Source organism: Salvia miltiorrhiza, chromosome 7 (genome assembly GCF_028751815.1).
Source record: "Salvia miltiorrhiza cultivar Shanhuang (shh) chromosome 7, IMPLAD_Smil_shh, whole genome shotgun sequence".
Lineage (NCBI taxonomy): Eukaryota > Viridiplantae > Streptophyta > Magnoliopsida > Lamiales > Lamiaceae > Salvia > Salvia miltiorrhiza.
In genome coordinates this window covers 21306431-21376464 of record NC_080393.1, presented here as the reverse complement: position 1 = coordinate 21376464, position 70034 = coordinate 21306431, and the positions used below count along the sequence as shown (strand labels likewise).

General features: G+C 37.7%; 9 protein-coding genes and 1 long non-coding RNA gene across 16 annotated transcripts; 4 read left to right on the top strand and 6 right to left on the bottom strand.

Annotated features, from left to right (window-relative positions):
• The first annotated feature begins 4412 nt into the window (after positions 1 to 4412).
• Positions 4413 to 7081, top strand: LOC130993387 (uncharacterized). The gene is made up of 3 exons (XR_009091649.1): positions 4413 to 4654; positions 6154 to 6234; positions 6832 to 7081. It is a non-coding gene; the product is annotated as an uncharacterized LOC130993387 (long non-coding RNA).
• Positions 7082 to 31130: 24049 nt separating this feature from the next.
• Positions 31131 to 31714, bottom strand: LOC130993953 (uncharacterized). The gene is made up of 2 exons (XM_057918993.1): positions 31187 to 31714; positions 31131 to 31145 (listed from the first exon to the last, which is right to left on the bottom strand). The coding sequence occupies exons 1-2, from the start codon at positions 31712 to 31714 to the stop codon at positions 31131 to 31133; spliced, it is 543 nt and encodes a 180-aa protein (XP_057774976.1).
• A 6554-nt stretch (positions 31715 to 38268) lies between these two features.
• On the top strand, positions 38269 to 43053 carry LOC130993386 (cyclic nucleotide-gated ion channel 1-like). Of its 2 annotated transcripts, none has more exons than XM_057918259.1 (8): positions 38269 to 38805; positions 39160 to 39285; positions 39603 to 40170; positions 40394 to 40606; positions 41127 to 41410; positions 41593 to 41704; positions 41854 to 42090; positions 42176 to 43053. In XM_057918259.1, the coding sequence occupies exons 2-8, from the start codon at positions 39257 to 39259 to the stop codon at positions 42860 to 42862; spliced, it is 2130 nt and encodes a 709-aa protein (XP_057774242.1). In that variant the 5' UTR covers positions 38269 to 38805; positions 39160 to 39256; the 3' UTR covers positions 42863 to 43053. The 2 variants fall into 2 exon arrangements, with proteins under 2 accessions (XP_057774242.1, XP_057774241.1); XM_057918258.1 differs by lacking the exon at positions 38269 to 38805 and adding an exon at positions 38808 to 39031.
• Positions 43054 to 43548: 495 nt separating this feature from the next.
• Positions 43549 to 44768, bottom strand: LOC130993385 (protein phosphatase 2C 51-like). Its single transcript, XM_057918257.1, has one exon. The coding sequence runs from the start codon at positions 44600 to 44602 to the stop codon at positions 43718 to 43720; it is 885 nt and encodes a 294-aa protein (XP_057774240.1). The 5' UTR covers positions 44603 to 44768; the 3' UTR covers positions 43549 to 43717.
• A 308-nt stretch (positions 44769 to 45076) lies between these two features.
• On the bottom strand, positions 45077 to 47219 carry LOC130993383 (LEAF RUST 10 DISEASE-RESISTANCE LOCUS RECEPTOR-LIKE PROTEIN KINASE-like 2.7). The gene is made up of 4 exons (XM_057918255.1): positions 46463 to 47219; positions 46322 to 46342; positions 46194 to 46223; positions 45077 to 46111 (listed from the first exon to the last, which is right to left on the bottom strand). Exons 1-4 carry the CDS (start codon positions 47217 to 47219, stop codon positions 45117 to 45119), a joined length of 1803 nt encoding a protein of 600 aa, XP_057774238.1. The 3' UTR covers positions 45077 to 45116.
• A 477-nt stretch (positions 47220 to 47696) lies between these two features.
• Positions 47697 to 49805, top strand: LOC130993384 (rust resistance kinase Lr10-like). Its single transcript, XM_057918256.1, has 3 exons — positions 47697 to 48542; positions 48624 to 48656; positions 48731 to 49805. The coding sequence occupies exons 1-3, from the start codon at positions 47816 to 47818 to the stop codon at positions 49687 to 49689; spliced, it is 1719 nt and encodes a 572-aa protein (XP_057774239.1). The 5' UTR covers positions 47697 to 47815; the 3' UTR covers positions 49690 to 49805.
• Positions 49806 to 49884: 79 nt separating this feature from the next.
• LOC130993381 (rust resistance kinase Lr10-like) lies at positions 49885 to 54436 on the bottom strand. Of its 3 annotated transcripts, none has more exons than XM_057918251.1 (7): positions 53496 to 54436; positions 52785 to 52805; positions 52660 to 52692; positions 50461 to 52547; positions 50355 to 50375; positions 50226 to 50258; positions 49885 to 50140 (listed from the first exon to the last, which is right to left on the bottom strand). In XM_057918251.1, exons 1-4 carry the CDS (start codon positions 54265 to 54267, stop codon positions 51475 to 51477), a joined length of 1899 nt encoding a protein of 632 aa, XP_057774234.1. In that variant the 5' UTR covers positions 54268 to 54436; the 3' UTR covers positions 49885 to 50140; positions 50226 to 50258; positions 50355 to 50375; positions 50461 to 51474. The 3 variants fall into 3 exon arrangements, with proteins under 3 accessions (XP_057774234.1, XP_057774235.1, XP_057774233.1); XM_057918252.1 differs by having other exon boundaries at positions 50226 to 50375; positions 53496 to 53773; positions 53881 to 54436; XM_057918250.1 differs by having other exon boundaries at positions 50226 to 50375.
• Positions 50046 to 51205, bottom strand: LOC130993952 (RING-H2 finger protein ATL22-like). Its single transcript, XM_057918992.1, has 4 exons — positions 50461 to 51205; positions 50355 to 50375; positions 50226 to 50258; positions 50046 to 50140 (listed from the first exon to the last, which is right to left on the bottom strand). The coding sequence occupies exons 1-4, from the start codon at positions 51203 to 51205 to the stop codon at positions 50046 to 50048; spliced, it is 894 nt and encodes a 297-aa protein (XP_057774975.1).
• Positions 54437 to 54852: 416 nt separating the features above from the next.
• On the top strand, positions 54853 to 56815 carry LOC130993382 (rust resistance kinase Lr10-like). Its single transcript, XM_057918254.1, has one exon. The coding sequence runs from the start codon at positions 54853 to 54855 to the stop codon at positions 56746 to 56748; it is 1896 nt and encodes a 631-aa protein (XP_057774237.1). The 3' UTR covers positions 56749 to 56815.
• A 2247-nt stretch (positions 56816 to 59062) lies between these two features.
• On the bottom strand, positions 59063 to 62648 carry LOC130993379 (uncharacterized). Of its 4 annotated transcripts, none has more exons than XM_057918247.1 (4): positions 62118 to 62648; positions 59980 to 60498; positions 59511 to 59660; positions 59063 to 59377 (listed from the first exon to the last, which is right to left on the bottom strand). In XM_057918247.1, the coding sequence occupies exons 1-4, from the start codon at positions 62220 to 62222 to the stop codon at positions 59285 to 59287; spliced, it is 867 nt and encodes a 288-aa protein (XP_057774230.1). In that variant the 5' UTR covers positions 62223 to 62648; the 3' UTR covers positions 59063 to 59284. The 4 variants fall into 4 exon arrangements, with proteins under 4 accessions (XP_057774230.1, XP_057774232.1, XP_057774229.1 ...); XM_057918249.1 differs by having other exon boundaries at positions 59980 to 61103; positions 61308 to 62475; XM_057918246.1 differs by having other exon boundaries at positions 59063 to 59660; positions 62118 to 62486.
• Between the last annotated feature and the right edge of the window lie 7386 nt (positions 62649 to 70034).

Below are 70034 nucleotides of genomic sequence, written 5' to 3'. Positions count from 1 at the left end.
ATAGTGTCTTAACACTATTGAGAATACTGAGATGTCAGAGAGATTGACTGTCCTATTAAGAAAATAGGAATAATGAGTTGGAAATAGAGTCGAGAAAGAAAGAGTGAAAAACCTTGATAAAAAAAAAAACTTGATAAAAAAAAATCGGTCGGAGAGACGTCTAGTTTGTCTGTGTTTACCGACTGCTTTGACGTGATATTATGTGAAATTACGTGACTGATTGATTATGTGAGTTTTGTTACGTATGTCATTGTGAGCAAGTTATTATGATTTTTATTTGATAACCTTAGCACTTGGAATTTTAATTAAGTTTTCAAAGCAAGTGCAATTTATTTTTACCGAGAAATCAAAGAATGCCGGTTTATGAAAATTTTTCCAAACAAAATATTTTCAAATCATTTTTCCTATGATGAGGAATATTATAATTGAGTGAGTGTACTAATATTAGTGCCATATTTATTTTAAATATTGGTCACAATAGTTTTGTGTTATAGCATTGCATTAATTAGTAATTAGTCTTTTATGATTTTGTTAATGTAGCTTAATACATGATTTATTCTAGACTACACAACCTTACACACACATGATTATTTTAATCTAATAAGCATGTGATTAATTTCCTTAGCCTTACTTGAAGTGGACGTGTGGTATGAAGATGAAGGGAATGGATTAGTGTATAGGGGGGACAAGTATTAAATGGTGAATAGAGTTTGGTCTCCAATCATCCTTCCTAAGCAAGACAAATTCACTTCATTTCCCTCATTTTCTTCACCATTCGGCCACTCTCAATTTCTCTCCCTCTCTTCCGATTTTGCTCCAAAAGATCACCATAGATGAATCACCAAAGCTTCCAAGTTCACATCAAGATCAAATCCTCCACCAAATCAACATAAACACCTTTCAATTCTTGAAGATTTCAAGAGGACCGTGGGGTTTGGTTTGAAGAGTGAGAAAGGAAAACTTTGATCTTTGTTTAATCTTGGGTAAGTGATTCTTATTTTTATAGATCTAGATTGTATGATGTTATATGTGAGTATATGATCATGATTGAGCAAGAAAAACACCCAACTTATTTCTATGAAATTTTCGAAAATTAGGGGCTTGAAACCTTACGAAATTTTGTTGTTTGTTTTCTTGAATTGGCTTGAGGTATATGATGATTGATGATTATTGAGTTAATATATATGAATATCTTGATGATTAGCCATGAGATATAGATTTTTCCTATTAGGTTAGTTTACCTAAAATTGGGATGTTGAGATCCTATGGATCAATTGATGTATTGATGATGGATTTGAGTTTATGAGATGATTTAGATGATTAATGATGGATGAGATTGAAGCTTGAGGTTGAGAGGTGAAAAATGAAAAGTGTTAGTTTGAGGAAGAAGATGACATACATGTGTATCTATATGTGATCTTGTTTTATGATGTTGATTTGTGCTAATTGGTAACCTAGGATGTTAGATCTATGATTTGATCAATAGGTTATACATGATTAGTGATATTTTCAAAAGAGTTTAGTTTAATAAAAATTAGGACTTTTTGCCTATGTGTTATTAAAGTGATTTTGGCTTAAGATATATGTATTTGAGCATGATATTAGTGTATAATTATGTTTGAGTAAGTCTTTTGTTGGCTAAGAAAATTTTTGACTTAGTTTAGTTTGTATGAGTTTTTGAGTTTTCATATTTTGAGAAGTCGATGATTGATAAAATGAGGTCTAATTGCTTTATGACCATTATGTGAAAGTTTGTTATGTTTTATTAAGAGTTTTATGATGATACATGAAGTTTCATTAGAGTTTAGTACATGACAAAAGGGAATCTATATGTGTATAATGATCTATATGATGAATGAGATCGTGTTTGAGTATTTGAGTAATTTTGATCATGAAAATGAGAAGAGAATTTTAATGATGCGTTCATTGAAACGTTTTACTAGAGATTTGAGGTTATGATGTAAGAAGAGAGTCAAGATTTGAGTATGATGAGCATTATTTTGTGCTTGAATGTTTGTGAGTGTTATATGTGTTTAAAATGAGCTTTAATGAGTTTCCTTGAAGGAATGTTGAGTTGAGTATTTTAAGAGTTTGAGATGAGATTTTGGTGAATTTCGTAGGCCTACTGACCTACTGTGATCGACGGTTTTTTTTCAATGTCAAAAAGCTTTGAAATTTTAATACCAAGTCTCTACATGAGTCTTGAGAACATCGGTAAAATTTCAAGTCAATTGGACTTCGTCTATTATTTTTATAAAATACAAAACCGAAACTGCACATTACTACCGAGAGTTTCAGAGAGCAGGGGAAAGAGTCATTCATTTCAGTAGCTTCCTGTGTGATCTATCTTTCCAAAATTTTATGGTATTAACCTTATTGTGTTAGCTAGATATCCACAAAATTTGAGACCAGTTTGACAATATTTACTATTTTTCAAAAATCCAAGTTTTCGATTGCTCAAAACTGCCGAATATGGTAAACTGTAGTAAGACAGTCATATCTCCTACAATACTTGGAGTTTTTGACTCTATATTTTTTTTATATGAAAATAGACTCGAAGATCTTTCTTTTGGTATGAGTCTCGAGTCCAGGAGGTGTCAGAGTAAGAACAGGTTAGATTTTGAAGTTGAGTCAGTGTAAAAACAGAGTATGTTTTGATAATGTTTGATTGTGTTTTCTTATGTGCCTTATGTGATTGTGTTATCTATGTGTTGAATGAGATTAGACGAGCCTTATATGAGAGATAAATCGAGACTTAGTACCATGATTTTCTTGAAACCTATCCTTGAACTTAAGGATTTGAGATGAGTGGAGAGTTCATATAGAGTTGAGTAAAGAGATATAATATGAGATAGAGCATGAGTTAAGGCTTTATGAGTATGGATTTTAAAAGGATTAAAATGTTTTAAATCAATTCCTTTTTAATGGAGTTTAAAATGCTTATTTAAGTCATTTATAAATGAATAATGAGAAATGCGTAAAGAAGTTCGTAAATGAATCGCGGCATGAGATTTTCAATTTCCCTAGTAAACTAAGGAGATATTATGAAGGAACAAGCAATGAACGAGACTCTCACCACCGAGTCACTACAACAAATTGGAGAAGGAAAAAGTTCACGCACAAACAAGATATGTACACCACCTCAAGATGGAGGTAAAGAAAAAGGAAATGGAAGGAAAGCACTAGAACTAAACTTAAGGTATAACCCAACCCCAAGGCTAGTAGGCTCAAGCTAAGAGAGTGAATGCTTTGACTAAAGTGCCAGAAGCTACAGCAAGAATAAAGTTGGAACGCCACCACAATGGAAACTTAGAAACCCCCATTAAATAATCATTTGGAAATGAGAAAATGAGTTTACATGGCAGAAGGAGTGCCATTAATCTTTAAGTGAAAGTTACCAAGATGATGAGAAAAGTTTGATATTAGAATTCCCTAGTCAAATCTGAGAAGGTGACTTAGGACGAAGGAAACAATTAAGGTAGTTCACCACCTTACTAAGATGAAGTGGGTGAAAGAATGTTGTTAGGTCCTGAACTGGTCCAACAGATGGTTGAGCAGGTCGACCACATCAAGCAAAGAATCAAAGAAACTCAAGATAGACAAAAGTCTTACGCCGATAAACGCCGATCGGAATTAGAATTTAATGTTGGGGATCGAGTTTTCCTCAAAGCCTCTCCCTCAAAGGGAGTTATATGTTTTGGAAAGAGGAGCAAGTTACGACCCCGTTATATAGGACCTTTTGAGATCCTAGATAAGTTAGGCCTTTGTAGCCTATAAGTTGGCTCTGCCACCAAGCATTGTGGATGTATACAATACGTATAGCACCTCGCAATTAAGAAAGCATGTGATTAAGTAAGATAAAGTAGTCCTAGCCAGGACCTAAGTTGTGATGAGAAATCAGTCCAGATACTTGATCGCAAGATTCAAGTTTTACGAGGCAATAATATTGTTCTCGTCATGTAGTGGAACCATCACAGGATGGAAAAGGCCACAAAAGAGATGAATGAAACGAATGACTAGTATCACAAGATAGAATACCAGATATGCAATTCCGAGGACGGAATTTTTATAAGGAGGGAGGAATGTAACGCCCCGCTTTTCCCTAGCTAAATTTAGAGTAGATTTTAAACTTAGATTTAAGATGATTCACGCCGGATTGAGAAAAAGAATTTATTTTAATTCCAACAAAAATGATTTACAAAAGCTTTTGTAAATATTTAGTTATTAAATTTATATGCATTGCATATTTATTTAATTGAGCATCGATCATTTATACGAACTATTTTATTTAGCGAACACTGAATGATTATTACAGTTTTCATAATACAACCCTGAAGACTTTTTAATTATCAAATCACCTACACCCTACAACTCCTATCCGCCACTCTACTGCCATCATCATCATGACTTTTTCAACCCTTACCATCAATACCTATTATTACACCCACCTACTCCCTCCCTTCTCCCACCTACTCTCCACACCTCTCTGCCATATCTCAATTATATCAAATCATGGAGACTTTACTCATACCAAAGAGACTTTACTCATTCTACACAAAAGACATGTTGCATTCTTCTCATCTGCATTCAAGAAGGCAAGAACGCACAAAAGAAGCCACCAAGCACCAAGCACCAACCATCATTAACCCTCAAGGTTTTCATCTATGAACTAACTCCCTTGACTAATTCATTTTTATGCATGATTAAGGCATCATATTTTCAGTCTAGCTAATCAATCACAATTTTAAAAAAAAAAGAATCATGTTACATGGTAGCCAACTCATTCATAAATGTGCATTATATGTTGGTATATATATAAATGAACAAATGATTTCAAGTGCTCAGTACAAAATCTGGGAATCAAACTTTAAGAGAAGGGAATTCTTTGTGTATTTGAGTCTCGTTTCTTGTTGTTGAGCGTCGAACTCAGTCGGTCTCGGTGTGGTTGCGGGCTGAGAGAGTCGAGAGGCAGAGAGAGGCTAGGGCTCGGCGGCGGCTCCGCCGTTGTTGTCCGGCCGAGGATGGAGCATGAGAGATGAGGGCGTGCGTCGTGGTGGTGGAGGTTCGCCACTGCCGGAGACGAGGGAGAAGAGAAGGAAGGGAATGGGGTGCTGACGGTGGCAGCTTGGTGGCTGCTACTCGCTGGGAATTTGAGGGCGGCGATGGTGGTGCCGCTGCTGCCCGGCCACAGCTGGAGAGAGAGAGGTGGTCTGGGCTGGGTATTGCTGAGGGTGTCGGCGACGGTGGCTCCGGCTGCTGCTGTCGCCGAGAGAGAGACCGAGGGAGGCGGCGGCGCTCGTCGTCGCCAAGGGGGATTCAAGGGAGAAGTGACCAGAGATGACGCCCTTCGCCGGAGACGCGGCCGCGGCTTGGCAGCGGCAGGGGGAGACCGGAGGAGATTCGAGGGAGAGAGAGAGACGGCAGCCTTCCAGCCGTGAATTCGCCGGAAGAGAGACTGCGGCGGCCGAGCTTTGAGAGAGATTTTGGCGTGAATGGAGAGAGAAGAGAGAGTGAGATGGGAAGGATGCTGCGCAGCTGCGATGTGTGTGGTGTGTGCGTTTGTTTGAAGGGAGAAAAGAAGGAGAAAAGGGTTTGGGGTGTTGGGTTTAGTTTTGGGCCTTGGTTTTCAAAATTTCAGCTGGGCCGACTTCTTTAAAATAAAAAGAGAAGAAAGTTTGGGCCATGTGTTTTAAATGAGTAGAGTTATTTTTGTTAGTGGGCCTCTAATTATTTTAAATCATGGGCTGCCCAATTATTAATTTAATTGGATTTATGCAGATTTTTATTTAAAGGAGATACACTATTTTAATTAATTAGACTTATTAAGTTTGATTAATTATTTTTAATTTGCATAATAATATTATATTATTATTATGTGCATATTTTAAGTAAATTACTTAATAAATGCTAAGCATGACATGAAATTGCATTTATTTTGCAATAAAAGTATTTAATTGGTTTTAATTATAATTCCAATTATTTAAGAAAAATCGAGTAAGGATATTGTTGGTGTCCTTAACTCAAGAATTTAGTTTTCAATTATTTATTTACTAAATTTTGAAAACCCGGCTAAGTGAATCATAAAATAATAAGCACAACACCATGAATTAAGATTAGCTTCACGAGACCTATTAAGAATAGAATTTCTTGTAGGCTTTGTGACCAGGGGGATTAGCGCTGCTTTCCCAAGACAGGTTTATAAGTGATTATGATCTTCAGGCTTTGCCTAACCAGGTGGGCATTACTTTTACTATACGTATATAGAGATCCCCTGCGTGTCGTAGGCCTCTTATACGAATATATGCATGAGATGATTTTAACTGTTAATTTCAGTTTATTATTATGCCCAAATGATAAATGACTCTTATGAAATAAAAATGAAATGTTTATGAAATGAAATGAAATGTTTATGAAATGATTGACTGCCAAAAATGTTTATGTTTTTATATGTATCCTATCTGTGTTGGTTCGCCAACTTTAAAGGAAATCCAATTGGGATCCTATGCTAGACAAAGGTCGCTAGCTAGGATTAACGTGTACACTTATGGAGACCGCGAGTCGCTTGCGACCGGTCTTGGCGTCCGTGGTAAGGAGGCCTCCTTCCCGGCGCGTGACAGAAAGGAACAGATATGGATCATATGAAGGAAAATGATCGGCCGATCGACTTTATGAAAATGAAAGAAATATTTTAGTAAGCGCAGGTCATTTAAGAAAACCCCTGTGTGTTACTGTTATGGCAGTTCAATTTATATATGTATGCATGAATGTATTTTCGGCTATGCCCACTGAGTATTTTTATACTCAGCCCTGCATGTATTTCTAAATGTGCAGGTTGAGCAGTTGATGGAATGGAATGATGTTGAGCGGGTGTTCCTTTGACATTTCAAGAAATGTAACCTTGAGTATACATCTTCATATGTATATCTCACACGTTTTCCGCTGCAAAACACTTTGATTAGGATAACTTTATGTTATGAAATTGTGACACGTGTTATTGGGTAACCCACCTTAATCAGTTCTCATTTATGTGTATGTTTTATAAGTATCCAAATAATCATATATGATCCTAGCATTTTATCTATGAGTGACATTTCCATATACTTTAATGTTAAGTAATTGTCCATTTCCATTTCTTATTGTTCACCCCAAGTCATAACCCCGGTTAACCCGTCATTGGGAAAGTGGGATGTGACAAGTGGAGACTGATTAAACACGTTTATATCATTGTTGGACCTTGCAACTCCAAAAAAAGCATGTCAGATCCATAAATCTTGAGATGCAACCGCCTCAAGCATAATTGTTGGGACTCCATGATCGTTGCGGGTGAATTGGCCTTTCCATGCTACTACGCAATTTTTTCATGTTTAGTGCATACAATCAAGACTCCCGATCATTCCAGGAAAGTCATGTCTCTGCTCGTGCATTTCCATCAATCGTTGATAGTCATCAACGGTTGGCCGTCTCAAGTAGTGTGCACCGAAAACCTCAATAACACCTCGGCAGAAGTGGTGCAAGCACTCGTACCCTGTTGTTTCAAAAATACGTAAGTACTCGTCGTAGTGATCAGTTGGGCCCCCATATGCCAACTACCTAATCGCATTCGTGCATTTTTGTAGTGGCGTGAAACCTTTCTTCCCTATGGCATCGGGTCTTTGTTGAAACCATGTGTTGTTGACTTGCAAGGCCTCCACTATGCGAGTGAATAACTCTTTCCGCATCCGGAAATGCCGCCTGAATACGTTGGGACCCCATGTTGGATTATCATCAAAATAATCCCTTATGAGCCGTTCGTGTGCCCCTCCCGATCTCGTTGCACATGTCTTCTTGAGTGACGTGTGTTTGACACTATTGCTCGGAGCACACGTTGATGGATGATGTCATTCTCCATGTACTGACGCATGTACTCTTCCATGAAAGCTTCAGCTTCAGCTACAGTTGTAGCCACGGATGCAGCTGTTTCTTCAGCATCACGCTCAGAAGAAGATGAAGACAAATAAAATTATATAATGTTATGAAGACAAATATTGGATAGGGGATAATTGTTCTTTGTAGATGATGAGAATGAAGTATATTGTTAATGTATTTATAATAAATAAGGGTTGACCGTTGGAGAATTCAACGGTTACTTTGTATTTAATATGACAGTTGGAGAATTCAAGGATTACGTTTTTTATTTAATATGACCGTTGCAAAATTCAAGGGTTTTTTATTTAATATGACCGTTGCAGAATTCAAGGATTTTTTTATTTAATATGATCGTTCGAGAATGCAAGGGTTTTTTATTTAATATGATCGTTCGAGAATGCAACAACTACATTTTATTGAAAGATAAATTCAACTGTTACACACAACAGAATTATAGAATTAAAAACAAATTCTAGTGGATACAAGATAATACAACTAATTATCATCTTCCCATTTTTTCAGAATCTTCTCGCATTGCTTTTTGTGTAAGTGGAGCTGCATTGCCGTCATCGCTGATGTGTCCTTCATTATGAGTTCATACTCCTTTAGACGTTGTTCCTCCTCCTTTAGACGTTTTTCCTTATTTTTTAGAAGTTGTTCCTCATTTTTTATACGTGCATGGTCTTCCATTATACATAATTATTTGGCTGCATTGGTTTCATGCTCATTTGCAACTTTATGTAGTGCACTGAGGTCTTTATTTTTTCCCTTCCCCTTCGCATTCCTCTTTGCCGCTTTCTGCCCCAGCTCATGGAAGTTTCTTCAGTTGTAGAAGATGATGTGTAGGCTCCTCATTCTGCATTTTTGCTTCTTTTGGATGCTTGAACATTTCCTTCCACCTCAGCAAACTTGGAAACTTTTGACAAAATTCTCCAAACTCCAACGTACTTAAAATCACTTGTACCATGATGCTACTTGTATGTTGTTCAACATCAATTGCACCGCTCTTCCAGATGCTTGCAATCTTATTGTAACATTCAGAAAATAATTTCACCTATTTCTACAGCTGGTAGAAATAAGCCTTCAATTGTTTGGGTTCTCTTCTTGGAGTGTTGACAGAGCGATTTTCATTATAGGCCTTTTCAATGCGTTTTCACATTTTCTCCATATTTTGTTGGTTTCCAACCACTGAATCGATGCTAATATCGATCCAACATTGCGCAAGAACTTCACACTCCGCATCTGAATAAAACGCCTGACGCTTGTTGGTATTCTGTTCGTCGTCGTCGTCTGATTATGGCTCAGCAGAGAGATTTATATTCTCCAAGCCTTGAACTGCCATTCCTGAAGATGGTGTCCCTCCATCAGTACCACCCCCATCTATGATGGTCCTCTTAGAGGAGTCTGAAAACACAAACCCCTGAGAAGGATATCCTTGTTGGGGGAAATCCTGGCGGGGGATACCATAAATTTTCTTTACACATAAAATGATATAAAATCACCTTGAATTTTCTCTTTCTTATTTACAAAGTCAGCGCGATAAAAGTTAAAGATTTTTAGGATTATAATTATAATTTGGAAAGTTCAGCTGTAAATTTCATCATATTTTAGAGTTTCAATTTATTTTATTTTATTTTTGCAAGGGTAAACATCCTTAGAGTTTAGGTTTCATTATTAAAATGAGGTTTATTATAAAGTGAAAAAGAAAAAACATCCCTTGAAAGCACAAGATGCAGACTAAGGGCACAAAACTATAAAAGCGAAGGAGAACAACTCAAAAAGGAAAGTCAGGATCATTATCCAAATCATCCGACCAACGCCTATGGACGACATTATTCATTGCAATCATACTAGGCCTATTGGTGACGTCAACCACAAACTCCCTCGGCTTGTTACCCATTTCTTCCGCATTCCTGAGACGACTTTTAATACAACCTTCCGGAATTGCATGTATAGGCTCTCGTCCCTTTACCGAGCCCTTTGGACGACCACGTCCGCGCTTCTGGTCCGAGAGCAACTGCATCCCCTGATTAACTTGCTCCTCTAACCTAATAATACGACTCGCCATGTCATCCGGAGAAGAAATGAATTTATTATCAAAATCAACTTCCTTAATCGGCGAATTAACCCGCTGGCTCGCTGAATCTTCTGCCCCAACTACCGGTTGTTGCTCTACCACAGCTCCACTATTCGTTCCAGAATCCAACTCCAAAGTTCCCTCTACATTCGAGCCCTCCTTATCACTAGCCTTGTCCGTGTGAGGCGACCCATCATTTTCTTCCTCATGTAAAGGCTCTGCTTCATAATTGGAGTCCGCAATGATAGTCTCCTCCACTTCCTCTTCCTCATCCTCATCTAGCGCTTGATATCGGTTAGCATCCCCTGCCAGAGGGAGATCATTTTTCTTAAAAGGTACTGTAGCCGCGTCTTGAAGATCAGTACCTGATAGAGGTTTAAGAATATCAACTTTGGGCTGCCATGCAGGAGTCGGACCCTCTCCCTTATCAAGATTCTTCACAACCACAGCAGGAGGCTCAGTGATCTTTTGCTTGCTCGTGGCCCTATCAGGTCTCCGGCATTTATCCGTTGAATGACCTGTAAGTTTACAACGCGAGCAAAAAAGGGGCATAGATTCAAAACCAAACTCAATGTAGAACGATCTATCGCCGTCATCAATGTACATCGAGTTGAGAATAGGCAAAGCCATGTCAAGTTCCACCAAAACCCGCGCAAAGTGTCCCACATAACCAGTTGCGGAGGCATTATCAATTCGCATAGGATGACCAAGCACACGACCTATACCAGCAATAATCACCGGAGTCCATAACTCCACAGGGAGATAATATATCCGAACCCATACCTGAGCCAGAGACGACACTTCCTTATACGGATCGAAATACCTAGTCCATTCACGGAAGCGTACGTGGCCGATTGACAGTTGGAGAAAAGAACTCCCCTTAGCTTTCTTTTTCGCTTCCATCGTCAAAAAATTAACAACGAAGAATCCCTTAGCCATGGGCACCAGTTGACAGTCGGCGCACTGCCATATGGTTCGAAGTTCGTGAGAGAGGTCGGCGAACGTGCGTGGCTTGTCCCCTTTACGTTGGATAAGTCTACCGATTAGTGCAAATTGAAACTCTTCCAACTTTGTTTGATATTCCGATTTGGGCACTGAGAGGGTGACAACCTCTCCTTCTCGTTGTATTTGAAGGCCTCGGAGGCCATACGCTGCAACATCCAGCTTCTTAAGGGATTTGGGTAGGACTTTATCAGCTACTTTGGCAGCGAAAGAAACAGTCGGAGCAGAACCCGGGACCTTCGCTACTGAAGTAACAACAGACGGCAACGGCTGTATCAAACCAGGGATGGCCTGGTTAGGATCACCGATCAAACTCTGCGCCGGTGAAAAACCCGACGGGCGCTGCCCAACAGCCACTATGCCGGTAGAATAACCCGGCTTTACGAGAGGCAGGTGCTGAGACGGAACATTGACAGGGGACTTAGATCGAGACCTGTCAAAATTAGAAGAGACCAGGGGAAGATTGAGGCCCCCCTTGTCACAATGGATTTCCGGCGAACTCGAATCCATCACCAGCAGCAGAGCCTTGAACGCCGGTGGATTTGGAGTCGCGGACGGCCGGAGAAGAGCATTCGCGGTGGGGAGTCTGGATCGGCAACTGGACGCCTGGAGTCGCGGCGTGCTCTCGGCGTCTGGTCGGGTGCACTGCGAACGGGGAGAGGCGCGACGGCGAGCGGCGGGGTGGCGCAGCTGAATGAATCAGAGATCTCAAAGGGATAATGCTCACAGAGCACGTCTCTCTCTCCAGTCAAACCTCGATTATTCTGACAGCAGAGCCTTGAACGCCGGTGGCTGGAGTCGCGGAAAGCGACGTGAGACTGGAGCAGCGACGGGAGGAGCGATCGAAGCTTGCCGTTGCGAACTCGGTCAGCTGGAGCGAGTTGACTGCGCTTGCTGCGGAGGCGCGAGCGGCGGTGGTGGGTGCGGCCAGTGTCCGGCCAGCCAGCAGCGGCGAGCGGAGCCAGGGTTCGGCCAGCCAGCAACGGCGAGCGGCCCGGCAGCGTCGAACGGTCTGGGGCGTGCTCAGTCAAACACGCGTGCTCTCAACTTTTTTGCTGACGAAAGTCCAATCTCCTTAGAGTTTAGGTTTCATAAATAATACTCCTAAATAAAATGAATTTTCAAATTAGATGTCAATGCCATTTACTTTTTGACTTGTCATAAGGATGTTTAAGTTTTTACCCTTAAAATGACTATTAAACTTACACTTTAATTTATGAGCGAAGATAAAATGATAGTATATAAAATTTTGGCTATATATTCTCATATATCACCACTTATATTTAACCCAATTCTTATTGATCTGAAATTAAGTTTGGCCCACCTACTCCATATTTAAATTCCAGTTCTATTTTGTATCCAAGAAAGTGACGCATCATAGAAGTTGAATTTACAATTTGTGTTATTTGATAGAAAATTTATTCCATTCCCTATTCGACGCTGAAAAACCTCCCCAAAACAAAAGTTGGTATTGGGTTGGCGAAACTCACACTTTGCGGTATGTGGTGGGTGATTAAAAGGCAGTGTTCCATTCCAGTTTTCCCCCCACAATAAAAGGCCATGTTCATAAATTCTACCCAATAGGAATAAATAAATTAGACGTATAATAAATAAATATCTAACACTCAACATTCGAGTTGTGATCAAGTGAATTCACGTGTTCGCCATCCAATAGTTGCAAGAAGGATCAAATGAAAAATAAATGAATATTCTATAAAATTAATGCATTTAGGACCACAGTCAACGTGCATGCAGCAATTTTAAATACAAAATCAAGAAACATACAGTCAATTTGTGACACCCAAATCCATTTTAATTTTAAATGAAAACGCACGCGGAAAATCATGACTATAAATAAATATTTAACAAGAAAATAGTGAAATAAATTTTTATTTAAAGTATTTTACTCAAAATAACATCTTTAAAGAAAGATAAATACAAAACATTTGACTCGCCATTCGACCTTCCAGGCGCCTCCGGCCTTTAAAACCTGAAAATGTTAAGTATGGGATGAGCATACATGGTATACTCAGTGTGGGAACATGCAATCATTGTCCACATTAATAAAATGAGAATCACATATGATCAATACATTCGTAACTGAAAGTCGCACGGTGGCATACCAAGGACCTTTCCGTCCTGGACCGATTAAGCCGGCCCCTGGCGACTGGTTGCAACCATAACTTTAACATGAAATCGCATTGTGGCATACCAAGGACTTTAATGTCCTGGACCCATTGAGCGGGCCCCTAGCGATATAATTTAATGCAACTCACATATGGTAAACACATAATATTAAAATGGACAAAGATTAACCACAGCATGTACTGAAATAAATCCCACACCTGAGACTTGAAGGCTCACTTTTGAGAAATTCACTCAAAAGTTATGTCCTAGTCGCGTCGTACCTAATCCCATAAAGCTCAAATATCAGGTGTGAGATTTATTTCAGTACATGTTGTGGTTAATTCTTGTCCATTTTAATAATATGTGTTTACCATATGTGTTATGACGTATATTTTGAGGATATCGCTAGGGGCCCGTAAATAGGGTCCAGGACTTCACCGTCCTTGGGTTGCCACAATGCGATTTGAGGTATATTTTGAGGATGTCGCCAGGGGCCCGTAAATAGGGTCCGGGACTTTAATAATCATTGGATTGCCACAGTGCGAATATTGAGGATATATATGAAGTGACCGTATGTGTTTACTGTATTATTATCTTGGACAATTATTGCATGTTCCCACACTGAGTGTACTCTGTATGCTCATCCCATACTTAACACGAAACATATATATAGGGAGAAAAGCTTATAGGTTAGCTTGTATGAGTCAAAGGTCTACTGCATAGACTTAGCTGATCAAACACTTGATTTTATGGCATGAGAGTCACGTGGAATTTAAAGGTAAGAGTAAGCTATGCTATCTCTAAATTGCACATGTGTATACTTGACAAATAAATAAAATAAAAATAGTAGTATAATTAACTTTCTCTTAGTTCATTAAGTAACTAATACATATACATGTATTTATATATATATCGAACTAGACTTTATCTAATGCATGTACATCTCATGCATTTTTTTTATAAGTTACGTATAAGTATATATATTAATTATAATTATTATTATTATTATTATTATTATTTAATTAGGAGCACGACTAGACTAATAAAAATCAAATAAATAAAATATTTTTCAAGTATTTTATAAATTAATAGTTCAATAATTTTCAAATAAAATTTGTAAAGAAAATAAATGGTTTTGGGCTGCGACACAATTTTATCTGACTCCTTGCATTGTTCTTCCCTATTTGTTTCTCATTTACTTCGTAAATACCTAAATCAAGTCTACTTGCGTCCAGGTAGTCTTACTCTTGATTGGTCTTAAGCTTTAAATAATTAAGAAGTCAATTCATAATAATAACTAAAAAAACACAAGTTACATAATTTTTTTTTTGATAAGGAAATAAGCTTTTATTAAAAGAGGTACAAGAAGTACCGGAGATAAAAAAAAGATCCAAACATCATGAAACAAACAGAACAAGGAAAGTAACAGGGAGTCCCAAACTCCACCGAAACCAGCCTTAACCATGCAGGCTAGCCGCTGCGTTCCATCTGCTAAAAACTGAGGTGGACAATTGCAGATAGGGATGTCAATCCAGCCCGAAACCCGTGGGCCGACCCGAATAACCCGACAAAATTAGAGGGTTAGGGTTGTAAAATCGCAACCCGATTATAAATCGGGCTAATCGGGCTAGCCCGTTCGGGCTGGCGGGTTGAAGCGGGCCAACGCGTTGGGCTACTGATTTTTTTTTTTTTTTAAATAGAATTTTAAAATACATTAGAGTTTAGGCGTTAAAGGTTTAAGATTTTTTTTGAGATACTTTTTTTCTTTAATTTCAAACTATTGTTGAATATTTTTTTTTTAACAAAGTTGAATATTTTATTGTTATTAACTTATTTTATATAGTCTTAAAAAAACTTATTTTATATGTTAATATGTTATGTAATCTTGAATATATTATATTTTTGCATTTCATGCTTTGCTATATAATTTATATCTTTAATATTTATGTATATTTTATACATTATACATTAGATCATTAAGAATAATAAAATACAAATGATAATTTTATTTTTACGCCTTTAACTTGATTAGCCCGATGGGCTAGCCCGAAACCCGAACGTTTAGGGTTAGGGTTGAAGATTTACAACCCGAAAAAATTTCCAGCCCGATTAGCCCGCACCCGATTAACCCGAAACCCGATAGGGCTAGCCCAAAAACCCGGTGGGCTGGCCCGATTGACATCCCTAATTGCAGATTGAAAGCCAAGCTCCAACCCCAAATCCTTGTCTTAATTTCTGTCACCATTCTCTCCTTAATCCATGTGCCTTGATTGAAGATACACTCATTTCTCTTCTTCCAAATACACCAAATTACACAGGTCCATACAACAAGTAAGAACATGACATCTTCTTTGTTTCCAAGGTTTTCAAAAGCATTAAAATGAGTCTTCGCCTTATGATGAAAAACGGATTGCTTACCCATCCAATGAATCATCTCCTTCCAAACTTCTTCAGATTTCGGGCACGAGAAAAAAAGATGCTCGATTGTCTCTTCTTTCTCCTTACAAAACACACAAATATTCGGGAGTTGGATTGCCACCTGCCCGCGGATCAGGTTGTCGGTGGTTGGTAATCTTCCTTTGAGCACCTGTGATCAATATTCGGGAGTTGGATTGCCACAAGTTACATAATACTATATGATACTTTAAATTCCATGTGTTGTATTGTAAATCTTCATTCTTTTAAAATTCATATTGCTCAAGTCCGACAAATACACGCTTAACTCTCATCGAAACCCTAAATTTACAAGAATAAAATACGCCCATGATCAATATTCATTATTCAATTAACTGATATTTCATACATAAACAGATTCTTTCTAGACCATTAGTCTAGGTAAGCAAATGACAAAGCCTTAAAGAAAAATGATTTTGTAGGTCTATAAATTATAATAGAGGGGCCACCGTAGCCCCTCTGAATTTCTATAAATATCATCTTAATTAATAAGGTGAATAAGACATTTCCCGAATATAGTTGTTGAATATGCAGCCTAAGTTGAATACTTTGACATTTTTAAATCTATATATATATAAAAGTTCAACCACTTATATAAATAGTAAGTTATATTTTCCCGCCAAAATCACTTTACTATTTTTAGAAATAATCTTTTTTCTATTTAATTTTAATTTCGTCTACTTCAGATTATATGAAATTTTTTATTGTAATTTTTCATGTTGCCCCAATTAAAGTATTAGTTCATTTTTTATCTTTTAAATATTTTATATTTACGAATAAAATGTAAACAAACAGTTCAATAAATAATTATAATATTATTAAAATATTTATATTGATAAGATTTATGATTAAAACTGTACTTTAAGATATTTATTTATTATTTCTTAAATATTTAATCAACATATGTAAAATATTTAAAATTTAAGATTAATCAAACATTATGATTGTGTATCAATTATAATTTTAAAAAATTAATTATAACATAATCATAGTTCTATAATTTATTGGATTAGTTATTTTTAATCTCTTAAATATGATATAGGTAATAGTTATATTATACATAATTTTTTAAAATGGAATATATAGTACATATTTTTGTATAAAATGGTCATAAAATGGTCACGCATGTTCAGTAAATGTAAATAAAAAATTTAGTAAATGTAGGAATTAGAGATGTAACAAGTAGTGGTGATAATGATGATTATGCATCTACCCATCTCCTTGAGGATATATTACTTAAAGCATTTGATGTTCCAATACAAGACATCATTTTAAACACTTACTCGTCCTACTCTAACAACATCAACAATATATAATTTTTATTTGAAAGAACGAGCAATAAATGTTCCTACTCATATATTGTACAACATAAAATTTTTTACATTAATAAAAAATTAAAATTTTAAATCTACATAATACTTTAAAATAATATTTTATTATAAAAAAATAATATTTCTCGCACGGGAGCCAAACTACATATGTATATATTTTAGTACTGTATATATTTCAGTAGAAATTTTGTATAAGTTATTGAGGTGGTCACTTGTACACCCGGGTGGTATGTACACCGGGATGTAAATGACACTAACACTAACATTATTTGTTTTACAAATGGCACTATCATGTTATATGACACTAACACTATATTGAAATGACACTATCATATTATCGAAATGATATTAATACTCTGGGTGTACCGTACACCCGGGTGTACAGGAGATTTTGTGTAAGTTATTTTAATACAATGTGTATATATTATATCATCTTTAATTTTGTCATATATTTTTTAATTTGAACGAAATTATTCAGGGCAAATTTTGAAATGGGCTAAAGTTTATGTATTTATATTACAACTGTATATAGCTGAAAAAATACCAAAATTCACTAATTACATTGTGGATTTACAGTCAATTAATGCCTAAAAAAAACATGTTGTTAAATGCAAATTAGTAAAAAGTAATTAGCAGTTCCAAAAACTCTTTCAAGACTAATAGAAAATTTGAAAGAAAAATATCTAGAAATGTTGATGAAAATTTTAAATAAATAATAATAATCATTAGATAAAAAGTTTTTGTCAAAATCCTCATCATTCATTTGATTAGCCTCCAACTATAAGATGGTTTCATCTTCATTTAATGTTATTATCGTTATTAGAGCTATTTTATAAAATAATACAATAGAATTTTATAATCTAAACATAATATTTTAAAAAATATTTTTTTTACTATTTTAATTAAGTAGGTATCACCGTGCATCGCACGGGAGTAATACTAGTTTTTCTCTAATTTGCTGCTTTGTCTTCACATCAAAATTAGCATCTAATTATTTTCGTCATTCTATTTCTGTTTTGTGTCTCTTTTATGCATTATTATCTCCGTATGTTTGTCCAATAGCATATTTTCATAATCACCAAAAAATTCATATAACATACTAATATATTGTTCCTTCATTACATCTAACCTTAACCTTAATCGCGTAATTGTTTCAAGTACTCTAGTTACATAAATTCCTTTGTTTAGTCACGTACACTCGATCTCATTGGGCCAAGTCTAGCCCAATATTAATATATAATCGGATCAAATCTGATCCTATTGGGCTCAACTATATTGGAGGGATGATTGGGGAATTAAGGTTTAAATTTTCTCGATTTGGGGAATTTTTGAAGTTTGGCCAAGGTCGGGAGGTTTAATTTGTACGTCTGAAATTCCACTTACTCGATTTTCAAAGTTTATGAATTTAAATTCACCCCATAATAATTTTAAGTGCTTATTTTCCACCTGCTAAATAGTACTACACGATCATTTTAAAATTAAACATTTTTCTTACAATCTTACACACGAGCTTTTCTGCTCTTTTTACATAGACTATATAATTGAAACCTATATGAATAGATCGGCCACTGGTGAGAGTCTTGGTACGAGTTTATGACTAATTTTTCGTTTTCTCTCTTATGGAGAAGATTAAAGATTCACAGTCGAACAATTTGGATTCAGTATAAATTATTATATTTGGTGACTATTTCTGTTTATTATTGATTAGTTACGATTATGCTATCTTTTTATTAGCATGGGTGAGTAGCTAATTTTTTTTATTAAGTGAGAATACTAAAATTAAATTAATCTGAAATCATGTGAGTTTGTTAGATTAATAGTATATATTGGATTTAAATTTGTTCTTTCAATTTATAAGACTATTGGATGATGCTTAGATGATACTCACAAGTCGGTTATGGTCTTACGAGTATTTTGGCTCCAAACAGTATGATGCTCACAAATTAGATCTGATTTGTCAAGTTCCAAACAAAATGATGTTCATAACTTAATTCGACCTTTGAAGCTTTAAATGAGATAATCTTAGTACTCAACTCCAGTTTTTCAAGCTCCAAATGAGTGATGCTTAGAACTCAACTTGCTCTATCAAATTGTAGACGAGATGATACTCACAAGTCAGCTATGGTCTTTCAAGCTCCACACGAGATGATGCTAAAAAATCAGTTATGGTCTTTTAAGCTCCACACAAGATGATGCTCACAAGTCGGTTATAGTCTTACGAGCTCCAAATGACATGCTGCTTACAAGCCAAGTTTTATCTTTTGAAGTTGCAGATGAGATGAGACTCATAAGCCAAATCTCATATAACAAGCTTCAGATAAGATAATGATCATAAGTTCGACGTACAAAAGTCAAATGTGATATTTCAAGCTAAAGACAAAATGATGCTCTAAAATCTTGTAAGGTTCGGATGAGATGATGTTTATATATAAGATGCGGTCTTAAATTTTGTCTATTAATTTATAAAATTACAATCCTATAAATTTAGTAAATCTTTCATATCTACGATGAACAAAAAATACGATGTGTTAATCCTTCATCATATCCTATGTCAAATAGACCTAAATCTTTTTTTTTTATTGTTTTTTTAAAATCTCCAACCTCGCATCAACTTTTTATGAAAATTTCATCAAATAAAAATTTATATAAAAATGCAATCTATTTTTACTCTCAACAAAAAACTAACATATAACAAGCAAAAATGTCCGAACTGTACCAGCAATTTATTTTGGCCAAATAAAATTAAAATTTTAAAATAATTTATATAAAATTATTTCATATGTTATAATTAAAAAAATAGTGTACAATGATAATTATAATATAAAGTGATTTCCCGTCGAATTTCGACGGGTTACACACTAGCAAATATTTTCTAATTATTTGCTCAAATATCTATCTATTATTAATATATAAAAGAGATACATGTTGAAGAGTCCACAATCTTTCTCTCTCCTATGTGGCACTCTCACAATTCTTTATTTTACACTATTTGAATTCTACAAGTATTATGTATTCTCTTTGTTTCCTACATTTAATGCTTTAAATTATTATTATTAATTCAATTAATCATTAGATATATAATTATTTTTCTTTCCTTATATATTTAATCGTTACATAAGCAATATTAATGTGCATTTATACAAGATGCATATAAATTTAGAAAATTCATATCCATTATATATATATAATAATGTAATTTTAAATTTTCGTACTATATTTTTTATTTAATATATAATAATAATATTTACATAATATCTAATCATTATTTTTAATGAAGTAATTCATAATACATATAAATATAAAAATACTAATCAATAAAGAAGCATACGATCAATCCAAAAAAATACAAAATATGAAATGTATCGATTATATTTATATTGCTATAATTGTTAACTAAATATCGATTAGTCAAAATGCTTGCTAATGTATAATATCTAGAATCTCATTTTAAAAATTCTCTATTCTCCTTCATTCTCATCGTTTCACAAGTCATATCTCTTATCTCACATTGATTTTTAATTAAACTCTATCTTGATCAAAGATTATATAAATACTTGTGTAGTATCTCATCATTTATATATTGCTTCATCAATTTAATTTGATCAATTAACTTTTAGTTGGCCAAATAGATAGTTATATTTTTATTAAAAAATAATTTAATTTATCTAATATTACTTTGACCAATAATAAAATTTATTCAATAATGTCAGTCCATATATATTGAATACCTCTCATTCATTCTCTATCCTATGTGGCACTCCCACAAGTTAGTATTTTGATTAGGGTTGTCTAAATGGTTATCGGGTTTTGGGTATCCAATTAACCGAACCGAAATTCCCGGGTTTGGGTATCCAATAACCGAAAATTTCGGGTAATGGATCGGTTTCGGTTATTGTTTTTTTGGAAATTTCGGTTATCGGTTAACCCGAAAAACCGATCGGGTTAACCGAATAACCGAAAATTATTTTATTAATTATTTAATATATATATTATCAATATATCATATATAATATATTATATATTTGTAAATTAATATATAAATATATTTGTAAATTATTTAATATATATATATATTTGTAAATTATTATATATATATATATATATTATTATATAATATATTTGCAAATTTATATATATATTATATATTTACAAATATATTATATATATAATATTTACAAATATATTATATTTGTAAATTTACAAATAATTTACATATATATTTACAAATATATTATATATTTGTAAATTATTTAATATATATATATATATATAATATTTGTAAATATATATTATATATTTGTAATTTCTTTTAGAGTAGATAGAGCAAAAATTATTTGAATTTTATTTTTTAAATGGGTATTTCGGATACCCAAATAACCCAATTGGTTAACCGAAGCGGGTATTGGGTAACCGAACTTCTAAAACGGTTCGGGAACGGTTATTGAAATTTGGCAATTTCGGGTTCGGGTAACCGAAAATTCGGGTACGGATAACCGAACCCGAACCGATCGACAGCCCTAATTTTGATCATTCTCCAATCTATCAAACTATGGACGAGATGATGCTTACAAGTCAATTATAGTCTTTCAAACTCTATATGAAATGATGTTCATAAGTCAGTTATGGTCTTATGAGTATTTTGGCTCAAAACAATATGATGGTCACAAATTAGATGTGGTTTGTCATGTTCTAAACAAAATGATGTTCATAACTTAATTATGGCTTTTGAAACTTTAAATAAGATAATTCTTAGCACTCATCTCCAATCTTTCAAGTTCCAAATCAGTGATGTTTAGAACTCAGCTGTGGTCTATCAAACTATAGACGAGATGATGCTCACAAATCAATTATGGCCTTTCAAGCTCCACACGAGATGATGCACAAGTCAGTTACGGTCTTTCAAGCTCCACACGAGATGATTCTCACAACTCTGTTATGGTCTTACGAGCTCCAAATGAGATGATGCTTACAAGTCAAGTTTTATCTTTTCAAGTTGCAGATGAGATGATACTCATAAGCAAAATCTCATATAACAAGCTTCAGATAAGATAATGATTAAAGTTCGACGTACAAAAGTCAAATGTGATATTTCAAGCTATAGACAACATGATGCTCAAAAGTTTTGTAAGATTCGAATGAGATGATTTTCATATATAAAATGTGATCTTAAATTTTGTCTATCAATTTATATAAATTACACTCCTATAAAATTAGTAAATCTTTCCTGTATACGATTAACAAAAAATACGATGTGTCAATCCTTCATTATATTTTATGTCAAATAAAGCTAAATCTTTTTCTTATTACTTTTCTAAAATCTCCAACCTCACATCAACTTTTTATGAAATTTTCATCAAATAAAAATTTATATAAAAATGCAATCTATTTTAACTTTCAACAAAAAACTAACATATAAGGGTGCGTTTACTTTGATGGATGAATTTATCCATGAAAAAAGATGGATAACAAAAAATTATGTCTTTAAATGTCTCATTTATTCTCCCACATTTTACACAAAAGATCAGTTCACTATTTTTCCTTCCTTATTTTCACTTCAAGGATGGATAATATCATCCCTCCATTTTCGGTGTGATAATGTTATCCATCTTTGAAGTGAAAATAATGAAGAAAAAATGATGCGCTTATCTTTTATGTAAAACGTGGGAAAAGAAAAGAGATATTTAAAGGCATAAATTTTTGTTATCCATTCTTTTCCATTGATAAATTTATCCATCAAAGTAAACGTATTATAACAAGCAAAAATGCTTGAACTGTACCAACAATTTGTTTTGGTCAAATAAAATTAAAATTTAAAAATAATTTATATAAAGATCATTTTATGTGCTATAATAAAAAAAAATATACAATAATAAAAAAAATAATATACAATAATAATTATAATATAAAGTGGTTTCCCGTCGAATTTCGACGGATTACGCACTAGTATTAATATATAATCGGATCAAATCTGATCCTATTGGGCTCAACTATATTCGAGGGATGATTGGGGAATTAGGGTTTAAATTTTCTCGATTTGGGGAATTTTTGAAGTTTGGCCAAGGTCGGGAGGTTTAATTTGTACGTCTGGAATTCCACTTACTCGATTTTCAAAGTTTATGAATTTAAATTCACCCCATAATAATTTTAAGTGCTTATTTTCCACCTGCTAAATAGTACTACACGATCATTTTAAAATTAAACATTTTTCTTACAATCTTACACACGAGCTTTTCTGCTCTTTTTACATAGACTATATAATTGCAGATTATATAGGTTATGGCAATAGCTTGTTTACTAATTCATCAATTTACATATATGAAATTTCTGTATTTATAGCGTTATTGAGCGCTTCCAAATCGGCATAAAGTTAAAGACACAGCAAAGTTTGTCATCATCAGAATTCAGAACTACAAATACATGTTTTTACTTATTCTTATCAATCAAACCTTATTTGATTATATTTTCGAATTCAAACAATACGATTACAATGAAATTAGAACCACAGACAATACAATTTGTTGAGTTATCTTACTTGCTGCCACAATTTATGAGATCGAGTATGCATGATTCATAAGGTAAAACAAAAAGTAAGGTAAAATGCATCTTCAAGTCCCTGTACTTTTACTTTTTATTTCGTTAGATCCTTGTACATTTTTTTCGTTTTAATAGGCCCTACTAGTTTTTATTTTGATTTCATTCGATCCTTATTTAATGGAATGGTTAACTTTTCCGTTATCATTATTTATATATGGAATAAATTTCTACATCTTATACTAACTGTATATTTCTTTTAATTACTAATAAATTTTTATTTTCCTCCATTGTCTTATGCTCGAGAAATCCAAATCAAATTCAACCCAAATTTTGAAAATCCAACTCCATTTTGGCAGCTATGTTTGGTGAATTAATTTCACATGTGCTTTAATGGTTATCCACCTCACTAATGGCCAATTCCCTGAAGAGTCAGACCACCAAAAAATTGTATACGCCTACATTACCACTTCACCAACCATGTTATCTCTCTACTCACACTCGCACGCCGGGTTTTGTGGCAATCTTCAGTTTGCCTGCCTGCAAACAAGTTGTGTTTTAGGATTTTTGATGAAAATTTTATTTGGGCAAAGTTGAGAGAATATGACGATGAAGAAGGGGGAGGAAGAGGAAAATTCAATAGTTATTAAAAGAAAAAATAATAACTAGGATAATATGTGGAAATTTATTTTGTAAATAAATAATGATGTTTAGTTTAGATAACGGAAAAATTAACCATTCCGTTAAATAAGGATTGATTGAAATTAAAATTAAAAATACAAGGATCTATTAAAACAAAAAAATGTACGAAGATCTAATAAAACAGAATGTAAAAGTATAGGGATTTGAAGATGTATTTTGCCAAAAAGTAACATCCTTCAAAATCTCACTTGGCATGCACACACGCATGCAAGAGAATTCTCTATTAAATTTGCTGACACCAATCTATATATATATATATGAAACACCAGTTTTTAACGGTAACTTTTTACCGCCAGATTTTCTCTCTCCTTCTATCACTCATTTTATCACACTTTCTCTCTCCTAACTCCCTCATCTCACACGTTTCTCTCACCATCTTTATTATATGATTTTTACCAAATTTTATCTCACTTCTCTTTTTTTCTTTTGATTATTTTCTAGTAATCATCAAATTTGATTCGTGAAAAATATTCAATATGGATGTTAAATTAAAGATCGTGACAATATCTTTAATTTGATATAAAAATTATATTTAAAAAAATTGACATAAAAAAGTTATAATAGTTTGAAATCATAAAATTAATTTATTCCTCTCTCCTCTCTCCTATTTCCTCTCTCCACTCTCCACTCTTTTTTTTAATATTGAAGTCACGTTAGTATTTTTTTAAATCATATTAGCTCATTTCAAAGCTCTTCAATTTAAAAGTATTGTTTTTAGAGTAGAATTTAAATTAATTTAATATAAATTTATAGCTGAATAATAAATTATATCATCTTAAAAATTATATTTCAGAAATGGTTTAAATTTATTAAATCTTTAATTATGTTTTATTGTTTTTATATTTATTTGTATTAACATATCTACTACTACTATTTTTAATTAAATATTATATTAGATTTCATTTACTATATATTAAACATCAAAATGGCTCATTGAAAAATTATTAATTGGAGAATCAGTATTGATACTACTTAAAAATAAAAAAATAAATTGAACTGCTTAATTTTATAATAGCACGTCTATTTAAATTTAAAAAGATCATGTATATTATTTAAAAATGAATGACAATTATATCATGTTCAACCCCTGTTTTTCCACTAATCGATTGATAAAAAAAATTAAAAAAATTGTTTGTAAAGCAACACAAATTAAAATTTAAATGCATATAAAGATAAATATTGTCATATTTATTCAAATTACTTGGCACATATAAACTTACGACTCATCAATAACACAATTATTGAAATAATAATCTATATATAATACTCCCTCCGTCCCAACGAAAGCGGTGCTCTTCTTTTCGCCACGAAATTTAAGGAGAATAAGATTGTAGTGTAAAAATGTGTAAAGGTGTGTGGGGCCACATTGTTTGTAGTGTAAAATTATTACCAAAAAAGAAAATGCACCACTTTCGTTGGGACGATTTAAAAAGGAATACGCACCGCTTTCATTGGGACGGAGGGAGTATAAAAGAGGAGTTTGTTTACCTCCAATTTTTCTCTCTCCTCATAAACTTTCCCTTCAAATTTTATATCTTTTTTTTTAATTCTTTTTAAAAAATCATTAATTTTTATTATAAAAATAATGCAAATGTGTCACGCCCCAATTCCCGAAGGAAGGCACGAATGCCGAAACGTGACTAGGGGTTGGATTTAAGAAGAGGGAAAGAAAGGGGATAATAATAATAATAATAATAATAATATAATAATAATATATATGTTCATCTCTTTTTGTTAATATTCTTAAAGAATATTAATGTGTAGTAATCGTTGTTAGATAATTAAACTAAGTATTATAACATATTTAATATTCAAGTCGGAAAGCTTGGCTCAGCACGCTGGTGGTTTAGAACCAGTCTACAAATACGTGCGGCTAAGCAGTCGGACATTTAATTACAATTTTAATAAAGCGGTAAATGATGGGGTAACCGAGTCTAGCTCGCCAAAAGGAGTTGACCGACCAGCTCACTCATGAAATTGACATAGCACAACATGATCATGAGGGCTTTGGTCAAGCGTCCAAGAGGGGCCGACTACATGCACTCTCCATCGAGCGATAAATAAATTATTGCATAATAATAATATCATATATATAATCTTTAACTAGCATTTTACATACTCAAAATATATGACATATTTTTTTAATATAATAGCTAGCTATTTCAACATATTGCAGCCAACCCGCCACAGCTGTTTCCGTCTCCACCATCTTACTAACCTGAAAAGATTGAAAAGGTTTGTGGGCTGAGTACTAGTGTACCCAGTGGGTCATGCATTTTTGAAATAATCATTTTCACATGATAGTCCATGCATATACGTGAATTATAGAAGGTTTTAAAAATAACATTTAACTTCTATAATCACAAAACATTTTCATTCATTTGCGCGCGCCATACCGTAGCACCACTGTTACCCTTATCATTTCATTCGTAGTCCCTGAGCGACCCCTGGGAAGTAATCATTCATTCATTCATCATTAACTAGATGGGACCCCGGGACGAACCCATGTCAGCTACACCATCTAGCCGGATTAAGGGCGAACCCAAAATCCTCATTTCGTCTATAAGGCTCATGGGGATCAATCCACTACCTTAAGACCGTGCGCACAACTTTTAATAAGCGTGTTAGACCCATTAAAAGCCACAATTGTTAACATAAGAGCATTAAACAGTGGGAGAACGTGAAAACATTTTATGGACATACCACATTTCATCTAATAATATGAGAGCTTAATAACTCAAACATAATTTGGAAAATATAACCCACCTTAATGATATTTTTTGTCACTTATTCACAGTCCTCCTGATCACTTGAACGACCATATGTCAAAAGCTTATTCTTAATTTTAGAAGCTCTGATCGAACTTAACAATCAATACATCCCTATTTATACTAACTCAACTTTTAAATATCTAAGGATAGGGTAGCTGAGTCACCCTAATAGGTTGCATAGCTTTGCTTAGCTAAACTATAGGAAAGACTCCACGTAAGTTTCATGCAAATATTTATATATTATAGCAATATACCTAGTTATTAAAGTTAAATGCATGGCTATGCATAGCAAATATATATTACACGTATACATATAAATATCTAACATGTATTTATTTTATTTATATATTCCATGCATTCACATGCACACACGTAAGTGGAGAAACAGAGAGACTCTCTCTCTCTATGCTTTGAAAATTCAGCGCCACCGCGCGCCACCTCCTCCGGTGAAACTTCCGCCAACCACCGCCAGCAGCACCGCCCAACAGCAGCACCGCCATCGCCGCCATCGCCCAGCAGCAGCAGCAGACTGCTAGCAGCAGCACCGCCATCGCAGCAGCAGCACCGCCATCGCCGCCATCGCCGCGTCGACAGCAGCACAGCCCAGCAGCCGCCTATCCAGAGCACGACGGTGACGCTCCCTCCCGGCGAGCACCTGTCCTCGAATTCGGTCAGCGGATCTGGCGCTTGATCGATCCCCGCATCTTCGAGGGCGGTATTTCGTCGATCTCTTCCTCGATTCGCGATCTCCTCTCCGGCTTAAACGCGGCGACGAGCTTCGGATCGAAGAGGCTCCCCGAGTTCAGATCCGGCCGCCTAAATCTCGGACAAAGGAACAGCGGCACTCTCTCTTCGATTCAACGGCGATCTTGTTTTCAATCTCTCCGGCCTGTCACTCGAGCGCTTCCGTCCACAGTTAGATCTGTCCAGATTTTGCCGGCAGCCTCCTCGCCGGTCATGGATCCACAGACGACTTTCGTGAAAGCGGCCCTTGATTCGGATTCTCACTCGGTCTCGGAGGCGGCCCTTTCTTCGGCTTCTCGCAAAGAGCCGCAGAATGGTTCCGGCACTCCCTCGCCCGTCACGGACAGATCCGGCCTGAATCTGCCGAAGGTCTCCAATAATTTCATAGCTTCGAGTATTTCTAGTTCTGGGAAGGCGGCTGCGACTGCGGGCGTCCTCACGCAGCAGTCCTTGTTGCCGCCGGGTAAGTCTTTGCTTGCTACTGGTTCGGCTGACAGGCAGCGGCCAGACGCCGTTGGGCAGGCACTTGTCTCTAGCGCAAAGGGAGGATCGATGGAAAATTCAGGGAATGATATACAGGCCTCTGGCGACAAAGGAGAATTTCTCCCGAAAAACATTTTTGTGAGTAATGGTGTTCAGCGTGGCTCTTATGCGGGGGTTGTTGCCCCTCAAGTTTTACGACGTCCGGACATTTTCACTCATAAATTCACGGCGCTTCAAGCCCAAGAATCTGGTCATGGCTTCACTCTTACCTTGCCTTCTGAATTTTGCAAGGAACGATTTGAGGAATTTCAGTTCTCGATTATTGGAAGATTGCTTTTGAAGAAAGGTGATAAGCCTCGTTCGACAGCTGATCTTAAGCAGGAACTCCAATCACTTTGGAAACTTTCTTCGACATGGAAGCTGATTCCTATGTGCAAAGGTTTTTTTATCTTAAAGTTTCAAACAATGGAGGAGAAAAATCTAGTGAAAGCACGATCTTTATGGGAGTTATCTAAGGGCTCTCTCCGTATAAGAGATTGGGTGAAAGGTTTTAATCCTTATAAGGAAGTGTCCTCGCTGAGCCAAATTTGGGTTAGAATTTATTGCCTCCCGGTGGAGTTTTGGCACCCGGAAGTTATCACGGCCATTGGCAACGTCATAGGCACTTCTATTAAGATTGATGGGGCGTCTGCCCATGCAGACGTTGGGCATTTTGTTAGATTGCTCGTTGAAGTTGATTTATCCCTTCCGCTTCAAGAGTCGATGCACGTTCAAGGTGACGATACTTCCTATCACGTTGAGTTTTTTTATGAGAAGTTGCCTCTTTATTGTACCCACTGTAGGATCACTGGGCATAGTGTTGATAAATGTAATAAGGTCAAGAAACAGCCTCGGGATGAGGCTGAGAAGCTGGAATCAAAGGATGCTACTCATCCTGGAGTTTCTGTGTCGAAAAAGCCGTCATGCCAGGCCAAGGCTAGGGACAATAATGTTGTGAGCATGGATGATGATGCTAACAGACTTCGAGTTTTGGAGGACAATGAGGTTGGGGAAATTGTGGTGGAAGGGCCTGAGATAGATGATGATTTTACTCGAGGGGCCGGTGATGTTAGGCACCGTAATTCTTCAGCGCCAAGATTTGCGGCTTGGTCAAAGATTACCGAACAGGCGGTAAAAAAACAGATTGCTGTTCCGGTTCTTGAGAAAGAGGCTGTTGAGACGCGGAACGCATTTCAGGCTCTTGACTTGGAGAATAATGCGGAGACTGTTTTGGATATGGGTGTTGATCCTATTTCTGGAACGTCTTTCGGGGTTCATTTATTAGGGCCGAATTTTTTGGAAAAAATCTTGGTTCCGGTTCAGGGGGATAAAGATGTGATTATTAAAGATAGTGACTTGGTCATTAACGAGGAGGACTCGGATGTGGAGGAAACTTTGGAGATGGAAGCTCCGGATGGCGCGGGTTTGAACAGCCCGATTATTGACGACACAGTTGCTGCTCTCGAACGTGACCCAACTTTGGACAAAAGAGGGGGTGTTTCGCATGAAGGTAACAAGGATTTGTCCGCTCTTGGCCCGGACAATATTGCTAGTCGCATTAGTCAGTTAGAAGAGCAGGTTAGTCAGGGGATGAAAATGCTCTCGGACAAGACGACTAAGCGAGGACGTGGCCGCCCAAAGGGCACGGGAAAGGGCATGGGAAGGGAGTCGATGCAAGCGGTTCCGGAAGATAGCATAAAAGGTCGTCTCAGAAATGCGGGGGAAATGGGCTACAAGCCGAGGGACTTTGTAGTTGATTGTAGCAATAGTGATAGCATGAGGGCAATGAATAATATAGTTCATAGACGTTGGTCAGATGAGATGGACGACTATCCTGATTTATGGGATTGCTAGTGTCTTCAGGTTTCTTTGCTTAACGATCTCTATGCGAGCTTCGTGCCCTTAGTCTGCGTTTTGTGCTCTCAAGGAATTTTTTTTCTTTTTCTTTTATAATAAACCTCAATTTAATAATAATGCACACACGTAAGTATATATTTAGCACTTTTAATGTTAGTTTCATGCATTTCATGCACATATATATTATAATATACACACACTACATAGTATTATATATAATATAAATAATTATTAACTAAAGGATATTTAGTTAGCTATATATATATATATATATATATAATATATACATAATCAGTATATATATGTATACGCTAATTATATATGTATATATAAGCAATTTTAAAAGAATACATAATTATATATCTATTATATGTATAAGTATATTTATTTCATAAATTCTAAATAAATTATTTTAAGTAAAATATATGTTTAAATTTAGGAAAAATAAATAAATAACTAATATGACAATATAATGCAGTTGAGCTAATGCTGTGAAAATGCTTAAAGAAATGTAAATGCAAATTTTAAATATAATAAATGAGTAACAACACATTTATTCTAAAATCTAATTTATTCTAGGCTTAAATAAATCCTAGATTTATCAAATCTCATCAAATATCCTAGAGAATAATCTAATACTATCTTATGAAAAATCGGGGTGTTACATCCCTTCCTCCTTATAAAAATTTCGTCCTCGAAATTTGCGTACCTTGGTTACTCAACTCGGGGACCGGGCTCGTTGTTGTTTATTTTAACTCTTTTTTATTGGTGCAATCTTTAACCATATGTCCTGATTTTCCACATTTAAAGCAAACATTTGTCCCCATCCGACATTCTCCTAAGTGAGGCTTGTGACATTGGAGACACACAGGTTTTTGTCCCTGAAATCCCCACTGTTGAGGGTATTGTTGGTTTTGCTACTGCGGTTGTCGTAGTTGTTGCTGAAACTGCGGTTGTTGTTGTTGTGATTGTTGTGGTGATGGTTCTCTAAAAAATTTTCTTTTTGAATTTCCTTCTTCGAACGATTCGACTTCCCATTTTCTCTTTTCCCTATTTCCATCAAATTGTTGTATAGGTTTCTTCTCTCTTTCTTTTGGTAATAATGACTCAATGTTCAAAGCCCTTGTTAGTGATTGGGCATAGGTTAGTGTTCCTTGACTAACCAATGATATTGCAATATCAGGATGCAGCCCTTTTCTGAATTTGTCCGCCTTCTTTTCATCAGTATCCACCAGTTGTGGATAATATCTTGACAATCGATTAAATTCACGATCATATTCTGTTACCGTATTCTTTTCCTGCCTTAAATTCCAAAACTCATTCTGTCTCTTTTGCCTATAGCATTCTGGAATAAACTTTTCAAACAACTTTTCCTTGAAGCCTTCCCAAGTTAAAGTGTCCTTTTGTGCCTGAGTCATAGTCCTTTCTACTGACTCCCACCAGAAGTCAGCCTCATCAACCATTTGGTATTTTGCATAAATTACCTTCTCTTTGTCATCACACCTTATATAGGCAAATATTCTTTCTATCGTTCTAACCCATTTTTCGGCGTCTACAGGATCACCTAGGCCATCAAAGGTCGGAGGGTGTTGTTTCCTGAACATATTTTCGGTATCACGAATTGGGATATGATTAACTAGTTCCTCATTCTCAGGGTTTCCGTTGTTTCTACTTCGGGTTCTAGTTGTCATCTGTAATAAAAGATATCCTTAATAAGTCTCTCTATCAGGTAACATAACTACGTCGAATGCAACATTTGGATCATTTCATTATATCACTTTCTTTTGTCATAAAAGTAATCACATATTTTCCAACCATAATGCATGGAAGAATCAGTCATCATTTTGAAATTATCTTTAATGCATAATAATTTATGCATTTTATAATTCATTCCTTGTGAGAAACTCAAATAGAACTCATCAAATATTTCATGAAAAATCATTTCTTGCGCGCTTTTACGAATAAGCATCTTTAAACATATGCTACTTTTAATTCATGTTTCTTATATAAATAACATACCTCGGTGGAGAGATAGCTAGCTGGGGGTTGCTGCATTAACATAATTAATCAAATATACCATAATTTATTCATTTATTGATTAATTCAAAGTTAAGAATATTACTTTGATATTAATCGGGTACCAAACTGGGAGCGCGGATCCGACAGGATCCTGCTCTGATACCACTCTGTCACGCCCCAATTCCCGAAGGAAGGCACGAATGCCGAAACGTGACTAGGGGTTGGATTTAAGAAGAGGGAAAGAAAGGGGATAATAATAATAATAATAATAATATAATAATAATATATATGTTCATCTCTTTTTGTTAATATTCTTAAAGAATATTAATGTGTAGTAATCGTTGTTAGATAATTAAACTAAGTATTATAACATATTTAATATTCAAGTCGGAAAGCTTGGCTCAGCACGCTGGTGGTTTAGAACCAGTCTACAAATACGTGCGGCTAAGCAGTCGGACATTTAATTACAATTTTAATAAAGCGGTAAATGATGGGGTAACCGAGTCTAGCTCGCCAAAAGGAGTTGACCGACCAGCTCACTCATGAAATTGGCATAGCACAACATGATCATGAGGGCTTTGGTCAAGCGTCCAAGAGGGGCCGACTACATGCACTCTCCATCGAGCGATAAATAAATTATTGCATAATAATAATATCATATATATAATCTTTAACTAGCATTTTACATACTCAAAATATATGACATATTTTTTTAATATAACAGCTAGCTATTTCAACATATTGCAGCCAACCCGCCACAGCTGTTACCGTCTCCACCATCTTACTAACCTGAAAAGATTGAAAAGGTTTGTGGGCTGAGTACTAGTGTACCCAGTGGGTCATGCATTTTTGAAATAATCATTTTCACATGATAGTCCATGCATATACGTGAATTATAGAAGGTTTTAAAAATAACATTTAACTTCTATAATCACAAAATATTTTCATTCATTTGCGCGCGCCATACCGTAGCACCACTGTTACCCTTATCATTTCATTCGTAGTCCCTGGGCGACCCCTGGGAAGTAATCATTCATTCATTCATCATTAACTAGATGGGACCCCGGGACGAACCCATGTCAGCTACACCATCTAGCCGGATTAAGGGCGAACCCAAAATCCTCATTTCGTCTATAAGGCTCATGGGGATCAATCCACTACATTAAGACCGTGCGCACAACTTTTAATAGGCGTGTTAGACCCATTAAAAGCCACAATTGTTAACATAAGAGCATTAAACAGTGGGAGAACGTGAAAACATTTTATGGACATACCACATTTCATCTAATAATATGAGAGCTTAATAATTCAAACATAATTTGGAAAATATAACCCACCTTAATGATATTTTTTGTCACTTATTCACAGTCCTCCTGATCACTTGAACGACCATATGTCAAAAGCTTATTCTTAATTTTAGAAGCTCTGATCGAACTTAACAATCAATACATCCCTATTTATACTAACTCAACTTTTAAATATCTAAGGATAGGGTAGCTGAGTCACCCTAATAGGTTGCATAGCTTTGCTTAGCTAAACTATAGGAAAAACTCCACGTAAGTTTCATGCAAATATTTATATATTATAGCAATATATCTAGTCATTAAAGTTAAATGCATGGCTGAAATGGAAGTTTAATATAAAAAGAAGAAATAAAAACCCTTGAATGCACAAGACGCAAGCAAGGAGACTCGAAAAGAGTCCGAAAAACAAAAACAACAACACGCAGAAAAGTCTAAACGTTATCACAAAAACCAACAATCAAAACGTAAAATCCATATTGGAATGATAATCATCCTTGTTGTGATCATTTTCGAAGTCCATTACATCCGACCAACGGGGGTTCGTAATATTGTTCATAGTACGCATCGCGTTGCTGCTACTATGATCAACAACGAAGTTGCTCGGCTGAAATCCCAGACCTTCCACATTTCTGAGGCGGTTTTTAATGCCATCAGTCGGAACTGCATGCACAAGTTCCCTTCCTTTTCCCGAGCCTTTTGGACGGCCACGTCCGCGCTTCAGCTCCGAGAGCAAAACCATCCCTTGATTAACCTGCTCCTCTAACCGACTTATACGACTAGCAATATCCTCCGGAGTAGGATTGGACTGCTTATCTCCAACAACCTCCTTTTGAATCGGAGAATGAACCTGCTCACTCACAAAACCATGTGTCCCAACCTCCGACTGCTGCTCCGCCACTGCATCCTTAAGCGCCAAATTTTCATTCCGCAAGCTATTGGCCTCCTCTGCAGCAGCTGCCACATTCTTCGCAAGATTCACGACTCCATTCGGCGTCTCCATCTCCATATCCTCATCTACATCCTCATCGTTGCCATCCAGTTGATGCTCCGAAGTTACCGGGACTAGCACAACTTCCAACGAATCAGGCCCTGACAAAATACGGTCATCCCTCTCGTTCACATCCTCCTGGGACGTCACAACCTGCTCCATAACACTCGACTCTAAAGCTTCATTAACCTGTTCCTTAGGCTGCCAAGCAGGCTTGGGATCCACCTTAGCAGCTCCTTTATGAATCTCCTCAACTTGATCAGCCGCTTCCTCATTCTTCTGCTTGGCTTTTGCTTTCGCAGATCTCCGGCAATTGTCCGTGGAATGGCCAGTTATTTTACAACGAGAACAGAACAACGGCAAAGATTCGAAACCAAATTCAATGTAGAAAGAATTATTACCATCATCGATGTACATTGAATTGAGAAGGGGCAGCGCCATATTGATTTCCACAAGGACCCTGGCGAAGTGCCCCACTTGGCCATTAGCAGAAACGTTGTCAATACGCAACGGATGTCCTAGGGCTCGACCAATATTAGCAATGATAACTGGAGTCCATAATTCCACCGGGAGATAATACACCCTTACCCACACTTGCGCAAGAGATGAGGTTTCTTTATAAGGATCAAAGTATCGGCACCATTCTCGAAGACGTATGTGACCCGTTGAAAGCTGGAGGACCGCATTTCCTTTTGCCTTCTTTTTTGCTTCCAGCGTCTTGAATTTGATAGTAAAGAAACCCTTAGCCATAGGAATGAATTGGCAATCCGAGCACTGCCAGATACGCTGCAACTCTAGCGTAATATCCGCGAACATACGCGGCTTGTCGCCTTTGCGAAGGATCATCCTCCCGATCAAAGCAAACTGGAATTCATCAAGACGCTGTTGATACTCTGATTTCGGGATCGATAAAGTAACGACCTCCCCCTCACGTTTCGAATGAAGGGTACGAAGGCCATAAGCAAAAAAATCCGGCTTCTTGATCATGGTAGGCCGAACTTTCGCGGCATAAGAGATAGGTTCGCTGGACGACGGGAGAACCTGTTCCGAGTCGTTAAATCCTCCAGCATGAGTCGTCGACTGCAGAGAGTGCATCTTAGTAACATCAGTAGTGGCGATGCTGGTATTTGCAGCAGCGGCTAGGTGGAGCGGCTGAAGAGAGTGCCTCTTAGAGGCGTCTAGAGGGTGGGTTCGTGCAGGATCGAAGTTTGTGGAGATAGGAGGGAGGTTGAGAGCCCCCTTGTCATGAATTCCGGCCGGCGAATGGAGACCCATCGTGAGAGCACGGCTGGGGCGAGGGCGTCGCGCGGTGGCGGCTTGGGTGGTGAAAACCACGCTGCTGCAACTCACGCTGCTGTGCTTTCAGCACACACTGCAACAGGCGCGCTGCTGTGCTCTGCAACAGATCGGAGGTGGGCAAGGCCGGAGGGGTCTGGCTGGGAACTGGGCGCTGTCGGCGGGGCACGCTGCTGCAACTCACGCTGCTGTGCGGCGGTGCGCTGCTGTGCGCGGATCTGGGGGAGGACTCCGATCTGGTCCGGCTGGACTCCGTCAAGTTCCTCACGTCAAAGTCGTTGGGCGGCCGACTGCGTGCAGATCTCCAGCAGGACGGGCCGTGGAACCACCAAGCTGAAGTCGGATAACTGGTGCGAGGGCGGGCCGTGGAACCACCACTCGAGGTCGGGGGCGAGGATCTGCTGGTTGCCTCCGCGTCGCGGCTGTTCAGGAGCTCTGCGCGGATCTTACTGTGTGGACATTATATGCGATATAGGGTGGGGGGCCAAAAAAGTTAAATGCATGGCTATGCATAGCAAATATATATTACACGTATACATATAAATATCTAACATGTATTTATTTTATTTATATATTCCATGCATTCACATGCACACACGTAAGTATATATTTAGCACTTTTAATGTTAGTTTCATGCATTTCATGCACATATATATTACTCCCTCCGTCCCAGCTTTTTGTATCCACTTTTAGTAGTATTTACTACTAAAAGTGGATACAAAAAGATGGGACGGAGGGAGTATAATATACACACACTACATAGTATTATATATAATATAAATAATTATTAACTAAAGGATATTTAGTTAGCTATATATATATATATATATATATATACGTATATAATATATACATAATCAGTATATATATGTATACGCTAATTATATATGTATATATAAGCAATTTTAAAAGAATACATAATTATATATCTATTATATGTATAAGTATATTTATTTCATAAATTCTAAATAAATTATTTTAAGTAAAATATATGTTTAAATTTAGGAAAAATAAATAAATAAATAATATGACAATATAATGCAGTTGAGCTAATGCTGTGAAAATGCTTAAAGAAATGTAAATGCAAATTTTAAATATAATAAATGAGTAACAACACATTTATTCTAAAATCTAATTTATTCTAGGCTTAAATAAATCCTAGATTTATCAAATCTCATCAAATATCCTAGAGAATAATCTAATATTATCTTATGAAAAATCGGGGTGTTACAAAATGGATGTTAAATTAAAGATTGTTAAAAGATCTTTAATTTGATATAAAAATTATAAAAAATAAAATTGAGATTATTAAGTTATGATTGATTAAAATATTAAAATTAATTTTTGTTCGCTCTCATTTATCTATAATGTTGAATATCGTACTCTATTTTCATTGTATTTTCGTTTATTGGTGACAAACATAAGCATATTTCATTTTTTTCCTTTTAAAAAAGTTTACATGATTTTTAAATATAATTATTTAAACTACAATAATTTTTAATGCAATTAAGGAGGAGGAAATTTGTATTAATTTTGATATGAATTTGTAAATAAAATATTAGTTATATATTTTAAAATTAGAATTTAAAATATTATATATATTAATTTAATTATGTGTACAAATTATTTATTTATTTATATAACAATTTAATAATATACGATTTGGACTTTTACGAGCCAAAATTATTATATTAAATGACGGCTATTAATTTAGTTATATTGATGCTTTAGTGTAATCGTAACCCGTGCATCGCACGGGAGAGCGTACTAGTTATTTATTATAGTGCGGAATTTGTTTGATTAATTTGAGTAAATAAATTTTTAGTGAGTGCACACTTCACAGAATGAAGAGGCGCATAAATCAGTGTTAGTAACATTTACATTAATATCAAGTAAAAAAAAAACAATAAATCTATGCAGCCACATTGTGGCCACCCACACACTAATATAATAAAGGTAATTTTAATTTATTTAATTTATTTTTTAAATAAAAATAGGATTTAGTTATTTTATTATATTCTCTACATTGTACTTATTTTTTTTTAATTTTTTTTGCATTTTTAAATTTAAATTTATTATTTAATAAAAATAAAAAAGTTACCAAAAAATTGCAAAAAAATAACTATAATGCAGAGAATATGATAAAATAATTAAATCTTATTTTTATTTTAAAAAATAAGTTAAATAAATTAAATTATTTTCGACTTAGGTAAATTGTGGGTGGCCACAATGTGGCTGTTTAGCATTACTAAAAAAAAACATTTACATTAATACATTTTAAATTAGAATAAGTGTACGTCTAATTCATATGACATCTTAATAATCAATGGATGACGAAATTGCGAAATTTGCCTCCAAGCAATAGTAAGTCAACGAGTCAAAAACAAACATTTCTCTTGCTTTTACTGCAATTTGACCTGGCTAAGTAACTGAGTTTCATTTCGAAAAAGATCCTTTATCTTTTTTAAAAGAACCATAATTTAGTACAATTTTTTTAATAATGACTTATCTTGATTCTTGGCTCACTGCAGAAATTTAAATAAAATCAGAATAAGACACATTGTTTGTTTGTCTTTGTATTGCTTCTCGTAGCTTAAATACAGTATTTCAATTTCAAAGCATGGGCAGAAGAGAACGAGTTGTTATTTTGGATTTTCAAGAGTAAAGGCGGAATAGTGAAATAATTTGCTGTCACAAAAAAATGTAAAAAAATCCGCAATAGAGAAAAAAGAAAAGGAAGAGCACACTCATTTGAGAAATGGGCCCACCAACGACTTCACACTATTTTTCCACTTCATTTTTCAAGTGTTGATGGGTGGACGCCAATCCAATTCTCTCTCTAAAATCTATTTGCCAAAAGACTGCAGATTTTTGCGTTTAATCCAAATTGCGAGCTGCACAATACTTGTTGCTACAAACAAGAACTAAAAGTTTGGAAATATCCAGGAAACTTCTCCCCCTTCCTCTTCTCTCACACACACTCACACTCACAAAAAAGAGCAGGCAGTGGTGTACCAAGTCTTCATAATTTATAACGACTCATGACTTCATGTGTATGATTGGTGGGGCGTTGTTCTCTTTTTCTCGGTCCTGTTTCTGGTTCCGAGTTTTCAATTTATTGCTGAGGAAAGAAAATCGAAGTTCGCACTTATTCACGTGTGTGCTTTGTTAACCGGTGAGTTCTGGTTTAGTGGATTTTCAGCTTTTTGTTTCAATATTATCTGCTTATTTTGCTGTTTCTACTTCTGCAAAACATTGTTACATTTGGCTTTCTTCGTTTTTTTCTTCTTTGCTTATGGGGTTGACGCTTATTTTGTCCTATCATAGTACTATAAACTATGGATATTTCTGAGAAAAGAAAACTTGGTCAGGCGTCCAACTGGCAAACTAAAATGTGCTGCGTAGGTTTAAAATCTCTACTTCGTAGATGATGAAGGATGTTTCTGTTTCGTATCTTGCGTTTCATTCATTTAGTTTTGTCAATTTCATCGAATTTTCTAATAGAGAGTTGTTGGGCATATATATGCAGGGTTTGATTTGCTAGACAAATGTGGAGCTAGCAGGAGCGTATTTTTCTCCAACCTAATCAGAATCCTATATTCTGCAATTCTCATGCGAGCTGGATTATGAGTTACCAACAAGAGAAGATTGTCAGGTAAGTTATTGTGATAATTGTCATGTTCATTCACAAGAGATAGTTAGAGTGTACATGGAATTCACGTTATATGCTGTAAATTAACTTATTACAAATGATTTGGTAGTCTCCAGTATGAAAGCAATAACTAAAAAGAGTTCTTAAACTACTTCGTGACTCCTCCCTCGAACTATCTCCATTTCCTTGAAGAGAAAATGTGTATCATGTTTAAGCAAAGTAGTCTGGCTTTTGTTACTTTCTATTTCACATGTATTTGTTGAACCTGCTGTTGTTCTGTATCTCTGTTTCTCAACAATCTTATAGTGTCACACTGTCAGGTTTCATGATTGGAGATCACACGGAAGGTTTGATGCACAATCCTCCTCTAGAGGTGGGGTGGAACTGGGGAGACTTAGATCAGCAGCGTACTCAGTTTCCAACAAGTTTCAGAGAGGGTTTGAATATGGCTCAGAGCGAATTAAAAGAATCACTGGATCATTGAGATCCTTTTCTGTGGGAAAGTTGAAAGCAGATGATAAGGGATCTGGGAAGAAAATTCTGGATCCTCAAGGATCATTTCTTCAAAAATGGAATAAAATTTTTGTTCTGTCATGCGTGGTTGCAGTGTCATTGGACCCCTTGTTTTTCTACATACCAATTATAAATGGCGAGAAGAGGTGCCTTGAGTTGGACTGGAAATTGGAACTTATAGCTTCTGTTCTACGATCCTTTACGGATATCTTTTACGTCATCCATATCATTTTTCAATTCCGTACTGGTTTTATTGCCCCTTCTTCTCGTGTGTTCGGAAGAGGTGTTCTTGTTGAAAATTCGTGGGAAATTGCAAAGAGATATCTGTCTTCCTACTTCATAATTGATATTCTTGCAGTTCTTCCACTTCCACAGGTAAGGGAGATAATCTCTATGTAGACAAATATAAGATGATTGCATTGTCACTGTACTTTACAAGCAGGATAACATATTTTTATTGTCCATGACTCCATGGAACTTAATTTTTGAAAGTCTTCTTGTTCATGATTTTAATGCATATTATGTTTAACAAACTGCAGTAGTTGCAATAAGTTGTCTACATGTATGTAACTCGATAATCATTCTTTGGCTTCCGCAGATTGTAATAGTGATCATCGTACCCAAATTGAAAGGTGCAAGGTCTTTGAACACAAAGAATTTGTTAAAAATCGTGGTGATTCTGCAATACATTCCAAGGGTTCTCCGAATCCGTCCTCTATACAAAGAAGTCACAAGAAGTTCTGGCATACTCACTGAAACAGCATGGGCCGGAGCTGCCCTCAATCTTTTTCTTTATATGCTCGCCAGTCATGTAAGTATCCTCCGGAAGTTTTATGTGTATTCACTAATATTATGCTTCTTCCTTGTATACTGATTGATCTTATAACGATCCAGAAGCTTGGGTATATTATTTGTAACATTGTTTTCTCCTTTCATTCTTTAAATTGTAAGTTACCTTGCTTATTTATTTATTATGGTTTTTGTGGTTTCTTTTTCACTGTCCAATTTTTTTTTTGGTGAAGTATCATGGAAAAGCTGCATCTGGTCCTTCGGCCAAAATGGGGCAGGAACCTTGATGCAAATTTTTTCTATGCCTATTAAATGTGTAAATGTGGTTTGGTGTTCCATATATAAGTAACATGAAAACTTATTAATATATTATTGGGCATATACATCTTAGGGCTGACTCTTTGAATCATAGGATTGGGAGGGATTAGTTCAGTGTGATTCTTGCTGGTTACGAACTCTCCTAGACTTTTCATGTGACAAATAGTCTTCCTGCACTAACTATGTTTTCTTTGATCACTGAGTTTTTTTTGCTTCTCTGTTAGGTGATTGGAGCCTGTTGGTATGTGCTCTCTATAGAGCGTGAAACTACCTGCTGGCTAAAAGCTTGTGGAGATAAGTCTGATTGTAGGAAAGCTTCCTTTGATTGCCAGGCTGATCATGCTGGTCTGCATCAAATTTTTAACGAATCTTGCCCTTTTCAGCCACCTGATGCTACCATTTTTGATTTTGGGATATTCCTTAATGCCCTTCAGTCTGGTGTTATTGAATCACAAGATTTTCCCATGAAGTTCTTTTATTGTTTCTGGTGGGGACTGCAGAATCTAAGGTATGTTTCCTAATTTGATGTGCCTGACATACTCATCTGTTGAGACAGTTATGTCAAAGAAGAACTTAATATAAAACTTGAAAAATGTGGTAATTGTTTTTCTAGATAATATTTGCATGCTTGGTGGAGTAAATTTTTCAGGGTTTCTAGCACATGATATATAAACTTATCTAACTTTGCAGTTCTCTCGGACAGAACCTTAAAACAAGTACCTATGTTTGGGAAATTTGCTTCGCAATTTTCATATCCATATCTGGCTTGGTTCTATTCTCATTTCTGATTGGAAATATGCAGGTAAGTTATATTTGCACTCTTCTTGCTTTCATGATTACCAAAGTTTTCTGTAAACTGTTATAGATTTAAATTTGCTATTTACAAGAAGTAATGGGGATGGCAAGTTGTCAATGCAAAATTTTACTGAAATCTGAATATTGGTGTTACAGACATATCTGCAGTCTACAACACTGAGATTGGAGGAGATGAGGGTGAAAAGACGAGATGCAGAGCAATGGATGTCTCACCGTCTCCTTCCTGAGAGTTTGAGGCAGCGGATCAGGAGATACGAGCAATACAAATGGCAGGAAACTAGAGGTGTCGATGAAGATAATCTGATTCGCAATCTTCCCAAGGACCTGAGAAGAGACATAAAACAACATCTCTGTTTAGCTTTGCTTAAGAGGGTATAATTTGTAGTTCCTTCCTCCACTCTTTTGTCTTGGGGTGAGAAACACTATAGTTACAAACAAGGTTTGTGCCATGAACCAGGTGCCAATGTTCGAGACAATGGACGATCAACTCTTGGATGCAATGTGTGATCGTCTGAAACCAGTTCTGTACACCGAGCACAGCTACATTGTGCGCGAGGGGGATCCAGTGGACGAGATGCTGTTTATCATGCGCGGCAAACTGTTAACAGTGACCACAAATGGAGGGCGGACGGGGTTCTTCAACTCAGACATTCTAAAAGCGGGTGATTTCTGTGGGGAAGAGCTGTTGACATGGGCTCTAGACCCAAATTCATCATCCAACCTCCCCATCTCAACCAGAACCGTCGAGGCCCTTCTAGAAGTAGAAGCGTTTGCTCTCATGGCTGATGATCTCAAGTTTGTGGCCTCCCAGTTCAGGCGGCTGCACAGCAAGCAGCTGCGTCACACATTTAGGTTCTACTCGCAGCAGTGGAGGACGTGGGCGGCTTGTTTCATTCAAGCAGCATGGAGGCGTTGCACGAGGAAGAAGATGGAGGAAGCTCTTCGTGAAGAGGAGAACAGGCTGCAGGATGCATTGGCCAAAGGAGGTGGGAGTTCCCCTAGTTTGGGAGCAACCATCTACGCATCGAGATTCGCAGCCAACGCTCTTCGTGCACTGAGGCGCAACGGTGGTAGAAAGACGAGGGTATCACCTATGCTTCTGCTGAAGCCAGCTGAGCCAGATTTCACTGCTGAACACAAATGAGCAGTCTAGTGTTGTGTAGTAGGATATATATAGGAGCCTTGTGAGTATTATGTTTGTATGATTGTATCCATATATCCATCTTTAGGCTTCTTTTCAAAATGTCAACTTGGACCTGCCATCAATGGTTGGGTTGGGTTTCTTCTTCTTGGAATGCCTTGGCATCAAAGTTGAGCCATGCTGCATTTGTCTAATTAGGCATCATCCTACTGGGCTATGGAAATGGGTTGTCTGGGTTTCGTTCTTAATGGGCCAATATGATCATTATCTAATTAAAAATGTATGATAATTTACATATTACTGTTCGTTTGTCCTCCATGATTTCAGTTTTTTATTTGAAAAAAATAATATATATATATAAATATAACATAAATAATTATTTTCAATATGACAAAGTAATGAGGCCACAAAAAAAAGAGTTTATACATAAATATTTCTTATATTAATTACAACTGGAATAGCTAAATCCTAAATATTTATAAATGGAGATTTTTAATACAAATACAACCCTATCATTCCTATTTTTAGAAATTAGAATATTTCATTGCTATCTCATTTATTTCATTCCTATCTGGTCTGGGAAACATTCAATAAACGTAGCCACAAAAGATTCGATCCCATGCATCTGGGATCTTTTAGTTTTCTCACTTTTGCCCTAGACACTTATATGGAAACGTAATACTAAGAAATACTAGCAATATTATCTTATATATATATAGAAGTTGATATTGTTACAAGGATTGTGGTTACACGCTCTTGTTGAAGAAAACCGAATTGAAAAGCTCACATTCTCCCGTATTTTACATGCAAATGAGAGGAAAAAATAAAAGAAACCAAAACAAAAACATAAAAAGGGGCTCAAACTGATGGTGTTGGGATCCCATCATTCTCACCTCTCAAATCCACCAAAATCACACTAACATTGTGTCTGCTACCTTGAGCCAGCGCCATCTCCGCCATCTTAGCCGCCGCGGCCTCAGCTCCGCCGCTTCCACCGCCGCAATACCTGGTGGCAATCTGGCAGGCGAGGTCGCCAGAAATCCCATCCCAAAATCCACCACTCCCCAATATGAGGAACTCATCCGCATGCCTCCTCGCAAATCTCACGCACGCCTCATCACTCTCCAAGAGGCGCACCGCCGCTCCTCCACGACACACCACCGCCTTGGAACCCGCCACCACCACCTCACTTCCCCCCACCACCGCCGCCACGCCGCTGCCACTCATCCTTTTCACCTCCTCTTTTTCAGTAGCTTCCTCTCCAACAATCTCAGCCAGCATCTCGCGCGCCACGCGCTTCCTCTCGTGCCCATCGAACACGCCGAAGAAGTCGTAGCTCTCGCCACCCCTCTTCACAAAACCTAATTCCACCGCCAGCGCGTCATCCATCGCCCTCCGTCGGCCGACCACGGAGATCTTGCCGTATGAGCTGCGCAGCACCTCCGAGGAATCGGGCGGAGATGACTTAATGCGGCGGAGATCGAGTCTTCTCCGGCGAGCATCTCTGGCGGACTTGGTGGCGTGAGATTCGGCGGATTTGGAGGACAGGAAGGGATGCTTGTGCCTGCGAAGAGTAGTCTCCGGCGGCGGCGTGAGGCAGCTATCCAGAGTCATGGCGGATGATGTGAAAGTGAAAGGGTGGTGGGTGGTTGGAAGAAGGCAGATGTTCATGGGAATTGCGGCGGTTAAGGGAGGGACACGTGGGAGCTTCATGCTCAGACCTCCAAATTTTCCATGACTCATCACTCATCCCTCTCACTCCACTAAACTAACTGTTTCTACGATTTAAATTGGTTGGAAACACTATGCTGCTAATTTTTGACGCAATTCGTGTTTGTGTTCATGTTTAATTAATCCTCCTATCCACTCATTTATCGTGTCGAATTGTCAAAATCTTAATTGACACTCGAATACTACGATCCCATTACGATTAAATTTTCATTATTACAAAATTCAAGAGTATGGGATATTTTTCCAAAATTTATTAAAAATATTAGTATTTTTTTTTTAGAAAAAATAAAAAATGCACAACAGTTTAGAATGAATTTAACTCATAATCCTCATATTCTATATGTTAATATTAACACGATGTGCAACGTAAAAGGGTAGTAGCTTTGATGTTGACTAAATTGGTTTCTACAGGATTAACCCCAGCAGGTTGACTGAAATCCTTATTCTTCTGATTGGTTAATTCAGACTTAATTGGAGATTAAACTATGGGTTGAAAAAGTTATTGAATAAAATGAATACATACAAATTAAGTTAAATCTGAAAATGAAAGGTGAGAATGGTGGAAAGGCATTGGTGGCAAGTGCAGCAACTCAAGTCCTCCTTGAAGCATGGCAACAACTTGCTCCATCGTTGGCCTATCTCCAGCCTTAATCTGGATGCACCATAACCCTGCTACAATCATCTTTTTCATCATCTCCTTCTCTTCTTCTCCACCATCTCTCATTTCCAACTCTTTCCCTTCACACAACTGCTTGTAAACCCACAACGGGAAGTACACTTCTCGGCCTAGCTCGCCCTGCAGCCGTGCTGCCATTTCCAGCACCAGCATCCCGAAACTGTACACATCAGCTTCTCCTCCAATGTTGCTGTAAAACATTTCTGGCGCCATGAATCCCATCTTCCCCTTAAACTGTGATGACTCAAATCTTTCAACCGAGATCTTGGGACTCAAGTATTCATCAAGTAGAATGTTCTGAGGCTTGATTGCAAGATGCAAGATGTTGGCAGCATGCAAACACTGAATCCCACGGGCTATCCCAATGCTTATCTTGAACGTCTCTCCACAACTCAGACCCCCTTCCTTGATGTGTCTGTCAAGAGAGCCACACTGCACAAACTCATGCACCACACCTCGTTTCTTGCCTTTTATGCAGAATCCAAAGAGTTTCACAACGTTTGGATTGGCGATCCTTGAGATTTCTGATGCACGCCTGATGAACTCTTTGTCACTCGCTGAAGAAGAACTGCTCAGCATCTTCACTGCAACGATGGGACCGCTCCTTAGCTTGCCTCTGAAAACACTTCCATGAGGCCCTCCACCTAATTTAGCCTTGAAATTTTGTGTCATCTTTTTAATCTCCCTGTAACTATAGTTTATTGGCATGTGATTCAACTGGTGTCTCATCAGTTCTTCCATGTTTTCACTATTGTTCATCCATGAACGCTGTCTTTTCACTCCAACCACTACCATTCCAATTATACATGGAATCCCAATTACAAATCTTAGTGCTATAAGCCCTCCTACAGTAAAGTAAAGAGAAATATAAGAAAATGGTACTACTATATTTTTGTATTATATGTTCTGAGGGTAGTGAGAAGTTACCAATTGCTAAGGCCGCAAGGTACAAGTAAACTGTTCAATGGAGAAAACAGGTAATTAAAGAGATGAAAAATATATGTAGAACATACAAGGAAAGGTCTTATTTATTAACTAGCACAATGAGATCTTACCTGCATAATACTCCAATTTGCCTGCATTTCCAAGTGAAGAATGTTAGTATATCTTCTTGTACTTGGTTTCATTGATTGCTTAGAAGTTATATTCCTGTTTCAAGAAAACATTTTGGAACAAAGAGAAGAAGGTTTGCTTACAGATGAAAGTACGGTCTTCGAAAGGGGTGCTTTCATAGCAATAGTGGCGACACCGGATTTTGTTGCCCTCCAGACTGCAAGTTCCCTTGCTCTCATTGCATTCTGTACACAAGGCGGGATACCATAATAGCTCAAATCCGTAGGCAAGCAGATCATGAATCTGTGCATACGAATAGTTATGATGATCAGTTGAAGGCCAGATTAATGAAGCCTGAGCCATGGTGTCATAGGTGCAGGACTCCTCCAAATCGGGTATTAGTATGCTTTCTGTGGTGACATAGCTGTAAATTCTGGAATCGTTGGAGAAGGCGCTCGTGTTGCCACAGAAAGGATTCTCAACGTATAACGGATTAGCTACAGGGCTTAGACAGTTGATGAATGTTATGTAAATGCTGCTAGTGTAGTATGTGTACACATAGTTTGAGTATATATCATTGTTTATGTAAGAATAAATCGGACAGGATGAGATATTGTTGCTGTCTAGACCTGGATCAGATATCCGGATGGAGAAGTTGCTGTAAGTGATGGCCTCAACATGGTATCTTCTGGATTCTGTGTGCAATATGAGTCGATTTTTCTGGCATTCGAGTGCGTAAAAGGAGTCTGGATGGCCACAATCTGCAGGATCACCTCTCAGCCTAAAAGGGTAGCTGATGTTGATATTCCCACATGAAGAAGTGGTGCAAAGTGAGCTGTTTTTAGCTCTGCAGCTTTCTGCCAAAAATAGAAGCAGAATCACAAGGGCTGTGTTTGACATGATTGCAATTTGTAGATGAGAAGATGTGAGCCATGAAAGAATGTTCTTTTATGCTAAAAGAATATTGAAATTAATGGTTAGTTTCTTGGAAGTTTTGGAGAGATTTCTTTTATTGCTTCAGTTGGAATGTATTCATGTAATGATCATGTGGATTAGTGCGTTGACTAGACCAATTCATCCAATGCCACATTCTGAGCACTAATTATTCTCTTTGGATACATATAATTCAAGAATCCACTATCGAAATCTGAGAATACAGAAGATAATAACATTGATTAAGCTATATATCATAATCCTCAATCATTATGATAATTGAACTGGTTGCTTAAATCATTCCATGCATTCAAAGTCAGAAAAAAAATCAGATTAACTAATCTATCATTGAACGCGTTTTGTTAATCAAGTAAACGCAGGTTGAGTAGGGTGGAAGAAATGGAGGAAAGAGCGCAAAGTCAACACAAAACTTAATGAGTTTTCTTAATTATTTATTCAATCATTCTAGATAGGAATCTTGAAAAGGAGTTAAGTAAGATGAAGATGATCAATGGAAAGTAGCAAGACAATACACCATATTTCAAATAGAATTCATATTAGACATGAAAATTTTCCTTCTTACCTTCATCTCCATCATCTACCTTGCTGTAGGCCAAGATGAGTGCCTCCCAGCAACATGTGGCCCTTATGCGCCCGTTGTACGTTTCCCGTTCTGGCTAAAAGGTCACCAACCGGAGCGCTGTGGATACCCGGGCTTCGGCTTGTCATGCAACGGAAGCAGAGCAGATCTTGATCTTCAATTCCCAGTGACAGCATCAGCCACAAATATCATGCTCCCATTAAACATGACAGTTGCAGTGTGGAACATTGATTATAAAGCACAAAAAATGCTAGTTAACTATGCCAGAGCAAGATCCTGCCTCCCGAGGAAGCTCCCCACCTTAAACTCCTCTGCTTCTCCTATATTTGAGGCAGAAGCAATAGGATATGGTGAAGGATCCACTCTGTTCAATTGTTCCAACACAAGAAACTATGAGACAGTTGCTTGCCTTAGCAGCAGTCGTTACCAAGTTCTTGATTTTGCTTCTATGTATGACATCTCGTCCTTGCCCCCATACTCGTCTTGTTTCAAGATGTACAACATTTCGTATGTTCCAGACCGTGCATTGACTGGAGGAGACGATGAATCTGGCACTCGTTTTTATCTTAAATGGAGCAGGCCTTCTTGTGGTAAGTGTGAAGCAAAAGGGAATTATTGTAGGTTGCAAAATAGTGCTGCTGCAGCAGAAACTGAATGCTTCAGCCCTCAACATGGTACAAATACAACAGGTAACAAAATAATTTCCTATATTCTCAACGAATTTGATTTAGCACCATATTAACTAGCTTATGGGATTCGATATTTTACAGGTGCATTAACAAACCACAAACCACTTGCAGCAGGTAAGGTTATCAATCTTCTTGATTCACGCATATTCAAAGGAAATCTTTTTTGACAGAAACATTCTGTTTTGCAGGGATTACAGCAGGAATAATACTCCTGGCATTCATTGTGATCGCCTCGTTTTTCATGTTTAAGGTGATGAAGAGGAAGAGAAATGATTACAAAAGGATAGAAAATGCTGTAAAAAGACACAAGGATATGAGGCCAAGAAGATACAGTTATGCAGATGTGAAGAGACTTACAAATAATTTAGAGGAGAAAGTCAGCCATGGAGCTCTCGTGCACAAAGGGAAGCTCAGCGATGGAACTCCCGTTGCTGTCAAAGTGCTGGATGCATCTGAACAAGACGACGAGGAGTTCATCTCAGAAGTGGAGAGAATAGGTGGGATGCAACATTCAAACATCCTTCAATTGATCGGATACTGTGCAGATGGACGCAGAAGAGCTCTCATCTACGAGTTGTTGCAAGGCGGAACACTTGCTGAAAAGCAAAGCCACACACTTGGTTGGGAGAAGGTACAACAGATTGCTATAGACATAGCCAAAGGAGTGGAGCATGTGCACCAAGAATCTTCCCAGAAGATCCTCAACTTGGTGTGGGATCCTCGGAGTGTCTTGTTAGACCACAGCTTCAGCCCCAAAATCATAGTGTCTACGACGTGTGCTGATGAAGGAGCATGGCGATATACTGCTCCTGAGTTACTCTCATGTTCCTCTAACATCATACCACAGAAAGCATATGCTTATGGTTTTGGCATGCTGTTGCTGGATATGATAGGGGCAAGTTTGAGTGATGGAGAGGAGAGAAGTGAAGTCCAGTTTCCAGAATGGGTTATTAGGCAGCTGGAGAAGAGAGAAGAAGAAGGGAAACCAAATGAATCAGTTGAGAAAATGTTGATTGTTGGGCTATGGTGTATTCAGTGGTTTCCATGCGATCGTCCATCCATCAAAGCATTGATCAAAATGCTTCAACAACAAACCATGCCTCATATGCCTCCATATCCTTTTCATCTCAACACATGGCAAAATTGAATATTCTGCATGTGCTCATTTTCTACCATTAAAACATTACATCCTCCTGATGGAGAATGATGTAAGAGTATTTTATTTATTACTTTTAATTATTAGGTCTTTATTATTTGTGTTTACATGTATTTACAGAAACAAAACACGCGGCATGACGCTTATGATGGAGAAAAGGAAACTTTGTACACAAAATCTCATATCTGAACCCAAATCAAAAATAAAATAAAATATAAATTTGACAATTGAATTGAAAAAGCAATACAACTATAAAACATCAAATATTAATAAAGATCACACTTGACAGATTGTACAAAAAAAGAAGAGAAAAGGATAAATCTTGGTGAGATAGAGAGAATGATAAATTAGAGGGGTAAATGATGCCGTTTTCTCCATTGGGACACCACCAATACCATGAGGAATACGAATCCAATCAAGAATCTCAGACCAATAAGTCCACCTGCATATATCACAAAATTAGCATCTCCTACAATGAAACATCCCTTTTAGAATAAAGACAAACAAAACAAGGTTGGAAATCTTACCGTATGCAAACATTCCATATCCTACAATGTAAGCTGTAAAAAAAAGGAAAAAATGTTATCCCATCATCCCATAGGTAAAAAAGTTAATAGGAAAAGCTCACAAAAGATCTGAGAAGATGGACCACTCACGTGCCCAATACTCCAACTGACCTGCATTATTCATATCAAAAAGCAGCGTCACCAACACAATTATCTTATCCACACATTCTCATGTTTATTTGAAAAAAATACTTACATTTAAAACCTTGTTGGGAGAGAGTTGTTCGATCATCCTTGCACTGGTGTTTACAAGTGATCCGGCTGCCCTCCAAGCCGCAATCCCCATTGCTTCTCGAACATTCTCCGCAGTGAATGCGAAACCACGAGAGCTCCACCCCATCGCTCAAATCACCATAGATGCCTCCCAAAGACGGATTGCTGCTCCTACCCTTAGGCCCCGAGCTCCAAACCACCCTATCAAGCGTGCACGACTCCGACAACGCAATCCCATCCCCCTCCATAACGTAACTGTATATCTGGGAAGAAGTGCTACTCGTATTGCCGCAAAAAGGGGCTTCCACATACTTGGGAGAATTCACAGGAGCCACACAGTGTAAGAACGATACCGGCCTATTCAAGTGGATGCTCCAGAAGATGGATGTCCAAGAATCGTAGGCGTTGGAATAAACAGGACAAGAAGAAAGATTTGCCCTGTTTATGCTCGGATCAACCACCCATATAGAGTATATTTCATAGTTGATGTCTCGGACCATATACATTCTCGATCTCACCTTGAAAATCGTCTGGTTGTTGCGGCATTCGAGCTCGAAGCTGGGGTCGTCGTACCCACAAGATTTGGGGCTACTTGTCAATCTGAAAGGGTAGCTGATTCTGAGATTGCCACAAGATGAAGAAGGGCAGTTGATGTTGTTATCTTGGGCTCTGGAATTAACTGTCAAGAAAAGAAGCAGAAGCAAGATGCTTGGAATTGCAAACAACATTCTGTTTTCTGGTTTTTCCTTTGATATTATCACTTTGTAATTGTATCTACACAAAAAAGAAGGATAACATCTATATATAGACACGCGAACGCGCGCACACAAATTTGACTTTTCGTCAAACTCATTTGAACAACTTGGGTCTATGACTTGTCAACAGGCTCCGCTCAAAATAAAAGAATTTTACTTTACAAATTTTGTTCAATGCTCAATAACTTTCTATAATACATGAATTACAACAACATAAACTATATGAATGGAGTTTCACTTAATTATATTCTGTGGTGATCAGCAATCTCGCGTGGAGCCATGAAAGGCTTGGGAGGCAGCTGCAATTCGAAATCGGTTTCAAGCATCTCAACCAGTTTATTCATAGGCGGCCGATCACAAGGCTTCATCTGTATACACCACAACGCCACTATCACCATCTTCTTCACCATCTTCCTCTCTTCCTCTGTCGCATCCCTCACCTCCACTTCCCTCCCGCCACTAAGTTGCTCGTACACCCACGACGGGAAGTAAATCTGCCCTTCCTCCTCCGCAAAAGGGTTCACATTCTTCCTCCGCCCCGCCATTTCCATCAGCAGCATCCCAAAACTGTAGACATCAGCCTTGTAGGAAACTCCCCCTACATTCTTGTAGAACATCTCCGGCGCCATATACCCCATCGTGCCCCTCGCAGCCGTCAGATTCACAATGCTACGACCATCAGTCGGGTACAGCTGTGCCAGCCCGAAATCAGATATCTTCGGATTGAACTTGTCGTCAAGCAAGATGTTGTGAGGCTTGATATCAAAATGCAGTATCTGCATGTCGCAACCACGGTGCAGGTAGTCGATCCCACGGGCCACCCCAAGAGCGATTTCAAACATCTTCTCATACCTCAAGGCAGTCACCTCCAGGCCTTGCTGGTTGAAAATGAACCTGTCCAGGGAGCCGTTTGGCAGAAACTCGTACACCAAGGCACATTTTGAGCCCTCGACTGAGAAGCCGATGAGCTGCACCACGTTGACATGGTGGATCCGGCCAATTGTGCCCACCTCACTGATGAACTCTTGCTCGCTAGCCATAGACTGCTCCATCATCTTCACTGCGACGTATGGGCCACTCCGGAGCTTCCCTTTGTATACAGTTCCGTAGGCTCCTTCACCCAACCTCTGGTTGAAATTGTTTGTCATTTTCTTGATCTCAGAGTAAGTGTATTTTATAGGGGTTAGGTTATTCTGACCCTGCAGAAACTCTTCAATGGTTTCGTCCATTGCTAAATGCCGTCTTCTCCATCTGCGCACCACTAGCCAGACCAGGAACGGGAATCCTATCAGGAATCTCAGAGCTACAAGTGCAGCTGCATAGTCATCAACAACCAACTTGAGAAAAAAAGAACCATTCTAACACTATAAATAGATCAGTTGCCAACACAATATTGAAAAGTAATTGAATGAAGGTTCTAATCTTACCAATTCCAATCAATCCGAAGAAAAAGAAGTATACTGTCAGAAAAGGTAACATGTTAGAAGAGACATCCATAAGGAAAGGAAAATATGAGAGAGACAATGAAGGTTTGAGAAGATGGAGCACTCACCTCCCCAGTACTCGAATTTACCTGCATTGTTCAAGTGAAAGCAGCGTCAGCACACAAAAAGTCGCTAAATGAGAAAATCAAGCACTTATCTCTAGAGGCACACAGATCATCAAAGTTGAAACTGAGTTAATGCAGCATGCATCATATATGCAACTGCTCCACCTAGTACTGTGGGTCGAATTGGACAGCATAAAATATGAAATTGCTGCAACACTATGCCCGATTTTTTGCCCACAGCACGTAATGGTGTGTACAAGGGGTTCAAATCCCAGAAATAGTTCCAGACATGTTCTAGATTCTATAAGTTCTTGCAAAATATAACTTGACTACTCTGTACTTTGTACACTAATCACAAAATTCTTATATCCACACATATATGAATTATTCAGTGTAAGAAACTTTTTACTCTTTTTCCAGAATTACAATCTACCCATCGAGACAAATTATACTCAGCTTCCACCAAACTTATTATATCAAGACTAGTTCACACTTGACACCAATAAAGTTTGCATCACACATTCTTTTAGGCAATCTTAACCACTAGACCGCGGTGTGGGATCTCCAGTCTACACTGCAGCACAGCTCCTTGTTAGAATAAATACTCAAGAATGCTACCTACTGTTACTATTACCAATAAAATTCTTACAATCTCATAGTAAAGCGATACCTAAAACATGATTGGGCAGTTAAAGGACACAAGATGCGACTTACATTTGAGACTCTTTTGGGAGAGAGGTGTATCCTCCTTGCAGTAGTGTTTGCAGGTGATCCGATTCCCCTCCACGCTGCAAGACCCATCACTTGTCTCACATTCTCCACAGAGAGCTCGGAACCACGAGAGCTCGACACCATATGCTAAATCATCATAAATGCCAACCAAAGAAGAATTATCCTTCATATCCCTACGCCCCGATGTCCAAACCACCCTATAAACGGAGCACGCCTCCTCCACATCGGATACTATAATCTGATCTCCCACCATAACGTAACTGTAAATTTGGGAAGAATTGGAGAAGATGCTACTCGTGTTACCACAGAAAGGGCCTTCCACGTACTTGGAAGAATTCACAGGAGAAAGACAGTAGATAAATGATACCGGTATATTCGAGTCGAAGAAGCCACTGAAAATGGATGGCCAAGAATCGTAGTCGTTGGAGTAAACAGGACAAGAGGAAAGATTAGCGCTGCTTATGGTGGGATCAACCACCCTTATGGAGTAAAATTCATAGTTGATATCCTGCACCATGTACCTTCTTGATTTCGCCACCCAAATAGTCTGATTATTGCGGCATTCGAGCTCGAAGCTGGGGTCGTTGTAGCCGCAAGATTTGGGGCTACTTGTCAATCTAAAAGGGTAGCTGATTCTGACATTGCCACAAGATGATGAAGCGCAGTTGTTGTTCTGGGCTAGAGAATTCACAGTGAGGAAAAGCAGGAAAATGGAGATTCTTGAAACTGCAAACAGGTTTCTATTTTCTGACATGCTGAGCAATATCAATTTTAATCTTTAGGGGAAGGAGAAAAGGATCAATATATATGTATATGCTGACCTTCTACGCTGCTTTGTGAAATGTTTTCGCGTAATTAGATTGTGTGGATTGGGTATATAACATTCAAAGAAGAAAAGGTAAAAGGAGTAATTAGGCGTTATTCTATTCAACAATGAAGTATAAATAAAGATAAAAGAGAAGGTGAGCGTGAGATAGTGCGACCGCTGACCCAGTAGAGGGAAACAATCCTGCTTTCCGGTGTCCTACACCCATCCAATTTTAGTTTCAGCTATTGGATCAATTATTTCCTCGTCTAAGCACACTAGTTGGTCTCGGTGCACCGCAAGTAGGAGAATACCAGCCGGAAAGCGGAGTGGTCTTCAACTGCTGACTTTTTCTTCGTTTCAAGTCAACATTGGCTTCTCCCACCATCCATTATGTCATCTTTCTCTCAGAAATAATAATAAACGAATGCGGAGTGATGTTTGAGATAAAAACACGACCCACCCACCAATTGCTTGTATTCTGCCTTGTTTCTTTCTCGCTGAAGATACTAGCTATATTCCAGATCCCCCACCATGATTCTTTTCTTGATTTTCTTGTTAATTTGTTCAGTAAATTTGGAAGAAGCAAGATTTGCAGCAGGGCAGGGGGAATGTGTGGCCACAAGCTGCAGCCCGTCAGGCCCCATCATCCGCTTCCCTTTCCGGTTGAAGGGCCGCCAGCCCGAGAGCTGCGGCTATCCCGGTTTCGAGCTTTCTTGCAACCCCACCAACAACCGCACCGAATTCGACTTCCAATTCCCGGTCCGGCCCTCCGCCCGGAACGTGGTCCTCCCACTTTCAGCAAAAGCCACCGTCCAAGAAATCGACTACGCAACTCAAGTGATCCGGATCAGCGTGCTTCACGGCTCCTGCCTCCCGCCCCGGGTTCCCCAATTCAGCTCCTCGCCCTCTCCTTTCCAATTCTATGTCAAGATCATGTACTATGGTGCAGGCAGTGGATACACGCTTTTCAATTGCTCCGGACCTCTCGACGATCCTAGGGGCTGGGCTTTGGGTCCCATCGCTTGCCTTGCTCGAGGGAATCACCGAGTTTATGCATACCGATCGTCTGATTCGGTAACGGAGCTCCCTCTGTCGAGATGTGTGAAAATGTACAATGTTTCTGATGTTTCCGAGGTGCTTTTGGACGGGCTGAGAGAGTATTCAGTTGATGATACCTATCTGCATTGGCCCGACCCCGATTGCGGCAACTGTGAAGCCCGTCGCATGTATTGTGGGTTCAATACCAATAACCAAACTCAATGCTTCGACATGCCCAAACAACCTCACCAGGGGAAACAAGGCGTATCAGATAATGTAGTTATTGCGGTTGTAGTAGTTGGTGTTTTCACGGCGGCGCTAGCATTTGCTGCACTATTTTATATGTACAGAGCGAAGATGCGGAAGCAGAGGAAGGAGCGACGGATCGAGCGTTTTCTAGAGGACTACAAAGCCCTTAGGCCAACCAGATACACTTACTCCGATATCAAGGCGATCACGGATGGCTTCAAGCACAAACTGGGGCAGGGAGGCTACGGAACGGTCTTCAAAGGGAAGCTCTCGACCGACATTCCCGTAGCGGTGAAGGTCCTCACCAACATCAAAGGAGACGGCGAGGAGTTCATCAACGAAGTGGGAACCATCGGCAAGATCCACCACGTGAACGTGGTGCGTTTGGTGGGGTACTGCGCGGACGGATACAGGCGCGCCCTAGTGTACGAGTTCCTGGAGAACGACTCGCTCAACAAGTACATCTCGTCGGGCAAGCAGGGCAGCACGGTGGGGTGGGAGAAGCTGCAGGAGATCGCGTTGGGCGTAGCCAGAGGCCTTGATTATCTCCACCAAGGCTGCAAGCAGAGGATCCTTCATTTCGACATCAAGCCGCACAACATCTTGCTGGACCATAACCTCAACCCCAAGGTTGCCGATTTCGGTCTGGCCAAGCTGTGCTCCAAGGAGCAGAGCGTCGTGACCATGACGGGGGCGAGGGGGACCATAGGGTATATTGCGCCCGAGGTATTCTCGAGGAACTTCGGGAAGGTGTCGTACAAATCGGATATCTATAGCTACGGGATGGTGTTGCTCGACATGGTTGGTGGGCGGAGGAAGTTCGGAGCGGAGGCACAGGACAGCGGCGAAGTCTACTTTCCGGAGTGGATGTACAATCAGCTGGAGAAAGGAGAGGATATAGCTATCCAAGTTGATAAAGTGGAGGAGAGTGAGATTGTGAAGAGGCTAATAATTGTGGGGCTTTGGTGTATCCAGTGGTATCCTGCAGATAGGCCATCCATGAAACTTGTGATGCAGATGCTGGAAGGTGAAAACATGCCGATTATGCCGCCCAATCCTTTCGCTGCTTCAAATTCTGCAGATATAACTTCATCTTCTTCCACCGTGTTTAGCAGCTCAACCAACATTTATACTGATTGAGATTCAGATCAAACTTGTTATGTAGCGTTTCACTACACTTTCCAATACAAAGAAAATATTCACACAACTGTTCATTTCTAGTTGCCAATAAGAAGACAAGAAAAACTGCCCAGTAGACCTTGGCTGAGCAAAGTATAGATGGGAGCGCATCCTCTGCTATGGAGCCCTTCCACTAAAAACGCAGCGTTCTCTTACAAAATAACTCCAAAAAAAAAACTACGACTTAAATCTTACAGAACAGCATTTATTGTTGAAAAATTCAGTCAAGTTATTGCAAAAAAATTCCCTCCCTCAGCTCAATATGGAATTTCTATCAACTACAAATGACAAAGTGGAAAAAAAAAACAATTTTGTGGAGTTTCATTCAAATTGTTCGCGGTTTCTTGTTGAACGGTGCCGTTTGCTGTGTTTCGATCACAGCAGACGGTAGTGACAATCTCATTATTACAAGAACTCAAGCAGATTGAACATCCGATATGATTATAACAAGATCGCAGGCACGAAAGCCAGAACAGTTGAAATTTCCCCAATTTCTATTTCATAGGATACAAAAACATCAGAAATCAGAACACCGACCGTTCTTCTCCCAATCGCCGTACCGAGTCGGTTCCGGCCCGCGGGGGCCGCCGACTTCACCAGTACCTTTATTCACGAACTCATGGCCGCCGTCATCTCCTCCGTCTTTAGAATCGAATTTCCTCTCATCCTCAATTTGGTTGTTGATTTTGTCCTTGTCGTCGGAAGTCGCCGACTCCTTCGTTGCTGGTTTCTGATTTTGCAGGAGGTGCGCCGTCGTGGCGATGGCTCTACGACTCGCCATGTCGGACAACTCAGATCTAGAGATGGTGGACGAGATTACTCGAAATAGTTTGTCCGCCATTTATTGGTCTCTTGGATTTTTGCTTTCCTTGTGGCGATGATGGAACGACGAAGCTCATAAACAGAAACAAATTGAGTCTACTGCGGCGGTTCGGTTAGAGCATATGCGGTGATAATAAAAACGACGACGTGCTGTACCAAGGAAGATACACGTTTGACGATTCCCCTGCATGTGGCCCAACGGCCCACTAAGGAGCCCAAAATTTCTGCTTTGGATTCTTCTTTTTTAACCGTGAAAAAGATATGGAAAATTTTAAACACAGCCCCCAATTTTCTCATTATAGCCTTTTATTTTAAAAAATAATATAAATAATTATAATTGTACTATTTTATCCCTATAGTCCCTTTTTAAATTTATATTAAATTTATCAAAATTAATTTTAAAGAATAACACATATGCACAATCTATTTATTGATGGATCGCATGTAACCTCCATCCCAAATCTCCATCAATATAACCCATTAACCACCAACTCAAAATCTTAAGAAGATAGACGGAGGTTGAGGAAGATTTGACATATTCTGTCTATGAACTTCAAATATCATACTGGTGAGTTCAAATACAGTTCAAAAAACAAAAAATTATGTTAAAAAATAAAATCATTCTGCTATATTCGAAAGGAAATCGGCGCGCTTCTCAGTGACTGGGTTCTCCGAGGGTCTTCAGATTCTCCAAACTTCCGACCAATTTCATACCTGACGACTCCAAAATCTATTGATTCCGACAACAATGAGTCGGGTTATGATAATAAGCTGTTGCACGAATTCGAATCCCCAATGAGCTACAATGTTTCTGTTTGTGGTGTATGAATTTCAGAGTTTTGCGCAGACAAGAAACAAATTTTTTTTTTGTTATTTGATTTTTGCAAATGTCACCACTTACTCAATCATTATCGTTTGCACAGAAAGGAAATTAAATGGTTCAATATATTCATGAATTGTGGTTCGTGATTCATTTTTGAGTCTGATATTTGAAGTTAGACGAAATTTGCCATTTTCCTCAATCTCAATATTTTCGATTGGAGGCTATATTAATGGAGAAGAGATTTATCTATAAAAGGAAGAGATTATATGTGTTATTCTTTCAAGTTAATTTTGATAAGTTTATTAATTTAAAACAAATTTTAAATGGAGCTATAAGGGTAAAATAATATAATTATAATTATTTATATTATTTTTTTAAATAAGGGGGTTATAGTGAGAAAATTGGAAGCTGTGTTTAAAATTACCCAAAAGATATTACTCTTATGTTTCTCCTTTCATGAACCTTTTCTTATCAAAGTATCTAAACAACAACAACAAAAAATATGTTCCAAATTCAAACCTAGCGGTATATTAAACTTATCTTCAAACCACATTTCGAGATTAATATACAATATTAAATAAAATAAAACTAGAAAAGAAGAGAATGCTCTCATAGCCTCGAAACCTGTAATATCACAAAGAGGTTGGAATACGAATAGGGAAATTGTAGGTACAGATTCATATAAGCATACAGATAATATTATTGGTTGTGGTAGTAAACAAACAGTATGTACAAATCTAGTTGATCCATAATGAGAGATGTTAAGAGAAGTAGGTAGGTTGGAAGCTGAGTTGATCAATCACCATGGGATCACCTCTACTTATTCTTGGCCATAACTAATAATACAAACAGTTACTGCATCTTAGAGCTATCCATTTCTTCCGTCTTGGCAAATCTTCCACGGATTCTTGGCTGGCTGTCAGCCAGAGCTTTCCTACAAGCATACTGAAACAAATCGCGTTATTAGTTTGTCTTGTGCTGCTCCCATTTGCAGTTTCTTGACAGAATATGATGATGCGAGTGAGATGTAATTTGGAGATATTATACTTTGGTAATTGAAGAAAGATAGAAATCCCACCTTGATTTTTCTTCCAAAATTTCTCTTGGACTTCTTATTCCAGTATCTGGAGAGCTTCTCCCTGCGGTCTTCGGAAGGGCAGCTGCTGATCGTCCTAGGTTGCACCATCGGGGACTGCTCGAGACTTATGTTACCATCATTGCCAAGAGTCTGTCATAAAAACTCAGTATCAATCACACCCATCCCTATCCTGTCCAAGAGTCCAGAAACATCTAACCATTTCTCAGTTCATAGGCATTGTCGTAGCACCAATAAATTCGTATGGTGCTCACGAGCAGAGGTAAAATGAGAATCATACTCCCCAACTCAATATAGAGGTGTAGGTGTTTCAAGATATATACATTTTAGGTATGTTACCAACATATCCAATTCTGAAGCCAAATTACTTAAACAATTAAGATTCATGATATACTATGTAACTCGGTAGTATGAGAGGATAAAGGACGAATGGATTGCTAGAAGAGTTTACCTTAATGTCTCCTTCACTAAAAGCTCTTCGCATCCCATTAAAAGCTCCAAAGTCCAAAACTGGAAAATCGAGAAATCTTGGTCTCAGTGGAGCCTCATGCACACTGTCCATAGACCCTAGACAACTCGAGCTGATACTTTTCTGGAGTGCGCCCTCAGCAAGCAGCTTCTCATCAACGGCAAAGTTTTCATCTATCTGTAGAGGCGGAATCTTGATACTCAGGGCTTCAAAGAGCGGCATCTCATTCCCTTGCTGTGCCAAAAGATCCTTTCTACATTCATAGAAAACCTCACTGAGGAGCTGTCCACTCTCAATAGACGATTCAATATCAGACACTGTTAGCGACTGGGGTGAGATCACGTCTTCTCCACAAGAGATCATTGAGATAGCAGCCGTCATTGGATCCACACCCATTAATGGTTCTCTGATCACTGGTTCAGGTGCCTTGAACAGATCACCTTCTCCCCCAAGGTTGTAATCTGATATGGTGGATGTTTGCATGAGGCTGCTTGGTATACCCTATATTTGAATTTAGAAAAAGAAAATCTCAAATTGTTCCTAAAGTATTTAATAGAGATATCTCATGAAGCAGAGTAAAAAATAAGGCCCAATCATGGCTAGTGGTTCGCCAAAATTATGGAGCGGTAGGCACACATCTAGCAAATAAGCTTTTTTTGTCTAAACATGATGGTCAGTATGTATCAGTACAACCTATAAAGCAAACAAAGAAGCCCATATTGGACGCAAAAGTTCAACTCGAAAACACAAATTAAACCACATGTTAGGACAAAGATGCACTATAGTTGGGGCCAAGCCGGCATTAAGAAATAAAAGTTACTGTAAGATAGTTAAGATTTTCCAAGAAATACCAAGTTTATTACCACATTTTCCAAAGGCTAGCTAGAAAACTAGGTGGCTTTGCCTGATTATTCATCTCGGTCCTTTACATAAAAAAGGGAACACAGATTACATGAACTGAGTTATCAGCCACCAGAAACCATCATCTACTAGATTCTTTGTAATAACTAATACTATTACTATCAATTATTGAGGAGTCCATAAATATCTGCAGATGTAAATTCCTCATAAATAGGTCTATATTTTCAATCAGAAACTTATACTCCCTCCGTCCACGAAAAACATGCCACTTTGCTTTCGGCACGGGTTTTAAGAAAATGTGAGTAAAGTTGGTAGTGGAGTAAGGGTCCCACTTTAAATGTGAGTGGAGTTGTGTGGACCCTACTACTAAAAATGGAAGTGGCATATTTTTTGTGGACGGACGAAAAAGGAAATTGTGGCATATTTTTGGTGGACGGAGGGAGTATGACAGTTCACTTGAATCTAGCAAATGAAAAACAAGGGTGATCAGGATTAACCATTTTAGGTAAATGTCAAATACGTGTAACAGAAATAGAAAGCTCATTGTAACACAGAGCTTCAAAAGTAACCACCAATAATAGGAGGCTTATTCACTCACTTCACTTGTCTCTCTTTGATCAGGATACAGCAGCGAAAAGAAAAGGTGAAAGTCCTTAAGAAATTGGTATAGAAGAGGTTCACATAAAAAGGAACTTTTTGGAGTTAGAAAAGATGAGAAAAGTCGAAAATTGATTCATAACCTAATTAATGGATTTTCAAAAGGAAACGGAACTATGATTGTGATATTAAGTCGCAATAGATCCGTTTTTCTCCATAAATAGAACTCAAGGTGCTAACCATTAATGGTCTTGGTCTGTTGATGCCTATTGAGAAAGTACATAACAAGAAAAATCTAATCTTTGAGATAAAGGCCTATTTTTCTCTAAGTTCTTACATCAGTCAACTTATGCAGCAGTCAAATGGGAATTCATGATAACTTCCATTTAAGAGAAAATGACTAGAAATCAAAACTCAGGATTGAAATAGCAAACCCCAATTAACATGAACAAGCAAACAGCAATTCATAAAATAAAATAGAAAAAAAATATCAGCAAAATCCATCTCGCAGAAAAAAGAAAAGGGATATAAAAAACTCTGAATGAAGATCATTACATCGAATAAAATGTGAAAAGAGAAAAAGATGAGTAACACACAGTGAATAGTGGAAACCAAAAAAAGAAACAGCTGGTGAAGAAATAATAAACGAAAAGATAATTTACCAAGGACGAATTAGGCCTTTGTGAGCAGCAAAAGTCATCAAACTGCTGAACTTCTAGAGAGAAGTTCTGGAAGTACGGGAACATAAGCCCAGCTTCTGCAGACATGTACACTGTTTCTCTCAAATTTGTCACTCAAAAGATTAGGGGAAGGAGAGAGAGAACAAGACGCACCGAACTCTGTATCTAAGTGTAAGTATAGATAGAGGAGAATTGCTTTAATGGAGGCAAGGTCTTTTTATAGGTGTCAAACAGTGGGAAATAACAGCAGAAGCAGCGACAGTAACAGCCGTAAAGGAGAGAGAGAAGAGAGAGAGAAGAATCTGATTTTGGTTGGGTCTTGGATTGGACTCTTTCATCATGAGAAAGAAAATTGTAAGAGTTGAAAAGGTTAAAAGAAAGTAATAAAGCAAGTAAACTGAAAATGGTTATCTAAATATATTTTGACAAATAATTAGTTGTTCGATGATGCTCGGATGTTTTTTTGTGCATTTTGGGGGACATTGTGGGTAGTGGAAATGGCTAGTGTGCTCTAAGGAGGATTTTCCTTTTATTCTTTTAAATAATACTACTTCATTTGTCGCATTTGAGTAGATCAATTTATTTTTGATATAAAATTTAAGAAATTAGTATTTAATAATAAAATGAATAAAGTGAAAAAATGACAAATATATTTTTTATATAAAAAAATTAATCAATTTAATTGAAACGACCCATAAAGAAATATTGATCAAGTTAATTGGGAGTCGGGACGGAGGGAGTAAGGAAAATGATTTTTTTTTTAGCCAAAGATGTATACTTTGTAATAATGGCAATTGAATTGTATAATAATAATAATAACAATAATAATAATAATAATAATAATATGTCATGTTTTCTAATTTGAACGTCTCAATTTAATAGGTCACTTCTTAAATATAAAATCATACCACATAACAAACACGCTCACACAACTCATTATTTACCCTAAATATCATTGTGACTCTCACAAAATTTTCTCTTTTTTATTTAAAAATAATATCTTTATTTTCATCTCTTACTTTTTTCATAAATTTATCCTCAAAAAAGCTACTTTATGTCTCATATTTTATTATAAATTATTTATTTTTTAATATCTGTGTATGGGCCTTATGGCTTATTGAATTGGGAGGAAATGAGTAATAATTTTAGTTTTATAACAATGCTATAGTGATAATACTTTATTGTTGATTTTGCGCGAATAAATTTTACTCTCCACGGAATGCTAAATGTAAGCAAACTTAGAATAATAAAATGATAATAATTGCATTTTAGAATCTGTAAGTCGGACATATCATTGTAGACATGAAGTTGATTCCATGTCACTTCCATATGATGAGCAATGAGTCCAATTTTTTTGTTTCATAATTAGTTAGTTTTTGTAATTTATTTTACATTTCAACTTTTACGAGTAAATTGGTAATATTCAGCTTTATTTATGAATTAAATTAAAAAAATTACAGTATAAATTGATGGAATAAAAAATTATGAGTTTAACTTATAAGTAATTATTTATGTTTTAATCCCCCTTGGGACCGCGAAGCGTCATGTATGTGCAGCAGTCTTTCTAACTTTTACGAGCGTGAAGTATTTGCGGGGCCTCTTGATAATATAGTATTCAGTTGAACATTTATGTAGTACTCCCTCCGTCCCGCTAAAGTTGGCAACATTTGTTTCGACACGGAGATTAAGAAATTAAGTGTTACTCGTTGACTTAATTAAAGTAATTTTGGCATTTTTAGAAAGTGGCCTACAATTGTTGACCAAATTAGTGAGTAATTGTTGACTTAATTAAAGTAAATTTTTGCCATTTTTAGAAAGTGGCCAACTTTAGTGGGACACCCAAAATAGAAATATTGCCAACTTTAATGGGACGGAGGGAGTAATATCTAACTGGACTTGTTTACAACATTCTTGACTAATGTATCAATATTTAAGCAAATTACACAAATGCCCTCGATAGATTTCATATTTCATTTGTTTTTTGTTTTTCTAATCCAGATTTCATTTGTTTTTACATACACCAATTAATTTTTTTAGATACACATACACCAATTAACCTGAAAGAAAATATAATATTGGATCAGACTAGTATTTCGTCCGTTCCACGAATTTTAAACAGTATTTCTTTTTAAGTTGTCCTGCGAAGCTTTAGCATTTTCCTTATATGGAAAAAGGTTTTTTCTTTATTCATTTTTTTTTCCACTTTTTCACCTATCACACTTAACACACAAAATATTAACTCATTAACATTCGTGTCGAAAAAAAATTGTTCAAGCTTCGCGGAACGAATGGAGTATTTTTTTTAAATGTGTGAAAATTTCACTTATTTAAATGGGCGAATTAATAATTAGAATTTTCGAGATGAAATAATTAGGTATATACCCGCTTTTATAAAAAGAGTTAATATTCTCTAGCCCATTTCATATGACTAAAGAACAAAAAAAAAAAAACCTAAAAATAGTAATCTTTTTTAATGCAAATATCTTAATTTACTTTTATTATTTAAAAAAAATCAAAAATAACTTTTTCTAAAAACTAACCTCGCCATTGCTACGATCTTCGGCGATGCAATTGTTAGAACATCTCCAATGCATGGTGTCTTAGATGGTGTCTTAGATGGTGGTCCCTACCTAAGACACACCCCTCTCCAATACATTGGTGCTTAAAGTGTGTCTTACATCTCCATTTCCACAAAATTCATATTTCCACACTTTTATTTTTAAATTCTCAATTTCATTAAAAATAAAATTAAACATTACAATAATTAAAATAAAATTAAAAATATAATTAAAATACGATAATAAAATAAAAAATAACAATAATTTCTTAATTTAAATAAGCCCTCGACGCTTGAGCACTTCTTGGACTAGGTGGTTGTGCAAGGCCAATTGTGCCTCCGTCATACCCGCCGTGTCCTTGTTCAAGAGCTTCATATCCATCTCCTCTCGTTTCATCTTGGCTTGCATTTTTTTGACCTCATCGATTTCCCCCGTTTTGAGAGCATGCTCCTTCATGCTTTCGGCCACCTTCTCGAGGGCGTCGGAGAACGCCGAACCTCCTCCCGAAGACCCTTCTCCCTTCTTTGCCTTGCCCTTGTCTCGCTTTGCCTCTTTTTGGCCTTGGGGCCTCGTCGTGACACTCGACTCCAAAGAAGTGGTGCTGCTCCACCATCGGAGCCCTTCGACTTCTTTGCGGAGTGGACATCCCCGGCTTGCGACATGAATCTTTCGCACACGCGAAGCACTTTCCAAGCTTTAATGTAGGAGAATTGCTTCTTAAAATTCGTCTCGAACATCGTCTGGGCTTGTTGGGTGATTTGATCGTCGCTCATACCACTCCCCCAATTCTCCTTGCAAGTGTTGTAGAAGCCCTCGAAGAATTTCGTCTCCTTTTGGACACGGGTGAAGTGGAACTTGAGATGTTCCGGCTTTCGCGTCGGCGCTCCCAACTCATTGAGCGCGTTGAACTTCTCCGCGATTGCTCCCCAATATTGAAGCAACCTTTGGGAGGTCCCCAAAATAGGATTGTGGTTGCCTCCGCCCACAAGATTGCCACGAGCTCGGACTCCTCGCTAGAATATGAAGTGCGGGTGCCCTTGGCTTTCGGCTTCGCCGCCTCCGGCTTTTCGTGGACGTTGGCGTGCGCCGCCGGCGTGGGAAGATTTTCCATAGACAAGACATTGGAGGCTTGCGAAAATGGAGCAAACCCTATCATCGGAAGCCTCGAACCACCGCTTTGTTGCTCGAGGTATTCATCGAATTCGCGATCCATTACAAGAAAAATGTAGAAGAGAGAATTGTAGTTGAGATGAGAAAATTTTTGAAGAGAGATTTGTAGTTGAGAAAGTGGTGAATTTTATATTGTGAAATAGTGGTATTTATAGAAGGGAAAAAAGGAAAAAAAAAATAGCCGTTCAATGCAACGGTCGAATTTAAAAAAAATATATTTCAAACGGCTAAAATTTAAAAAAATCAGAATTTCGATTTTTTTTAATGGGGCGTGTCCTCCGGACGCGCCAGCCATTTCCTCCCTTCGCCCCGGGTCTCCACTTCGGCACGGCCTCACATTAGGCCGGCTCTCCAGTGCGGCCACCCTCCCAGTGCCCCGGATCGACGCCCCCTTCGACCCGACGACTGGCACTACAAAAAAGCGCGTATTTACCGGCGACAACTACCGGCGGCGATTTTGCCGTCGGTAGATAACGGCGGCAAGGCGGCGGCATTGCAGGCGACCCGAAATTTCGAAATTACCGGCCAGTTACCGACGGCAAACTCGCCGCCGGTATGTAACGGCGGCGTCGCCGCCGTTAATGTTAAAATACGCATTATTTAATTAAATTTATAGACTTAGCGGCGGTAAAATCCCCGCCGCTAGATAGCGGCGGCATTTGCCGTCGGTAACCTTTAAAATATAGGGCAGCGGGTTTGCCCATTTTTTCAGTATCTGCGCCGCAACCCCCCCCACGCGAACACAAACTACCCCCCCAGCCCCTCCCCTGCTGCTGCTGCCCTTCCTTCGCCGCCGCCTCCGCCGCCGCCGACCGCCGCCGCCGACCGCCGCCGACGCAGCAGGTATCTCTCTCTCTCTCTCTCTCTCTAGATCTATATATATATATATATATCTAATTAATTTTAATTATATATATATAATTATATAATTTCACTTATATTATTTATTGTAGTTCGACGACCTCGTTTCACCGCCTTCTTCACGACACCCACCGGAAACCACCACCGTACGCTCTCTAATTTATTTATTTAATTATTTAATTATGAATTTATTTATGTATTTAATTATATATTAATTAAATAGATTTAATTATTTGTTATATATAGTTAATTAATTTATAATAGATTTTGTTTATAATTAAATTATATGAAGCATGATTAATTTTAAATTATATTAATCCATTTAATATATGATGTTGTTAGTTTAATTTTAAATTATGAAGCATGATTAATTTTAAATTATATTAATTTTAATCAATTAGTTTAAGTTGTTTGTTAGAATAATTTATATATGTTGGATAATTTTGTTAAATTCAATGTTATGTGCTATGTGTTTATGAAATGTTATATTATTATATATATATATATATATATATTGTGGGATAGATTTAATCAATTTCTTAAGGATCTTCTCCCTTTGGGATAGAAATTGATTATTTCTTAAGGATCTTCTCCCTACAAATGATTGTTTTTAATTTAATTACCATGATTTTTATTGCTTTTATTTGTATTGTATTATTGCTTCGACATTGGGGGGTCGGGTAGACCTAGTATAGGCTTAGTAAATTAGGACCACTATGGTCACTATAGTTGCTGGTAGAGTCGAGCACTTGGTAGTTAGGATAGTGGGGTTATGCTGTCGAAATTTTGTTAGATTTCAAGTAATTTATTATGTTTTATTTGTTTTTTTCAATTAGAATTTGCAAGAATGAGTGATAATCGTACGTGGATGTACGCGAGATACAATGATCGTACCGCATTTGAAACGGGGCTTGAGTTTTTCCTTGAGTGGGCGTTCAATCAAACGGCGTACACAGATGGACAAGGTAACATTAGGTGCCCGTGTAAGAAGTGCAAGAATCAAGCGTATTTAGATGTACCTACGGTCAGAGAACATGTTAGTAGGCGTGGATTTGTCCTGAATTACAAAGTTTGGGTTTGTCACGGGGAAGCACCGCTGTCTATGCCGAGAGAACATGCTATAATGAATGAGGATGATGGATTATACAATAACTACGAAAGGATGGTGCATGACCATGCTGGACCTAGTAATTATCAAGATCCTCCAAATCTGGAGCAGCCGCCCAATAATGACGCTCAACAGATTTATAACATGTTGGATGCAGCGGATACTCCATTGTACGCAGGATGTGACACGTACTCACAATTAAGTTGGATGACTCAATTCATGAGCATAAAGACTGAAAGCCACATGTCAGAGAGGACTTACAATCAGATGTCTTCGATGATGAAAGCTGCTTTACCAGAGGGTAACAACTGTCCAGAAGACTTCTATAGTACGAAAAGAAATCTACGTGGTTTGGGTTTGCCAGTAGAGAAGATCGATTGCTGTGTTAATAACTGCATGTTGTATTGGGGGGAAACTAGTGAGCTACATAGTTGTATGTTCTGTGACCAATCACGATATAAGGACAGCTTGCGTGCATCTGGGAGTCGCAGAAAGAAACAAGTGCCCGCTAAACAGATGCACTATTTTCCCTTGACGCCCCGATTGCAGAGATTGTTTGCATCTCCTGCAACTGCTGAACATATGCGGTGGCATGCGACCTCCACAGACGATGGGATAATGCGCCACCCGGCCGACTCTCCGGCATGGAAACATTTGAATTCAGTCTTTCCTGGATTCGCCGATGAGATCAGAAATGTGAGATTGGGCCTCTCTACAGATGGTTTTGCCCCATTTGCACAATCAGGGCGTCAATATTCTTCTTGGCCAGTTATTGTCACGCCGTATAACCTGCCTCCGTGGTTGTGCATGAAAGAACAATTCATGTTCCTCACAGTCCTCGTGCCTGGCCCATCAAACCCAAAGATGAAGTTGGACGTATTCTTACAGCCATTGATACACGAGTTAAAATCTCTGTGGGAGGTTGGTGTGAACACTTACGACATATCGTTGAAGCAAAATTTCCAGATGCGAGCAGCTCTGATATGGACTATCAGTGATTTTCCAGCGTACGCTATGTTGTCTGGGTGGGGTACAGCTGGGAAATTGGCATGTCCACATTGCATGGAGAATACAGAAGCATTCACTTTGCCGATGAGTGGAAAACAATCGTGGTTTGATAATCATCGGAAGTTCTTACCTCCTAACCATGTGTTTAGGAGAAACAAAACTTCATTCTTGAGGAATAAGACATGCAATGTTGGTCCACCAGAACAAAGATCAGGAATACAAATCTTGAATCAAATCGAGGGGTTAGGCTTCGTGAAGGTTACCGAAGACTTCGATGGCAGGAACGCTCAACTCGCCAAATATCAAGATGTAGGGTGGAAAAAGATACAGAAAAATCTAGAGAAGAATTGAAGGGGAAGACAAAAGATACAGAAAAATCTAGAGAAGAATTGAACACCTTCTGCAAGCGGAAAGAGTTGAAGAAAGTGGCTGGAACTCGAGGGTATCCGAAAGCATGTTATACGCTTGACAGGGAAGAGAAGAAGATCTTACTCCAATGGATCAAGAGTCTGAAGTTTCCCGATGGGTACGTGTCAAATATTAGTAGATGCGTTGACATGAACGCCCTGAAGATGCACAACATGAAAAGTCACGACTGTCACGTGTTCATGCAAATCCTTCTGCCTGTTGCATTTAAAGAACTTCTTCCTAAGAATGTTTGGGAGGCAATTACAGAGTTAAGTTTCTTCTTCAGAGAATTAACATCCCGCAACGTGGCCATATATGACATGAGAATACTGAGTGAGAAGATAGCTGTTACTCTTTGCAAACTTGAGCGTATCTTCCCGCCTAGTTTATTTGATTCAATGGAGCACCTACCAGTTCATTTGGCAGATGAGGCACGATTGGCTGGTCCAGTGCAATATCGGTGGATGTATCCTTTTGAAAGATATTTGAGGACATTAAAAAATCATATAAAGAACAAAGCCAAGGTTGAGGCGTCCATCGCCAATGCATACTTACATGCAGAAATGTCAACCTTCTCTTCGTTTTACTTTGAAGATCAAATATCTACAAAGTGGACAACTTTGCCTCGCAATATTGAGATGCCCGTTGCTGAAAATGATGATCCTCTTTGTCTCGCCATATTCAAACCTATTGGGCGTTCACTTGGCCGAGGGACGAAGAGATACATATAGCAAGTGAGTATTCTCGTTCAATTTACGTATAAGAAGTGTTCATCATATATAGGTG

Bases quoted from the DNA above. Each gene is read 5' to 3' on its own strand.
- LOC130993953 (XM_057918993.1), bottom strand. From the start codon at position 31,714: ATGACAACTAGAACCCGAAGTAGAAACAACGGAAACCCTGAGAATGAG.
- LOC130993386 (XM_057918259.1), top strand. From the start codon at position 39,257: ATGAGTTACCAACAAGAGAAGATTGTCAG. The intron at 41,411-41,592 runs GTATGTTTCCTA...CTAACTTTGCAG, and splicing joins TGGGGACTGCAGAATCTAAG to TTCTCTCGGACAGAACCTTA. The intron at 41,705-41,853 runs GTAAGTTATATT...TTGGTGTTACAG, and splicing joins TTCTGATTGGAAATATGCAG to ACATATCTGCAGTCTACAAC.
- LOC130993385 (XM_057918257.1), bottom strand. From the start codon at position 44,602: ATGAGTCATGGAAAATTTGGAGGTCTGAGCATGAAGCTCCCACGTGTC.
- LOC130993383 (XM_057918255.1), bottom strand. From the start codon at position 47,219: ATGTCAAACACAGCCCTTGTGATTCTGCTTCTATTTTTGGCAGAAAGC. The intron at 46,343-46,462 runs GTAAGCAAACCT...TTGGAAATGCAG, and splicing joins CGAAGACCGTACTTTCATCT to GCAAATTGGAGTATTATGCA. The intron at 46,112-46,193 runs GTAACTTCTCAC...ACTTTACTGTAG, and splicing joins CCTTGCGGCCTTAGCAATTG to GAGGGCTTATAGCACTAAGA.
- LOC130993384 (XM_057918256.1), top strand. From the start codon at position 47,816: ATGAAAATTTTCCTTCTTACCTTCATCTCCATCATCTACCTTGCTGTA. The intron at 48,543-48,623 runs GTAACAAAATAA...GATATTTTACAG, and splicing joins ACATGGTACAAATACAACAG to GTGCATTAACAAACCACAAA. The intron at 48,657-48,730 runs GTAAGGTTATCA...TCTGTTTTGCAG, and splicing joins CCACAAACCACTTGCAGCAG to GGATTACAGCAGGAATAATA.
- LOC130993952 (XM_057918992.1), bottom strand. From the start codon at position 51,205: ATGTTGTTTGCAATTCCAAGCATCTTGCTTCTGCTTCTTTTCTTGACA. The intron at 50,376-50,460 runs GTAAGTATTTTT...TGAATAATGCAG, and splicing joins CTCCCAACAAGGTTTTAAAT to GTCAGTTGGAGTATTGGGCA. The intron at 50,141-50,225 runs GTAAGATTTCCA...TGATATATGCAG, and splicing joins ATATGGAATGTTTGCATACG to GTGGACTTATTGGTCTGAGA.
- LOC130993381 (XM_057918250.1), bottom strand. From the start codon at position 54,267: ATGTCAGAAAATAGAAACCTGTTTGCAGTTTCAAGAATCTCCATTTTC. The intron at 52,693-52,784 runs GTGAGTGCTCCA...CTTTTCTGACAG, and splicing joins TAAATTCGAGTACTGGGGAG to TATACTTCTTTTTCTTCGGA. The intron at 52,548-52,659 runs GTAAGATTAGAA...ATGACTATGCAG, and splicing joins CTTCGGATTGATTGGAATTG to CTGCACTTGTAGCTCTGAGA.
- LOC130993382 (XM_057918254.1), top strand. From the start codon at position 54,853: ATGATTCTTTTCTTGATTTTCTTGTTAATTTGTTCAGTAAATTTGGAA.
- LOC130993379 (XM_057918246.1), bottom strand. From the start codon at position 62,222: ATGTCTGCAGAAGCTGGGCTTATGTTCCCGTACTTCCAGAACTTCTCT. The intron at 60,499-62,117 runs GTAAATTATCTT...ATTCAAATATAG, and splicing joins AAAGGCCTAATTCGTCCTTG to GGTATACCAAGCAGCCTCAT. The intron at 59,661-59,979 runs GTAAACTCTTCT...TTTTTATGACAG, and splicing joins TTAGTGAAGGAGACATTAAG to ACTCTTGGCAATGATGGTAA.